This window comes from Vitis riparia, chromosome 9 (genome assembly GCF_004353265.1).
Source record: "Vitis riparia cultivar Riparia Gloire de Montpellier isolate 1030 chromosome 9, EGFV_Vit.rip_1.0, whole genome shotgun sequence".
NCBI classification, from domain to species: domain Eukaryota; kingdom Viridiplantae; phylum Streptophyta; class Magnoliopsida; order Vitales; family Vitaceae; genus Vitis; species Vitis riparia.
This window is the reverse complement of record NC_048439.1, coordinates 6,268,993-6,339,957: the sequence shown is the minus strand read 5'-3', so window position 1 is coordinate 6,339,957 and position 70,965 is coordinate 6,268,993. Positions and strand designations below refer to the sequence as shown.

General features: G+C 32.8%; 6 protein-coding genes across 12 annotated transcripts; 3 read left to right on the top strand and 3 right to left on the bottom strand.

Annotated features, from left to right (window-relative positions):
- Window positions 1-6,412: 6,412 nt before the first annotated feature.
- Window positions 6,413-7,032, bottom strand: LOC117922404 (uncharacterized protein At1g15400-like). Its single transcript, XM_034840543.1, has one exon. The coding sequence runs from the start codon at window positions 6,970-6,972 to the stop codon at window positions 6,652-6,654; it is 321 nt and encodes a 106-aa protein (XP_034696434.1). The 5' UTR covers window positions 6,973-7,032; the 3' UTR covers window positions 6,413-6,651.
- Window positions 7,033-12,150: 5,118 nt separating this feature from the next.
- On the top strand, window positions 12,151-31,342 carry LOC117921415 (DNA replication complex GINS protein PSF1). Of its 3 annotated transcripts, none has more exons than XM_034839249.1 (7): window positions 12,151-12,250; window positions 15,949-16,075; window positions 17,265-17,332; window positions 19,941-20,054; window positions 20,170-20,332; window positions 30,741-30,887; window positions 30,978-31,342. In XM_034839249.1, exons 2-7 carry the CDS (start codon window positions 16,001-16,003, stop codon window positions 31,002-31,004), a joined length of 594 nt encoding a protein of 197 aa, XP_034695140.1. In that variant the 5' UTR covers window positions 12,151-12,250; window positions 15,949-16,000; the 3' UTR covers window positions 31,005-31,342. The 3 variants fall into 3 exon arrangements, with proteins under 3 accessions (XP_034695140.1, XP_034695141.1, XP_034695142.1); XM_034839250.1 differs by having other exon boundaries at window positions 12,157-12,250; window positions 15,997-16,075; XM_034839251.1 differs by lacking the exon at window positions 12,151-12,250 and adding an exon at window positions 12,483-12,571 and having other exon boundaries at window positions 15,997-16,075.
- A 3,081-nt stretch (window positions 31,343-34,423) lies between these two features.
- Window positions 34,424-39,409, bottom strand: LOC117922543. Of its 3 annotated transcripts, XM_034840690.1 has the most exons (4): window positions 39,275-39,409; window positions 39,061-39,174; window positions 37,229-38,860; window positions 34,424-36,664 (listed from the first exon to the last, which is right to left on the bottom strand). In XM_034840690.1, the coding sequence occupies exons 3-4, from the start codon at window positions 38,273-38,275 to the stop codon at window positions 34,571-34,573; spliced, it is 3,141 nt and encodes a 1,046-aa protein (XP_034696581.1). In that variant the 5' UTR covers window positions 38,276-38,860; window positions 39,061-39,174; window positions 39,275-39,409; the 3' UTR covers window positions 34,424-34,570. The 3 variants fall into 3 exon arrangements, with proteins under 3 accessions (XP_034696581.1, XP_034696579.1, XP_034696580.1); XM_034840688.1 differs by lacking the exon at window positions 39,061-39,174; XM_034840689.1 differs by lacking the exon at window positions 39,275-39,409 and having other exon boundaries at window positions 39,061-39,267.
- A 7,081-nt stretch (window positions 39,410-46,490) lies between these two features.
- Window positions 46,491-47,780, bottom strand: LOC117921476 (F-box/kelch-repeat protein At5g15710-like). Its single transcript, XM_034839349.1, has one exon. It carries the CDS (start codon window positions 47,741-47,743, stop codon window positions 46,634-46,636), a length of 1,110 nt encoding a protein of 369 aa, XP_034695240.1. The 5' UTR covers window positions 47,744-47,780; the 3' UTR covers window positions 46,491-46,633.
- Window positions 47,781-51,304: 3,524 nt separating this feature from the next.
- On the top strand, window positions 51,305-54,656 carry LOC117922628. Its single transcript, XM_034840798.1, has 3 exons — window positions 51,305-51,619; window positions 53,412-53,643; window positions 54,220-54,656. Exons 1-3 carry the CDS (start codon window positions 51,432-51,434, stop codon window positions 54,514-54,516), a joined length of 717 nt encoding a protein of 238 aa, XP_034696689.1. The 5' UTR covers window positions 51,305-51,431; the 3' UTR covers window positions 54,517-54,656.
- Window positions 54,657-59,817: 5,161 nt separating this feature from the next.
- On the top strand, window positions 59,818-70,482 carry LOC117922255 (broad specificity amino-acid racemase RacX). Of its 3 annotated transcripts, XR_004652459.1 has the most exons (4): window positions 59,820-61,283; window positions 67,826-68,099; window positions 69,366-69,467; window positions 70,247-70,482. XR_004652459.1 is itself a non-coding variant. In XM_034840314.1 (3 exons), exons 1-3 carry the CDS (start codon window positions 60,558-60,560, stop codon window positions 70,270-70,272), a joined length of 1,026 nt encoding a protein of 341 aa, XP_034696205.1. In that variant the 5' UTR covers window positions 59,818-60,557; the 3' UTR covers window positions 70,273-70,469. The 3 variants fall into 3 exon arrangements, 2 of the variants coding, with proteins under 2 accessions (XP_034696205.1, XP_034696207.1); XM_034840314.1 differs by lacking the exon at window positions 69,366-69,467 and having other exon boundaries at window positions 59,818-61,283; window positions 70,247-70,469; XM_034840316.1 differs by lacking the exon at window positions 70,247-70,482 and having other exon boundaries at window positions 69,366-70,068.
- The last annotated feature ends 483 nt before the right edge of the window (window positions 70,483-70,965 follow it).

The window sequence follows — 70,965 nt, the reverse complement described above, 5'->3', positions numbered from 1 at the left end:
ATTTTCTAAAAATGCATTGGTTCTAGTTTACGTTTTTTTTCCCTTGGCTGACCCCTCTCAACATCTTCATCCGTGACATGCTTTACAATGATGATATTTCTTCATTTTACACACAATCTAATGTATAAGCAATGTTCTCTTCGATATCGTTGAGAAGCCAGGTGATGAAAACGATGACCTCTATCTCTCAAGTCAAGCTTGAAAAGAGGTGTCTCCAAGATATCGAAGTAGGTGTTCCCACTTGATCCTTTCCTTGTAAGTTCACACTGCCATTGTCTCCATATGGGTGTCTAGAAGCCTCTTTGTGGTAACCGCTGTTTGTCCCCATGCCTTCTGAGACCCACATCTTATATAATAGTATTTGGCTGCAGGTGATGCTAGCTTTCTTAGCAAGTGTCCTGTAGCCATGGACTCAGAGAGCTTTCTGAAACCCTTTCTAGAAAGAAACATTTTTGTACGGTTTTTCAACATTGAGGATACTCGTGTTTTATGTTTGATCCTCCCTTTTTGGGTTTTAAGTCCAGTACTTGGTTGCCTGCCTCATATATTTTGTATGTCCAACATAGGAAGGTCTCTCTGGTAGCTTAGCTTAGCCTAATTTAAGGCTTGATACCAAGAAACTCAAATAGAGCTTCATTTACTAGACCAGAAAAGAGAAGGGTGCTGGAGGGATGAGCCGGTGCCTTTAGTATTTCTCTCGATTAATATTTACTGTTTCACAGAAGTTTTGATGTCACAAGTCACAACACAACTCCAGCTTTTATCTCAAGCATTAATCATACCATCTTTTATATATATGACCTTGTAAGCAATGAAAATGGATGATGAAGAGAGTGGGATGGATAGTGATGTGAGTGGCATAGGTGGGGCTGAGAGGAGCTCGAGGTGTGAATGGAAAAGCGGTCAAAATTGGTGTCTGCTTTAGTTGGATTAGACATATGTGCTTGTGTTTATGTATGAAACTCGATAACTCATATCCCACAATGTCTGACACTATGACACCAATAACACAAAAGGGTTATTTTGACAAATGAGTTTTGTCAAAATGGGTGTGAAATTATAAAAATGACCTTCAAAAACTCTTCTAAGACAACCTTCTCCAAACAATTTTGCCTTCCATTGAAAACCGTCACTTTCCTCTTACTTTTATTGGTCTGTTCAACTCTTTCTCCCTAAGCCCATATGGCTTATATACTTAGGATGAGTTTCATGGTCAATTCGATACTTCTCCTAACAAAGCTTCTTTAATCTCTCTTTTACCATGTACGGTTTCATCAATGTCTTATCCAACGAGACTCTTGTGTGTGTGGTTGTTTTGTTTGTTTTTTTTTTTTTTTTTTTTTTGTATGGTGGAAAACTATCCAACCACATGATGTCTCACTCTCTACCTCTTAAGGTCATCAATCTCTACACAATATTTGGAAGCACTCAAGATATATGACAATAACTTTAATAGTAGTGTGACGAGTATTTCAATTCTATTTGACTTAATATATAAAGTCAAATAGAAGTTTAGAAGTAGGACCTTTCTTTAATTAATTTTGTTGATTGATTGGGTTCTTGTTGGGGGCTAGTGAGTGCTTGTATTTTTATCTTTTGAGGACTCATGTATACTCTCTGTATGCTTTGTGTTGCCATTTAAGCACCATTATTTTAATATATCTTCTATATCCATCAAAAAAAAAAAAAATCTATTTGACTTGTTAATTGACTTTAAGAATCATGTGTTTTGCTGATATGGCTGATTTGAATGCGTTCAAAACCAAATTAACAAAATTTTATCTCATTGGTTTGGTTTTTGTTGATCTGGCCAATTTGAATGCATTGAAAACCAAATTGATCAAACTTGAAGCGAGAACCAAACCATTCAATTTGATTTGATTCATGAACAATAATCAAATAAATTGGTTTAAGTCAATCAATTCAATTTAATTAGAAAACCAACTTTTTTTTTTTTTTTTTTTTGTCAATTTTAGATGAAACCTAAAATACCTAAAATTGGGTATGCAAGTCAAAAAGTACTAACAATATTATTGTAGCCTGATAAAAAGCCTTAATATTCATCCATATCATTATCAATGCAATATTGTTGTAGTATGATAAAAAGCCTTAAAACCCATTCATATCATTAAAGAGAGTAATTAAATTTTTTTTTTTGCTTATATTTTGATTTTATAAAATAATTTTTTTATTATTTAAGAAAAAGTCATAAATATAATTTTTATTTTTATAAAATTAAATTTTTTGCTTTTATGATATTTTGATTTTATAAAATAAAAGTTTTCTAATTATTTAACAAAAAATCATAAATATTATTTTTCGGGAACACCTAATATTAAATAAATTGTATTTTTATCTTTTTTTTAAAACAAAAAAAAATTTATTGGTATTTTTTAAGTACTTTTATTATCTTACATCTTATCCCTTTTTTTTTTCTTTCCTCCCATACAAATTCATATTACTTTCTGTTATTATTGGACCTACTGCAATGGCATTCCATGGGATGAGACCATCCATCCTCATGCCAATGTCATTTATGTATGGCACAAGTTAATGAATAAATTAGTCAAATGTAGTTGCAAAATGGGTCCAATTTCCTGCCACAATAATATCTTCCACACCCAGCTCTTGAAAAATTGTAACCTGTTGAAATGTGGCTGGGACCACTTCAATTGAATGTATTTTTCATCATAAATGTAGATGCCCCAATTTGGCTGAGTTCATATTGATGATATACTTACCATTCACATCTACTAATCAAATATCATCAATCACCTAAATTATTAAAGTGCATTTAATAATGTTTACGTGTTTTTTAATCAAAGTGTTTTTTCTAAAAGTATTTTTGGTTTGACTTTTTTTAAGTATTTTTTAAATAATCATTTATTAAGAGTTTGTTTGTAAACAGTTCGAAAAACGTTGGTAAGATTTGAAAGTAATGGATAAAAGTGTTAAAAAAATTTAAAGCGCTTCCTAAAATCATTATCAAAATATATTCTAAGAATCTATTTGGTAGTGTTTTTAAAAAATGGTTTTTAATCTAAAAAGTGCTCTTAAAGAAAAATATAAGTGTTTGATAAAATTTTAAAAATACTTTTAAAATTTTTAAAAATTATTTATAGTGTTAAAATTTACTTATATTATTTTCTAAAAAATATTTGGTACCTTCAAATATACTTTTAGTGTTTTTAGGAATTAAAATTTTCAATTTTTAAAAAAATTATTTGGAAATTTTGTTGATTTAAAAATAAATAAATAAAAAGCATTCTTTTTTTTAATATTAGAAGTTTTGTAAATGTACTACTAAATGTACTCTAATTATCATAGCATTTGGGGTCCCACAGAAATGGCCCACCTCCTTGGCCCACAGTCATTTTGGGCCTTGAAAGTCTCAGTGGGACCATTTTTGTTTGGTGGACCACCTTCCCTCTTTATGTTATCAATTAAAAGCTCACCCCATTTTTCTTTTGGGTAATTATGATCCCATCATCAACTTAATTATCAATTCTGGACATTGGGCCCACACAATTGAAATCATTGACGTGGAGGGCATCATATTTAAATATGGTGGGCCATGTCATGAATTTTTCAAAAATTCTTATTATTTTTCACATAAGTGTTGACCGCCACTATTAAATTTTTTTTATTAGAATAATTCTCAAACAAACTGTCAATTTGAATGGCCATTTTAGTGAATTTAATGAAAAAATTATTATGATAAATAAATTTTTGGGAAAAGTGGGGTTTTACTCATTCAATTGAATATATATATATATATATATATATATATATATATATATATATATATATATATATATATATATATATATATATATATAAAAGAATATTAACTTTTATAAATCAGTTTTATTTTTATTTATTTAAAAATATTTTTAAATACATTTACTTTTTCACAACTCAAATAATTATTTTCTAAAATAACTTTTTTACTTGGTAGGTTAATAATGCTAATTGACAATTTTTTTAAAATCGTACTAAAAAACGTTAAATCTAAAAATATAAAAATTAAATATTAACTTTCACTCCACTAAATCTAACTAGTAAAAAAATATAGATTCAAAAAAAAAATTGAAAATAAAATGGGGGACAATATTTTATTTTATTTTTAAATTTTTAAGTGTTTTGGTTTTAATTGTATTTAATTTTAAATTTTTTTTCCGTTTTAATTATATTTAATTTTTAAGTATTTTAGTTTTAATTCTATTTTTAATTTTTAAAATTTCTTATTTTATTGTTAATGTCAACTAACAAATTTTTTATTCAATTTTATTAAAAAAAAAAGTTAGAAGATGAGTGGAATTTGTTAGCCCAAGAGTTCTCTTAATCATGTTTTGATGATAGCAAACCATGGTTTAGTTACTAATTGGTTTGAATTATAAATAATTTCAAGTGTTAATTTGAAATTTCATAAAAGGATTTAATGGATGCAAAATCAAGACTTTTGGAAGACCTTTAATCATAGAAAATATATGTAAGATGAATGCATTGGTGCACTTAGAATTTACATATCATTTCATGCATCTTTGAAAAACTTGGTTTATGCTTTAAAGCTATATTTCTATCAAAATCCGAGATCTATTAAATGAACCTTAGGCCAAATGTTTTAAAATTGGCATATAATTTTACTTAAAGACTTTACCTAAGTGTTAGGATCAGAAATACCATAAAAATATAGATTTTCGAGCCAAAAATGGTGAACCGATCAAGGCACTATCCAAATCGGCTCAACCGGTTAGGGTACCGGTCGACCAATTTCCTCTTCCCGGTCGAGGTCTAGTCGAGGGTAACGGTCACCTGCCAAACATTAAATGCTCCAACAGTTAATGAATCGATTGACCCCCAGCTCGACTGGTTGAGGCTGTTTGGTTGAGGCTGTTTTTTGGTTTTCTTGGCTCCCGATGTTAAAAATCTATAAATAGTTTCACTTCATTTATGAGAAAAAGAACACAATCATTTATTTGTATACCCACTTGTTCTTGCCTTAAAAGTTCTCATTCATTTTTTAGTGCATTAAATTTTCATTTGTATATCCTTTAGTGCATCTTTGTGATTCATCATAGCCTTGAGTTGTATTTGAACCTTTATTGAGTTAGGTTGAAAGATTCATACTTGTTAATTGAGTGTTAAAATCTTAAAGTGAGTTGAAACTTGAAAAAATTGTGTAAAAGCTCATTTGAGTCGGAATCCAAGTGTAAAGGTAATTAGAAGTTTGGTCGAAACTTCAAGTTAGTGGAACATTCACTCGGTTAGGAGCTTGAGGAGAGTGGACGTAGGCAAAGAAGTGTCGAACCACTATAAAATCTGAGTTTGATTTCTTTAACTTTATCTCTTTATATTTGTTTCTCTTGTACTTAAATTTGTTGTGTTTAAAAATAATTTTTTTTAAGACCCAATTCACCCCCCTATTGGGTGTTTTTCTCTTTTAAGATTAGTTTTTATTTTCTTAGATTTGATATAAAATCATTATTAATTAGAAAAATTTTATTTGTCATTTGAGGATCTTAGATAATTTTTTCAAAATAATCTGTATCTCATATTATATAATAAAAAATTTATAATATATTTAGTTGTAAAATACTTTCATCAAATTAAAATAATAAATTAATTTTTTGATACTTTTACTTAATATTATCAAGTAAAATGGTATTTCAGAAAATAATTATGTGACTTATTAATAAGCACATATATTTTAAAATATTTTTAAATGAATAAAAATAATATTGACTTATAAAAGTTCAAGTTCTTTTTTCTATTTTTTTTTTCAAATTAATGAGTAAAAACTTACTTTTTTCACAAATTTAAAGTTTTTAATGGATAATTATTTTAGATTTAATCAATATTAGAATTTGACATTAATGTAATGATGAGGCCAAGATAAAGATTGATTTAGATTGCTCATCGTCTTTTAGATATATTTTTTATTTTTTAAAAATAGAAAGTAATTATGTCAAAGATAAAAAGTAACGAATTTTGTATAAAAATTACAACCTCCTATGTCTCTTCAAAAATTACTTTTTTAAGAATTCTTGGATTTTATATAAAAATTAATATTATTTTCTTATTTTAAAATAAATAATAAATAATAAAAATGTATCTAAATGGACACTCAATTATTCTTTTATGCATAGTTTTCTATATTGGGATTTATACATTTTTACACGTAGACTATTATTAATAGCTTATTTTTTTGCCCAAAAGAACCAAAAAAAAAAATTTTTAAAAACCCTCTATTTTTGCCTAAAAAATAAAAATCAGCATCCACCCACCAGCTGTTGAAAAATGTTTTTAAAAAACATTTTTTAGGAATGTGTAATATTTTTGTTTTTATAAAATAAATTTATTTAATATTGGGAGTTTTGTACATTAAAAAAAAAAAATCTAAGAAAACTCAAACCAAAACAAAATTACTGTACAAATAAATCATATCCATCTACCATCTTCCATGATTCCATTTCCATCTGATTGGAAACAACAAAAACAGAAATACAGAAATGTTTTTTTTGTTTCCAAAATTCCTACAAACTTCATGGTCATAGATGAACATAAATCATATATATATATATAAACCTGACTTACATCCATTTCGCCGGAAAACACCATGTCCGGCCACCAGAAAAAGCACAACTACCATCATCTACGCTTACTAGGCTTTGTTCTCCCAGACTTCGACGATTTTCCAAAACCGGAGCAAAACCCACATGCAGAGACCTTAGGAGAGGGCGGCTCTATCGCAGGCGACACCCTTCCGGTGCGAAACGGCTGTCCTCCGCTGGTGGGTCGACTCCGATTAGTGGTGTTGATTCTTGGTAGCACACCATCTTTGAATTGAGCTTTTGCATCTTCTTGTCCCTCTGTTAGAGATGAAGCAGTTTGCTGGAACAAATCTTCCCAAACACGCCCAGAGGAGCCTTGCTTTCTGTATGAATTTGAAGATCTCTGCAACGCAATCATGGCTTCCCTTCCTCTCTTTCTTTCCCCGTCCCTCAAAATTTCTCCCACTTGGATCTCTCAGTATAATATTTTCCATATATATAGAAAATAATTCACATCTTGATGAGAATAAGTCAAAAATGGAAACCATACGTGTATTTATTTAATTAATTAATTATTCTGTTTCTTGTATTACGTGGATATTATAGGCGATGAATCTGTGTTGTTGAGTCTAAGCCGCCTTCTTTTAATTAAAATCTGGCCTTTTTGTTGGTTTCTTCCATTTGGGCCCACCATCATAATAATTTTTTAAAATAATAATAGATAAATTATTATTATTAAATTTTTAATTTTATACGACTAAGATAGAATTTATATATTAAGAATGTTTCTTTATTATTGTTAGAAGTAAACTCTCGGAAAAATGCGATAACGGAATTTTGTATCTTCGTGTCCCTTTTTGCAATTTGTTTCCTTGATATAAGACTGGTATATTTTCTTCGTTTTAATACATTTTTTATTTACCTATATATATCAAATTGTGGAGATAGTCATTAAAAAAATTAATAAATTTGTATTTATTTTAAAATAATTGGATAAGACCTGTCAAAATATAGACTGCTCATTCCGGCTTCAAGTTGTTGAATGTTGCATCTTTTACGCATGACACCTGTCCTCTCGTTGAAAATTCCTTTTAAAAATTTTTAAATATTAAAATAGTAAAAAAAAATTAATACTTGAAAATTTTATTTTATAAACCCTCTTCTTACATGATGGGATATGTTTATCTTTAATTATTTTTAATTATATTTTTAGTTTTTATAAATATTAAACATGTTTTATATTTTTAATTTTAATTTTTAATAAAATATAAAATTATTAGGAAAAAGTATATTTTCATACACTCACATAAATAAATAAAAAATCGTCTAATAAAAATTCAAATTTATAAAATATAAATTTTAAGTAACTATCTAAAAATAATTAACATTTCTTTAATTTTTTTTTTACCAAATGTAATACTTTGATCATTCTAAATACTATATTTGATCAATAAATATATGAAATTTGAATGATTTTTTTGGGCTTCTTATTTTATAATTATTTTTATAGAACTATACGAAAACAAATTTTTTTCAAATTATTTTTGATAAACTTACAACAAGAAACCGAAGAAATATTTTTGGGAAAATTACCCTTATTTGAAATAAAAAATAAAAAATTTATTTATCCAAAACCAAATTTATCCTCATAACTTAAAAATTATTTAAAATTTTATGCAATCTAGCATTATTTTAATTTCCTAAAATACACTTTTTCAAGTGGATGACAAGCACTCCACATAAGTTTACCATCAAGGTAACAAAATTTATAAGTTTAAAAATATCATATTAATTTATTTTCTTAAATTTCATAAAAATCTAGTGTTTATTGAAATGGATTATTAATGTTTCGGAGAACTTAGAAATCAAAGAAAAAAAGGGAAAATTATTGTATAAGGTAGGCTACGTGTGATAATGACTTATAAGGATCACCATATTTAATGATTTGAAAAGTTGATCATTTCATAATTTCAATTATACCAACTTTTTATCTTTTCCTTTTATTTTCACATGATATTTAAAGTTAATTTAAATTTTAAAAACTATCTGAAAACTAATTGATGTTCAATGAATAATCATTTGAGTGATTCATTCTTAAGTTTAATAACAATATTAATGCTCTCGTGACGTGAGTTCACGATCTTTGACTTTAATACCAATCGTTAGATCGGATCTTGATAATTTCATTTGAAAATTAATTAGCATTTAGTAAGAGCCATTATTTAGGTGACCCATCTCAATTTAAGAGCAATATTATTGACTTTAATACCAATCGTTAGATTGGATCTTAATCATTTCATTTGAAAATTAATTAACATTTGGTAAGAGCCATTATTTAGGTGACCCATTCGAATTTAAGAACAATATTATTGCACTCTAACATCGGAAATTGAATCAACAATTTAAATTACTTTAATTAATTTTGAGTGCATATAATGATGCATTTAAAATTATTTTATGTAAATTTTTAAATATCAATTTTTTTCTTTAGAATTTTGTTTTTCTTTATTTTTCATTAGGTTGTGTTTGGATCTTGAAGAATACTAAGAAAAAAAAAACCAAAAAACAAAAAACAAACAAACAAGTGGAATAATTTCCAAAACATTACCAAAATAAGTCCAAAATTACGCTTCACCTTCCATGACCCAATAATTATTAGTTGGTGATGCATGCAACATCCTGAGCCTCTCCCAACATGGGGAAGTCAAAAATTCATTTTCCTTCTATCCAAACATAAAATTTTCCTTCCAGGTTTGAAACTCCCAACACCCAACACCTTCATGTTCAAACACGGCAACTAATGATATAATTGTATGCTCAAAGAAGTCAAAGAGTATGAGCATTTGGAGGGCTTTGAATAATCCATGGTGGACGACTTTAAAGGTGAGAATGATTAGGCCTATGAATTTAGTGAGCAACTCAAGAAAACATCATCAAACACCCATTCTTTTTATTGTCATCACCATCATCATTAACCCTGATTTTAAATGATGGGCTTTTGGATTACAGCAATTATCCATCATCTATATATTATTTTTCTTTTGGATTTCCTGGGATTTATGTCGTCCAATTTATTTGACCTCCGTGGTTATGCAAAATATATAAAATTTAAAATTTAAAACTTTTAGAACATGTTTGGTTACTGAGAAATGTTAAAATAAAATAAATTATAATTAAAAATTCATATATTTTAAATTTATTTAATATTTATATAAAATAACTAATATAAGTAAAATGAGTTTGAAATAACAAATAAAAATAATTTATTAATTTCAAATTTATTTTTTTATTTTTTATTTTCTTGTATTTTTTTTCCAATTTTATAGGATAGTAAGACTTTCAAGGAAAATAAAACAGGAAGAAAAAAAAAAGAAAAAAAAAATAAATTTAAAATTACTAAATTATTTTTATATATTACCTTAAACTTTTAAATTATTTTGTATAAAAATTAAATAATTAGGGATTTTCAACTATTTTGGTTGTTAAAATGAAAGGTACATATATGGGCTATATGACAAGTTTACGGATTAGGGTTTAGAGTGAAGTAGCCATGGGCTGTAGATGGGCCAATTCCTTAACCATTTTAGTTGGGCCTAAGCCTAGCCCAAAAAATATGTCAAAAACCAATATTCCCTTACCAAATTGATGAAAAATTAAAATAAATAAATAAATGAGAATGAGGTGTTAACTATTGATATTTTGGAATCCAATAAGATATTTGGTACGGGTTTAAGCAATTATTTTTAATATTCAACTTGAATTTGGCTTGAGTTTTATCACCTTCAAACTCAAACTTAAGCGATATTTCGAATTAGCTTCTACTTTTAATACTCTGATTGAGCATTAAAAATTAGGGGTTTTACTACATTTTGGAAGCAATTTCCTCTAATGATTTCTAAAAGAAATAGTCTTAATTTTAATTCTAGCTAGACATTTTTATAATATTTATATTTATAATAAAAAAGAGAAGTAATTTATTTAAAATTAAATTTATCTTCACAAATTTGAATTTTACTTTGATTTTACTTTTTAGGATCTTGATTCCATTTACGATGTTGAAGATCTTGCAAATAAGTCTAAAGAGATATTATATTAATTTTTAAAATCAAATTATATTGTATTTTATTTGATTTCAAAATTAAATAAAATGGATTTTATTTCATACGAGTTTTTAAAATTTATTTGATGAAATATTAAAAAAAAAAACTGTTTGTTAATTTTTAGTATATAAAATTATTTTTATAAATGAAAAAAAGGTTTATTTTGTTATAATTTTAAATTAATTTTAGTAGATAAACTTTAAAATTTTAAAAATATATTTACCCTTTATTTTAAAATTGAGTCCGTATGGTAGTGATTTTAAAAAGTATTTTTAGACTAAAAAGTGTTTTTGAAAAAAAAAATTAGTTGTTTGACAAAATTTGAGAAATACTTTTAAAATTTTGAAAATTCACTTATAATATCAAAAAATTACTTATAATGTTAGCTGATAAATAGGTGATTATTCTAAAAACACTTTAAATAAAAATATTGCTAAACACACTTTTAATCTTTTCGGTCATATCCTAAGATAATTTGTCAAAGAATAAAACATACATAAAATATAATTTTATTATTATTTTAAAACTCAAATAATAAACCTATTAATATAAATAAAAAATAAAAAAAAATTACAGATAAAAATTGGTTCATAATCATTGTTATTTCTTTTTTGAATATAATTACATTTTTATAAATTTTCTCTTTGGAAAAATAAACTTTAAATCAAATAACACTTTATATTAAATTTATTAATGAATTAACTGTTTTTAAAAACAATTCAAAACTTAAAATATAGATCTAATCATTAAAAAAAATGATAAAATATGATATATTATGAATTTTTTTCTATTCACACGTATTTTTTGAATTTTCTTATTAAGTAAATATATTATTAATTAAGCAATACATAATTAATAAATTAAATTTTGTAGTGAATCTATATTTTGCTTTATTTTTATATTCTTCCCATGCATAACATTTACCAAAGGGTACGAGTCATAGATACGAAGTTTAACTAATATAATCTAAATAAGTTAATAATAAAGGAAATAGAGATAGCACATACAGTTTTTGAGAATAATTTTTATTTTTTGTAAAAAAAAAAAAAAAACCACTTTTGATAATAAAAAGTTATTTTTTGCTTTTTGTTTTGAAAAACAAAAAACAAAATATTTTTCAAGAACATCTTTTAATTATTTTTATTTATTTTATTTGATTGTTTAAAAAAATAATTTTACAAACATAAAAAATAATTAAAAATAAAACACTTAATATAAAAATTATTTTTAAAATATATTTAAAAACATTTAAAACATATTAAAAATATTTTATATTTTTAAATATACAGTTTATTTTATAAAACATTAGGCAACCGTTTTTAAAAACTGTTATAAAATATTGAAAACCAGTAAAAAAACAGTCGTGTAAATACTAATTTATGGTGACTTAAGCTTGGACCCAAGACTTTCACCTGTGAAAATTTTAAAAGACAAGAAATGATTATTTAAAAGAAAACACTTCAAAATTTTCAAATATTTAGGAAATAGCCCAAGTGATACCCGCCCTTTTCCTTTCCGTTTCCCTCCTTCACTTTCCCTCCCAGACTGGAGTCTGAAAACTCTCTCTCTCTCTCATTCAAAATCGTTGAACTCGAGGTACTCTCTGCTCTTCTTCTTTCTTTTTAATGTTTGATTGGCTTGAAATGTTGGTTAGGGTTAGGGATTTTGGGATTGTTTGGTTAGGAGGAAAGTGTTGGAAAATGAAACGGTTCCGGTTCCGTTGAGTGGTATTAACAAGTGCTATCAAGTATCGATAAAATCTGTAAATCCTAAAATCATTTATACAAGAATCACTTCCAGACCTTAATTTTTGTCCGTGTCACGACAGAGAGTTTTAGAGAATGAATCTTGCAAGCAATCTCTCTCTCTGTTCTCGTCTGCATCTCCAATTGGGCTGTTTAGGGTTTTGGAGTTCAGGTGCTGCTTCAATCATTTGGAGTAACTTTGATGGGGTTTTCTTGGTGACTCATTCGTTTCTTTCTTTCTTTCTTTTTTATTTATTATTATTATTTATTTTTTATTTAATTGTGTTCTGTTATAATTTTTCTTTTTTCTTCCTTTTTTGGATATATTTTCTCTCTTGGTGGTTTTTGAAGTTAGAAAGACTTTGCTTGGCAATATCTTGTTGTTTAATTTGATATGGGTGTTGTTTCATTGCTGTTATTTGTCTTAAATTTTGTGATTTTTTACTTTATTATTCTTATTCTTATTATTATTAATTTTTTCTATACGGGTTCTGGAGAATTATGTCCCAATGAGGTTTTGATCCACTGATCCGTTTTTACAAGTTGTGGGTGTTTATTGAATTGGATCCTAGGCATTTATGTTTTGCTTTTCTAATAATGATTGTGAAAGGGGCTCAGCTCTCTCTCTCTCTCATACAATGATTTCAATGCTATAGAAATATTTGGAGTTTATTTTCAAATTGAAGTGAAAATTTTCCAGTATTCATGGTTTCTCTTGGAGTTGGTTTGTGATATTTTCAAGTTGAGACCAATTTCCATAAATAGGGTTTCCTAGTCAGAGGTTACTGAGTAATTTGCTAAATATAATTAGGTTCCATAAATCTCAGGAAATTTTTTTTCAAGAGATGTCCTGAGCTATTGTGATCCACAAGTGAATCTACTCCCTCTTAAGGTTCCAAATTTGCTCAAACCAGTATTTTGTAGCAGCATCTGCTAAATGTTCCAAGAGTTGTAAAAGTCAGTCTTCTGTGTTGTAGAGGGCATTTTTCATGAGTCCAATTTTGTTTCTAATGCAAAGATGTATCCCATCTGAAAGAAGTAGGGCCCTTGCCCAGCTGCCACCATTACCAGATTGGGTATGAGAACTACTTACGCAGAGACCTAAAACTTCTATTGAAAAATTGGTCATGATATCATCTACCTAATTTCACTAGCAAATTAGCCCATCCACCAAAAAAGGGGGGTCAAACTTACCCAACAAAAAATTTAAATTATGATGCATATTGCTCACCCTTCATTAACATCCAACAAAAGAAATTTATTCAGAAATGCTAGTAGACAAGACCATTGGTTTTGAAACTGGACACATATTGTATGGAAAACATTTGCCACCAGGCTGAAATAATTGCATAATTTATAGAGCAGAACAGATGAAATACACTCAGAGTAGTTAGTGAAGCTCAAAAAACATATATGTTGTATTACTAGATACCCTGGTAATACGCCCACAGAAATTGTGGTGAAGGTCAAAAGTCAAATTACATGGAAGAGTGTCAAAGAGCTTTTGAGGACCTAAAGCAGGCAGTAATTGATGACCCCGTATTGCAGTTGCCAGATCACACTAAGCCATTTGAAGTACTTTAGAATTTTTAATGTGGACGTGAACAACTAAATGGTAAGAATATGAAAAAAAAAAATTCAACTCCAAAGGATAGTCAATGCTTGACATTCAGTGGTCTTCTTTACCCTGCCATTTGCATTATACAGATTACTGTACTGACACAGCCCAATAGGGATTATTCAACAAGGGCTACTTTAGTATCTATCATATATATTTTGCCCCATTTTGATTTTGTTGGCTGTGTATCTATTGTATATATACTTTAAACAAATAGGATTTCTGTTGAGTTATATAGATGTTCATAAATGGAGCCGTCTCTTTTGTTGCTTATCCTAATTTAGTCTTTTATCAAAGATGTTTTTATATTCTTTTGTCATGAAAAATTATTGGTTTATAATAATATTTCTTTTTGGTAATTAAATTTCATATTCTTTTGGGCAATTTATTAATATTCAAAGTGCTTTTGTAATTATGCAATGCCTTATTAAAAACGCTATTAGAATCACCTTTCCGGATTCTCATAAAAGAGTTTTTCAAAGAAGCTCTACAGAAAAAAACACTTTCAGTAAAACCACTTCAACTAGACACACTGCCAAATGGGCTCTTAGTAATTCAGATCATTTTGTTTGGACAATACAAATTATACCACTAGTTTCTGATAAAAATAATTACACAATACTTCTAATAAAAATAATTACATAATACATCACTATATCAGTTGTTGATTTGAATAAAGAAATCACAACCTCATTATCAAATAATGGCTGGTCATTATTTTCAGCAGATTCCCACAAAAAATTACATTTCTTCACATCTTTATCAGGTTCTTCTCTCTTACCCATGAAGTTCTTAACTAAAAATACCTACAAGACAATTTAAAAAATTGCATAACATGGATGTTCTTCCAATATATCAAGCAATACTCCTATATCAACTTGCAATGTGTGTCTGCATTCTCTTATACATCGTTTGTTCAATTGCAATTTACAACACACCAATCATATTTAATTTCTTAATTAGTAATGAATAATATTATGAATTGTACCGACATTAATCTTCTAAGGGTTTGAGTGAGAGCATGCTTGTTGAACCTGAAAGATGGTGAACTATGCCTTAAAATCTGCATAGATTCTATCTTATCACTGAACAAACTGCATAATATAATCTGAAAGCTTCATTGAACTATTCAATTGGTAAGAGCGATGGGTATCATTGAACTATTCAATTGGAAAGAGTAATGGATATACATGCAATGGGTAAAGATGTAGTTAACATGAGTTGGCGCTATGAATGTGCGGATGCTAAGACACACCAAAATGGCTTGTGTTGCATACCATAAGAGCGAGGTAATGTCTCTCATAATGAGAACCATAAGAATATTTTGTTTATTTATCAAACTACTAATTATATTAGTTGAATATATTTTAAATTTAGAAATTAATTAATTTTAGTGGATTAATTATGAACATATGACAATATTTTATTACACTATTTTAAAATTAAAAAAAGAAAAAAGAAAAAAAAGGAATAAAAACTAAGTAGCCATGGGCCCAAATTGAGGATAAAAGCAGGCTGTCACGTGTCAATCACCTCTCCGGTTGTTTGGAGTAAACAATCACCAGCCACACTTTATTACAACCAAATTTAGCGGTTAATTTTAAAATTTGCAAAATTATCTGCCAAAACCTCAAAAGCAACACAAGATGGTTCAATTTGATCTCAAACTTTTCTTCACTTTCTCTACTTTTCTTCCCGTCAAAATCTAATAGGTACTTTATGATTCCAATCTCAAAACCTGTTAACTATCTTCCTCAACTTTGCAAAAACTATGGTTGTTCTTGGTCTAGCATATGTAGTCACAAAGAGGAAGCTAAGAATCTCAAAGATGATGCTGTTCTTTCGTGTAGCTTTAGCTTTTTGATTTTGAATTAATTTGTTTGATTTATTTATTATGTTCAAAAAATGCTTGAGAATGCAATTGTTTAAAGGGAAATTGGAGTTGGAGATTAAAGGGGAGTGATCATTTTGAACGCCAGAGAGATGTATGGAAGAAGGGCATGTCAGCTGATAAAGGAACTCTCATCTGCTGAAAAAGGGCAGCTCACTGGTTTCAATGTAAGGATGGTGATTGTCTTATGATGCTCTTACAGCTTACTATGAATTGTTCAATGGTTTTGTGTGATCTCTGATTGTATGAAGAGTTTTGGCAAGAGATGGGCTAAGGATGATGATTATTCTTATTTAGTTAGCATCTGGGAATTCACTTTGTGGGATGTTTATTTTTCTGTTACTTTGATGAGATTCATGCTTAAGATGTTAGCCATGGTCAACAATTATCAATCTTTAATTTTTTGCCTTTCAAAATTTTGTTATACAGGGTAAAATAATTTTTTTCATAGTTGGAAGAGAAAAAGAAAAAGGAAACTTTTTTTTTTCCTTGTTCTTGTCTCTAGCAAAGTTCCTTTTGCAATGTAGTTATCCATGCATTAGATTAGTTCCATTTTCTCCATTCATTTACTCAGATGGAGAATGTTTTTTTTCTTCTAACATGCACAAGTTCTTATGTGAAATTGTGCCTGTTTGGCCTGTGTTGTTCCTATGACAGTTAGGTTCAGGTTCATTGCACATTGAATTAAACTCTTATTGTGCTATAAAGTTGCCTTTTTGTGTCTTTATGCTGCAAATGTGAATCTTTTCTTGGGTATGTGATAATGAATAAGCATAGTCTTTCATGTGTTTGGTAACTGAAAACTGAACTTGAGAATACAGTTTATATAGATACAACTTTCTTGGTAATATTTGAGAAAAAGAAAATGAAGTATGGAGTCTCTATATGTCTGATGGAAATTGGATTGGCCTATCACATTTTGGAATATAATTTTGTGGCAAAACCTGTCATCATAAATGGGCCCATCACAGATAAGTGGACCCAAAATCACAAATGATGGTGAAAATTTGAACTAAAGGCATTTTATGCATTTCTACAATGAATCTGAAATCTTAAGACTTGAATTAGAGGCCTTTGATGAATGATAGTTTGGTTCATTTCTCATTTCTATTTTCCATTATTGAAGTTATTGATTTTCATGTTTTTAAGAATATGTGATGTATGCCTTCTTTTCCCTTTGCTGTTTCTCATTTTTCTAAATCTCTTTACTGCTATTTGTTGGTTGGATACATTCATTACTCATTTCTATTGCTTTTATTTTTCTCCAATTATGGTTCCTGTTGCCAATAATATGCAGTAATTACTAATTAATATAATGGTGCCAATGATGTTTCATTTGTTTCTATGATCATGTAGAGTGACATGTTTGATCAAGTTGTCAAAGAATGCAGTACTCATTACCTTGAACTTCAATCTTTGATGAGGTAATCCTGTTTCTATTATTGCCATATGTTTTTTTTCCCTGTTATTCATTTAGTTACTTATTTATGCTCTCTTGTATAGTGTTGCAGCAGAATTCTTGTTCAATCTCATTTTTGGGCCCAAGCATGTGTCATTTTAATTTCTTCTTTTTCCCTTTACTGCTACAGTTTTTGTTTTATTGACCAACTTTGTTTAAGTGATGCAATTAGGTCTGGTCTAGTATTGCTACATCTTCCTTTTTTTTTTTTTTTTAAATTCCTTTTATCTGTCAAATATGGTGTTTTAAATACCCTGAAAGTCAGATACCACTAATTTTGATTCTTCATCCATCATTTTATTGAGTTTCACAGTTACACTTACCCATTGCACCACAATTTTTTTCAGGTATGCACTCTTAAGAAGATCAGGTAGATTATTAATCCTTGGCTGCTTTGTTAGAAGCTGAAGCTAAACTATACTGAACTCAATATCATTGTTTATCATTTGAAAACTTTTAAAGATTCATAAAGGTTTTGCCTGTTTAAAAATATAGCAATTTTTTTTCTTTCTCTAAAACCTCTTTGGAAATTCTGCAAAATCTTAAGTTGATCCTTTTCGTTTTTGGGCAGTTATCATCAGGATTGAAAATTAATTTAGAGAAGGGCACTGTTTTTGGTACTAATGTAAGGCAGGAGTTGATATGTAGGTTGGCCTCAACGCTTGATTTTGGGGTTTCAGAATGGTCACTATCTTATTTGGGTCTTCCTTTAGGAGGGAATCCAAAAACAATAGGGTTTTGAGATTCAGTGGCTGATAGAATATTGAGGAGGTTGGATGGATGGAAAAAGGCTTTTTTGTCTTTTGGGGGTGGGGGGAGGATAACCTTAATTTAGTCATATTTGTCTCACATCCCTAGTTATTTCCTCCCTTTTCAAGATCCCAACTTTAGTAGCCTTAAAGATTGAGAAAATGCAAAGGGACTTCCTTTGGTCAAGGACATGGGATGGTAAGAAAGATCATCTTATCAATTGGGATGTGGTGTGTAGACCAAAGGAGTATGGAGGTTTGGGGTTTGGGAATATTGCCTTGAGAAATCGTGCTCTTAAAGGAAAGTGGAGAGGTTCCCTAGGGGAAAGTTGTGGTCTATGGCATTAAGTTATTGCGAACATTTATGGGACATCCTAATGGATGGGATGCCGACATTTTGGTTAGATAGTTATACAGATGCCATTGAAAGGCAATTGTACAAGTCTTTAAGGACTTCTCCCCATACACACGCTTTGTGGTGGGGAATGGGGAGAGAATTCAATTATGGGAAGAATTTTAGGACTTTATAGAGTTATCTTAGTGAAAAATCTCACCATTTCAATTGTCTTTGGTAATTCCACCCGCTTTTTTGGTTTTGGAATTTTTAACTTTTGCTGCAATTTGATTGATAGTGAAATTGATTTTTTTGAAAGACTCGTGTTTTCACTTACCCCAATGCACTTGTCTCCCTCTACTATAGATTTAAGGGCTTGGTTTTTATCATCCTTGGGTTTATTTTGGATAAAATTTTCCTTCTTGGTCTTGTCCAATCTCCCAAATCCAATGCCCTTCTTTTTGGCCAATTTTGTTGGGAAATCAAAAGCCCATTTGGTTAGTGGTATACAAGAAGGTAAATACCAATGGCTTGCTATAGATGAGAAGACCCTACAAATCTCTCAATCCTCATTAGTGCATTTTATGCATAGGAAGTGGAGAATTGATTAACCATCTTTTTCTACATTGCCTAATAACATTGGGGCTTTCACATAAGCTCTTCAATTTAGCCAATATGGTTTAGGTGTCACCCAGGAGTATCGGAGATATGATGATCATTTCATTTAGAGGATTGGGGAACTCAATTAGAGGCAAGACTCCTTGGTAAATAGCTTGTCTCACTCTACTTTGGATTGTGTGGCAAGAGAGAAATGCTAGAATTTTTGAGGAAAAGTGGAGAACGGGAGGGACGTTGTGAGATCTACTTCATTTTTCTTCCTCCCTTCGGGCCTCTTGTATCGTTGCTTTTATAATAGTTCCACTTAATGTTGTTCAACTTAGTTGGCTTTCGGTTTGTAATTCAAAAGGTGTAGATAACTTTGAGAGGGGTTGATTTTGATTTTCTAAGTTATTTTGTGTATGCCTATGTGTATAGTTCTCCTTGTATAGTGGAGGAGTCTAATCTTACTTTGATCAAGTTTTGTTTTTTTGTGGGAAGGATCTCTTATCTTTCTCTTCGGCTTTTATTACATCATAAAAAAAAATACAACTAAACTCAAGTAAACACTTTTATTCCAACTATTTGTACTGTAGCCATGCAATTGAATCCTTTTTTTTGTCTTCCTCTGTGTATAGAACCATCTAGTCTACTAAATCGCACCAAAACTTTTTGGTGTATGGACATAGACATGCCCAGCCATATGGCATTTGATGGTCAAGGTTGACAGACAAATCATCATATAGGCTACATTGGTGCCTATTTGAATTGCACTAGTTAGTTTACTTTAGGAATTTCATTTAATGCATTAGTAATTTCACTTCCTCTTTTTTGTTATGAGTGCTTGCTACATCAATTTTGTCTTGTGATTGACATGTTTGATGCTATAACAGGAAAATCCAGGAAGAAGGAATGGACATTCAAACAACTAGAAATGCTGATCACTTTGGGATGGTCATCCACCATCTTTCTTTAATGCGCAACAAGCGCTGCCTTATGGCATATGTGTAATTATCTGTCATCAGCGATCTTGTTGTTTCCTTGAGCAAACTGCTTATAGCTAGTTCTTATGTTTGAGATTAATCATCTTGTTAGGTTGTTCATGATTTTGTATCTATGTAGGTATAATCGAGCAGAAATTATTAGGAATTTGAGATGGAAGATAGGGCCTGTTCTCCCTCAAGAAATTCATGAGAAGCTTAGCTACTCAGAGGAGGAGTATTTCAAGAATCATTCTACAGCTCTAGAATCATATATGTCCGAACTGGAGCTTGATTTGACAGTGGTAAGCCATTTCTCCCTGTTGTATGAGTTATACTCTTTAATAAGAGCCAATAAGTATGGTTACATCGCATTGCAATTCTTCAATTTGGGAACTTGAATGGTGGTCCTTTACATTTTTTGTATGAAACGTAGATTGTGGGTTTGATTTGAAAGAATTCCCTCTGATTTTCTTAATTAAAGCATTAAAAACTATATATACATATATATATACATATATATATATATATATATATATATATATATATATATATATATATATGAAAAAGAAAACCCATAGTTCCAAAAAATGAAGAAAATATCTTTCTTCTTCTTTAGCAGGTCATTGTTTCCTTCAACAGGTTGGCAGCACATCTAATTCACTTCCAGTAGCTTTGCTTTCCGAAGAGAAGCTGCCTGCTTCCATCTTTATCATGTTTCCATAGTAGAGGGAAAATTATCTTTCTACTCTGTATCATATTTTTCAAAGAGAAAGGATTGGTTGGGTAGGGGAGATTGAGTGAAGAATAATTTAAAATATTAGAAATTGGTAAATATGATAATTGTTGAAATTTGGCATTCAAAGTTAGGGTTTTAATTTAGGAAAGTATTTTAGGAATAAAAAAAGGAGAGATCATTTAGGATATTTCCTTAAGATTCAGTTTCCTAATTTTAGGAGAGAATCAAGCTAGATTGATTTTTTCTTATTCAGTCATTTGTGTATATATATGTGTATGGTGTGTACCGAAAAGATCAATAAAGGAATTCAGAAATTCTTCATGGTATCAGAGCCAGTTTTCTGAAACCCTAATCTCTTCTGGCCGTCTCTTATTCAGGCCATCATTCATTCCGGCCAAGTCTCTCTGGCCATCTCTCAATCCGACCATCTCTCTCTTTCTGGCCATCTCTCATTCCGGCCATCAGTCCTTGTTCTTAGAGCCAAGGGAGAAAATGCTTTCCGGTCAATCGAATCGTTGTCAGAAAACATTCACCGCCGGCGACTTTTCCGACGAATTTTTCCGACGATGTCTTTTTCCCACACCGCAAGGAGCGCCTGGAGGAGATCTCCAATTTTTCCCAAAGTACCGGAGCCAGAAAACCACCCATGCGCCGGCCACGCGCGTTTTTCCGGCCGGCGATTGCATCTCACGCGCCGGCGCGTGAGGGCGCATGAGCCACTTTCCGGCGATGCGCTTCCTCCTCCAGCCTCGCCTGACGCCGACTAGCCACCCTTCATACCTGTTTCTGCCATCCGAGCCCTGCACGTGCCTCTTTTGGGGTTTTTTTGCCTCCGCGGGCCCTCCGAACAGTTTTTCCGGAGTCCTCCGGCTATTTTTTTCTCAACCCTAATCCCTGCACGTGCCTTGGGAAGTGTTCTTCTACCTTTCCGGTTCCTCATCTCCATGACAAAATACGGAATGACATCATCACAAGTATCCAGCGTCACGGCACCAGAATCAGGGGGCAGTTCTGAAATTCCAAACCTTGGTGGCAGTGATTCCTCTCTTATTCTCATCACAGGACACAAATTAAATGGCCATAAATATTTACAGTGGTCACAATCTGTGTTGCTGTTCATTTGCGGTAAAGGAAAGGATGAGTACCTCACTGGATAAACAGCCATGCCAGAAACTATAGAATCGGGTTTCAGGAAGTGGAAGATTGAAAACAGCATGATCATGTCATGGCTTATCAATTCCATGAACAATGACATAGGTGAAAATTTCTTGCTGTTTGGGACCGCAAAGGACATATGGGATGCAGCCAAAGAAACTTACTCAAGTTTTGAAAATACTTCAGAACTTTTTCAGGTTGAATCAGCCCTACATGACTTCCGCCAAGGAGAGCAGTCAGTTACTTAGTATTACAACACACTCACAAGGTATTGGCAGCAACTTGACTTATTCGAGACTCACTCATGGAAATGTTCGGATGATGCAGCAACATACAGGCAAATTGTGGAACAAAAGAGACTGTTCAAGTTTTTCCTAGGACTAAACAAGGAATTGGATGATGTTAGAGGCCGAATCATGGGCATTAAACCCCTGCCAAGTCTTAGGGAGGCTTTTTCAGAGGTTAGGCGTGAAGAAAGTAGAAAGAAAGTGATGATGGGATCCAAAGAGCAACCTGCCCCAACATTGGATGCCTCTGCCCTTGCTGCTCGGTCATTTAATAGTCGTGGTAGAGATTGTCAGAAACGGGATAGGCCTTGGTGTGATTATTGTAAGAAACTAGGCCATTATAAGGAGGCTTGCTGGAAGCTTCATGGCAAATCGGCTGATTGGAAACCAAAGCCATAGTTTGACAGAGATGGCAGAGCACACGTGGCTGCCAACTCTGAGAGCACATCTGTTCCCGAGCTGAGTCCATTCAACAAAGAGTAGATGGAGATGCTACAGAAACTATTAAGCCAAATTGGCAGTGGCAGTACTATCGGGATAGCCTTCACTGCTAATCGAGGAGGAATGAAGCCGTGGATAGTGGACACAGGTGCTTCTGATCACATGACAGGAGATGTTGCCATTCTTCAAAATTACAAGCCAAGTAATGGTCATTCATCTGTTCATATTGCTGATGGTTCAAAGTCAAAAATTGCCGGGACAGGTTCCATAAAACTTACTAAAGACTTGTATCTTGACTCTGTCCTCCATGTTCCAAACTTGGATTGTAATCTTTTGTCCATTAGCAAATTGGCCCGTGATCTCCAATGTGTTACTAAATTTTATCCAAACTCGTGTGTTTTTCAGGACTTGAAATCGGGGAAGATGATTGGCAGTGCTGAACTGTGTTCTGGGCTCTACCTCCTCCCATGTGGCCAATTCTCAAACCAAGTCTCTCAAGCAAGTTGCGTACAGTCTCAGAGTATGTTAGAGTCTTTCAATTCTGTGTCAAATTCTAAGGTCAATAAAGATAGTGAGATTATAATGTTACACTATCGCCTTGGTCATCCTAGCTTTGTTTACCTTGCAAAATTGTTTCCCAAATTATTTATCAATAAAAATCCAGCATCTTATCACTGCGAAATTTGTCAGTTTGCAAAGCATACTCGAACAGTATATCCTCAAATCCCATACAAACCTTCGACTGTTTTCTCTTTAGTACATAGTGATGTGTGGGGTCCCTCACGGATAAAAAATATTTTGGCACTCGATGGTTTGTGACATTCGTTGATGATCATACACGGGTAACATGGGTTTTTCTTATGAAAGAAAAGTCAGAGGTCGGGCACATTTTTCAAACCTTCAATCTTATGGTTCAAAATCAATTCAATTCCAAAATTCAAGTCCTCAAGTCAGATAATGCAAAGGAATACTTTACTAGTAGCATAGTTTTAAAAGGCTCAAGGCGCACCAAGGCGCAAAGTAGTCCTGGAGCCTGAGGCGCAAGGCGCATCTAAGGCGCGGGCTTTAGTGAAGTGAGGCGCACCCTAATTTACATATATATTTTTATATAATATAATCAAATTTAACAATCATTTATTTGTCTTAAACACATAAATCATCAAATATCATCCAAAACTTCAATTTAATAAACAAAAAACATAAAAATAAAGAACTCCAAGCATAAAAACAAATCCAAATCCATATTGCTAATTGCCTAATACATATCCAAATCCAAAGTTTCCAAACCTAAAGGTCCAAAACATGAAATTTGTCCACAATTCAAAAACATCATTAACAAACACTTAAATCACAAATTTGTCCACAACAAGCAATCATCACTCCTCCTCTAAATCAACAAAATCATCATCATCATCATTTCCATCACCACATTTGTAGCCTTCCCCATCTTCTTCATCTGCTGAATCAACCATGTCTCCATCTTCATCTTCATCTATTAGTGAATAAGAAGGCAAAGTTCTAGAACTTGAAGCTATCCCCCTTGTTGGTGGTATTATGCTTGAGCTTGCTCTAGCTCTAGCTCTAGTATCAAACCTGGCCTCCTCAGCTCCAGCAGCTCTAGCAACATCACCCCATGTCAAATTGTCATCATCAAATACAAATCATCTTGTGCACCTCCATGAGAATCCTCATCTTCCATTCTCCCTATCAACCATTCATTGCTATCATCTATATCTTTCAAGGAAATTGGGTCAATGGTGTTACGTTCATTGTATCTTCTCTTCAAGGCTCGATTATACTTGATGTACACCAAATCATTCAAGCGTTGATGATCTAACCTATTTCTCCTCTTGCTATGAATCTGCAAAAATTCATAAGCTCATAAATATATTTTAAAGTTTTAACTTTTAAGTTACATTCAAGACTCTATTAGACTATTACTTGTAATTATTTTGGATTTGGTCACTCACATTTTCAAAGATGCTCCAATTCCGTTCACAACCTGATGCACTGCATGTTAAGTTGAGGACTTTCATTGCAAACTTTTGCAAATTTGGAGCTGAAGCTTCATATGCAGCCCACCATTCAGCTGTAGTATAGATATTAACAATTTAGTGAAACAATTCACCTATTTTAGCAAAAATACAATCTAATCATTTAAATAAACAAAACTAAATAACTAACCTGGTGCTCTAGTCTTTCTTGTCCTAACAGCTAACTCATTCCCGAATAGTCCTTGGGCATTTGTGAACAAACTCACTTCGGCCACAACTTTTTCTTGCTTAGCAGGGTCTCTTGTTAGCCTTAAGATGCATTTATACAAATCACTCATAATCTCGGCATCATGCTCTATTTCTGGCTTATCATAGAAGAATTCCGGGTTCAAAAAGTACCCTGCTGCATGCAAAGGCCGATGAAGCTGAATCTCCCACCTCTTATCAATGATGTTGAAGATTTCTTTGTACTTCTCTTCATTTCCATTAAAACTTCTCACAATTGCATCCTTAGCTCTATTCATGGCCTCATAGATGTATCCCATAGGAGCTTTTTTTTCACCATCAACCAAACGAAGCACACGAACTAGGGGACCCGAAACCTTTAAGCAAAACACAATAGTGTTCCAAAATGATGGCATTAGAACTATATTGGCTATAGTTTTCCCCTTCTGCTCTTTTGCCCATTTACTATCTGACCAATCTGAGCTTGTAAACATCTTCCTCAAATTGTTTTTTTGTTCATGCAATCGCGATAATGTGATGAAAGCAGTTGCAAACCGAGTCTTAGCAGGCCTAAGCAATTCCCTTTGTCCAGTAAACCGCCTCATCATGTTGAGTAGCCCTGAGCGATTATAAATATACCCATTTAGTGATATAGCCCTCTCCAATGTCCTCTTGATGTTTGGTAGCTTTCCAATATCTTCCAACATCAAGTCAAGGCAATGTGCAGCACATGGTGTCCAATACAAATGTGGGCGCTTTAATTCTAACAACCTCCCTATATGAAATTGTAGATAATAAATTTACATAAGTTCTCAAGATAAATAATTCAAATTTTAAAAGTAAATAAAAATTCAAGAAATAGTATTTATTACTGCCATCACATAACTTGAGTGATTATCTGTTATAACTTGAATAACATTCTCCTCACCAACTTGCTCTACCCATATGTCAAGTAACTCAAACATCTTTTCTCCCGTCTTAATCATTGAAGAAGCATCAATGGATTGCATGAACATGGTTCCCTTTGAACAATTAACCAAAAAGTTCACCAAAGTTCTCTCTTTCCTATCGGTCCATCCATCCGACATAATTGAACATCCATTTTTCCCCATTCCACCATATGATCTTTCATCAAATCTTTTGTGAGAGCCAATTCTTTCTTAAGGTTAGTAACTCTTACCTCATGAAAAGTTGGTCCCTTCATACCCACACCATATTGGCCAATAGCCTCAATCATTGGTTGGAAACTCGGATATGTGACTGCATTAAATGGAATAGCAGCCTCATACATCCATCTTGTGATAAGCATGCAAGTTCTTTCTCTTGCTTCCTTTTTGTAGGCATCATTGATGGTAGTTTGATTCATCTTTCCACTCCTTCGATTTTGAACAACCGTCTCTGCATTAGGAGTGAAAAAATGATCCATAGGACCTTTTTGTCTTGGTTTTTTTGAAGAAAACGTCCCACCACCACTTCCTCCTCGGTTACTACCTCCACTAGAAATGTTGGTGACATTCGTTCTACTATTAATCTCCTCACCAATATCTTCATCTTCCAAACCAAACAAATCTTCATTAACATATTGGCTCCCCATATTCATTTGCTCTTTTTGATTTTTCTTGGAACTCATATACTCTTCCATTTCTTCTCTAACATGTTCCGGACATTTTCTACACTTTTTAGCATTTCTATATCCACCAACAAGATGTTGTTTGTGTCTATATATGCCTCCTTTGGTTACTTTATCACAAAAAATGCATATGATAGTGTTCAAATCTTTTTCATTAACCAAACGACCATATTTCCACCCCGGATCTTTTCTTCCACTTGCACTAGAGTCCACTTGAGTTTCACTCTCATTATCCATCTTGCAAACAAATTATCTATACTCCACAAAAAAATAATTATAATTAAATTAAGAAAAAAAATTGAAAAAAAAATGCATATCACATTATCAAATATCACATTAACAACAAATATGCATGAGTGCTTTTTATTTATTTATTTTTATTTTGTAAAATTTTCATGTCAAAAACTCAAAATATAATATTTATATTTAAAAAAAAAAATTACCAATGAGAGTTATGAGATAAGAATGGAAAAAAATGTAGAAAAGTGAAGAAAAAGAAAATACCGAGGTCCGGAAGGTACGTGACTATTTCCCCTTTCTTTTTCTCCTATTTTCCCCCTATTTTTCTTCTTCTTTTTCTTCTTCTTCTTCACTTCTCCAACACGGAAGAGGCTAGGGCAAAGAGTGGCAGTGATCTCGGGTTGAGAAAGACCAGAAAAGGGGGGTGGATGGAAGGAACAGGCCAAAACGGCGTCGTTTTGGCCTTTTTTTTTTTTTTTAAAGAACAGGGTCCAAAACGACGTCGTTTTGGTCCCTGTGCACTTAAGTGAATAGGCTCCAAAACGACGTCGTTTTGGTCACTGTGCACTTAAGTGAACAGTGTCCAAAATGACGTCGTTTTGGGCCAGGAAAAAAAAAAAAATTTAGGCCTGGCTGGGGCGTCTCTGCAGCTCGACTGGAAGAGGAAGAAGAAGAAGAAGAAGAAGGAGAAGGAGGAGGAGGGGCGCGTACCTGGTCGGGCCGTCGGAGGCGCCTCGGGCGACCGCCCCGCGCCTTGCTGGAGGTGAGCGCCTTGCGCGCTTAAACGGCGCCTTCGTGAAGGGGCGTCACCTCCCTTCAGGCGAGGCGCCGGAGGGTGGCGTCGCGCCGCCCCGAGCCTAGGCGCGCCTTTCAGAACTATGACTAGTAGTCTCAGTATTTATCTTCAAAATCACCGCATTATCCACATAAGTTCTTGCGTTGACACCCCATAACAAAATGGGGTGGCTGAACGCAAGAATAGACATCTCTTGGAGGTTGCCCGGTGCCTTATGTTTTCCTCTAATGTTCCAAACTATTTCTGGGGGGAAGCCATTCTCACAGCTACCTATTTGATTAACCGTATGCCATCCAGAGTGCTTACCTTTCAATCCCCACGTCAACTTCTCTTAAAAAAATTCCCTCACACCCGTGCAGCCTCTTCTGATTTACCACTCAAAGTATTTGGTTGCACGGCATTCGTTCATGTGTATCCTCAAAATCGTAGCAAATTTGCTCCTCGAGCTAATAAGTGCATTTTCCTAGGGTATTCTCCAACCCAAAAAGGGTACAAATGCTATTCTCCAACCAACAAAAGATTTTACACCACCATGGACGTCTCTTTCTTTGAACATGTCTTCTTCTATCCCAAATCTCATGTTCAGGGGGAGAGCATGAATGAACATCAAGTTTGGGAGTCTCTTCTTGAGGCTGTACCTTTTTCTCACTCAGAGTCACCAAATCCTTCCCAATCCGCGCCCACTGAGTTGTCCACACCCATGCCGTCATCAGTCCAGCCAGCCCAGCCCACAAATGTTCCTTCTCCCGTGACCATCCAGTCTCCCATGCCTATTCAACCTATAGCCCCACAACTTGCTAATGAGAACTTACAAGTTTACATCAGGAGGAGGAAAAGACAGGAATTAGAGCACGGATCACAACCAACATGTGGCCAATATATTGACTCCATTTCAAGTCTACCTGAAGAGAACATAGGTGAGGATAGGGCTGGAGAGGTGTTAATTCCCAGCATTGATGATTCTACTCTGCCGATTGCATTGAGGAAGGGTGTTAGGAGATGTACAGATCATCCAATTGGGAATTATGTGTTACGTATGAAGGGCTATCACCATCTTACAGAGCATTTGCTACTTCTCTTGATGATACTCAGGTTCCCAACACAATACAAGAGGCATTCAAAATTTCAGAATGGAAGAAGGCAATACAAGATGAGATTGATGCACTTGAGAAGAATGAGACATGGACTATCACAGATTTGCCGGTTGGGAAGAGGCCCGTGGGGTGCAAGTGGATTTTCACCATAAAATACAAAGCAGATGGATTAGTCGAGAGATTCAAGGTTCGTTTGGTAGCTAGAGGGTTTACACAATCCTATGGGATAGACTATCAGGAGACTTTTGCTCCTGTTGCAAAACTGAACACTATCAGGATTCTTCTCTCATTGGCTGTCAATCAAGATTGGTGCTTGCAACAACTGGACATAAAAAATGCGTTTCTAAATGGTGACCTAGAAGAGGAAGTCTACATGGAAATACCACCTGGTTTCGAAGGAAGTATGGCAAAGAATCAGGTTTGCAAACTCCAAAAATCCTTGTACGGCCTTAAACAATCACCTTGAGCCTGGTTTGATAGATTCACAAAGGCAGTCTTGAAGCTGGGCTACAAACAAGGTCAGGCTGATCATACTCTATTTGTCAAGAAGTCTCATGCCGGGAAAATGGCCATATTGATAGTCTATGTCGATGATATTATTCTATCTGGGAATGATATGGAGGAATTACAGAATTTGAAGAAGTATTTGTCAGAAGAGTTTGAAGTTAAAGACCTTGGAAATTTGAAATATTTCCTTGGTATGGAAGTGGCTAGATCAAGGAAGGGAATTGTAGTCTCTCAAAGAAAATACATACTCGATCTTCTTAAGGAGACCGGTATGCTTGGATGCAAACCAATTGATACTCCTATGGATAGTCAGAAGAAACTTGGTATCGAGAAAGAGAGTACACCGGTAGACAGGGGGAGATATCAGCGACTCGTCGGGCGCTTGATTTATCTCTCACACACTCGGCCAGATATTGGCTTTGCAATGAGTGCTGTAAGTCAATTCATGCACAGCCCCACTGAGGAACACATGGAAGCAGTTTACAGGATTCTTAAATATTTAAAAATGACACCAGGGAAAGGTCTATTCTTCAGAAAGACAGAGAATCGTGACACTGAAGTATACTCAGATGCGGATTGGGCAGGAAACATCATTGACAGGCGGTCCACTTCTGGATACTGTTCTTTTGTCTGGGGAAATCTTGTTACCTGGAGGAGTAAGAAGCAATTAGTTGTAGCCAGAAGTAGTGCAGAAGCTGAGTACAGAGCTTTAGCACAGGGAATCTGTGAAGGGATTTGGATAAAAAGGGTTCTTAGTGAACTGGGACAAATGAGTTCATCTCCGATTCTGATGATATGTGATAATCAGGCAGCTATAAGCATAGCAAAGAACCCCGTGCATCATGACAGGACCAAGCACGTTGAGATTGACAGACACTTCATCACAGAGAAGGTGACTAGTGAGACGGTTAAATTGAACTACGTTCCTACCAAGCACCAAACCGCAGATATCCTCACCAAAGCTTTACCTAGGCCTAACTTCGAAGACTTAACTTGCAAGCTGGGATTAAATGATATATATTCTCCAGCTTGAGGGGGAGTGTTGAAATTTGGCATTCAAAGTTAGGGTTTTAATTTAGGAAAGTATTTTAGGAATAAAAAAAGGAGAGATCATTTAGGATATTTCCTTAGGATTCAGTTTCCTAATTTTAGGAGAGAATCAAGCTAGATTGATTTTTTCTTATTCAGTCATTTGTGTATATATATATGTGTATGGTGTGTATCGAAAAGATCAATAAAGGAATTCAGAAATTCTTTAATAATAAATTGGCAAGTTTATAATGAAATTTACTGAAACAATGGGTGATACATTGTTTTGTAAAAGGAATACATTAATTATTAGATTAATTTGAGGCATTTTGCTAATACTTGAGCATTAATGGTGATATCTTTTATATGCTTTCTCAGTTGTGAATTATTTAGTCATATGTAAGAAACCTACTCACTTGTGCTTTATGGAAAAACTAGACACAAACATGCCACTCCTCGAAATTCCCATAGTTATTTATATATGCAAGTGCATGTGTTCACACAGTGAAAAAACATAATCGACCATCCCAAACCAAACTAGTAACTTTTTTAAGTACCTTATATCGTGTTTTCCAGGATATGGTGCCGCCCAAAGATCCTTACATCCAGGTGAGAGTCCTTGATGACATTGGTGAGGTGTTGCTTAGTGATCAGTCAGCCAACCTTGCTTGCCACTCAATGCACTTTCTTAAGCGGATTGATGCTGAGCAGTTCATCTCTCAGGTAGGATGTCTTGCTAACCAATTAACTTCCATTGCATATTACATGGGCCTCAAAAGTTCTTACATTTTTATTCTGGTCTGAGGTCAACAGGGCTTGATGGAGGAGCTCACAGACTGACCTAACAGTTGAAATCTCTCCTTCAGTTGTTTTGAGGGATTATCTTGTTTTAGACTAGCAAGAATTCAGAATCACATTGATGGCAATTGCTTGCTGGCCTCGTAAGGTACACATATTGAGGTTATTATATTGATAATCTCTATGAAAATTCAAGTGTTGTTACTTGCAAATGGAGAATAGCCTCACTAAACTACTTGTCTGGCATATGTAAATTTCTGATTCCAGTGATCCATAGATGTAAAACTTAGAAACAAATGCTCTTTTTATGCTATATTGTAGGCAAAGATGTGTGAAAATCTAATGAAAATGCAACTTCTGGAAGCTTTTGTACCCTTAAATCATGTACAAATCTTATTGTTTTTTGTCAATATTTCTAATGTATATTTTTCTTATATGTTGAATTGGTGTTTTGCATCATATACAATCCTGTTGTTGAAGCAAAATCATAGGGTTGATACTGCAAAATAGGTTACAAAGAGATAAGAAAATAAATGCAAACATGATGCTACAACCTTAGGCCATACATTTGAGGTAAAAAGGGCTGATGCTGAATAGAAAAGATTTGTACTTTACAGTTTCTATAGTCAAAACTCAAATGCCCCCAGGACACTAAATTCCAGATGTGTCTGTTGTTTGTTGATTACTAGCTTTAGTTTTCAATAAGTTGGTATTGTTCTGGGATTTTCTGACCATGTTAGAAAAAAGAGTAATTACTCAACATTATTAAATTTTATTGTTCTCATGTCAGCATACAACTGCCACATGGATTTGGAGGTTGAACAGAATGAACGACACTATCCAAGCCCAAATGTGTTAAAAATTTGAGTAACTGAATAATGGCTAGGTAGTGAGACAAAAATGATATATAAAGGTTTGTTTGATTCCCAATCTGATTGAATTCCAGTGGATATGAATATATACCAGTCAATTTCAAAATGGTGATCTGAAGTTAGTGGAAGTCTTCTGTGATTGTCATGAGTTACACCTGTGTTCTTATATATCTTGATCTACGTAAAACAAAACGATAACGAATTCTGTTTTTATCAAACATCAGATTAAGATGTGTCTGCCCCTTCTTTTTTTTTTTTTTTTCTTGATAGACAAAGGCTTGTATTAAGAGATGCCAAAAACAGGGGCCACACCCGACGTATATAGGCAATATACACAAAAAAACCAAACCAAGCACCATAAAAGAAAAAAAAAAAACCTAAAAAAGAGCAAGGATAGTCACAGTAAAGAGCATCCAAAAAATTCAGATAAGAGGGATTTTTCGAATCCAAAAACTGTTGGGACCACTCTACAAGCGAACGTATAAAGAGATCCCTCAAACTTTGGTATGATAATTCCTCATCTTCGAAGGTCCTTCGGTTGTGCTCTCCCCAAATACACCAAAATAGACAAATTGGAGGCAACTGCCAAATTGCTCTTTTCTTCTTCCCTAACCCCTTGAATTTCCATTATAGGAGAAGATTTCTCACTGAAGTCGGGAACACCCAATCCAAACCAAAAATTGTCAACAACAATGTCCAAAGCTCCTGTGTCTTATCACAATGAATCAAAATATGATCAACTGATTCTTCACTATCTTTATAAAGACTACATCTATTAACCATGGACCATCCTCTCTTCATTAACATGTTTACAGCTAATATCTTCCTCCAAACTGCTTCCTAGGCAAAACAACGAGTTCTAAGAGGAGTACATGATCACCAAATCTCTTTAGCTGGGAATAATCAATTGTTCTCAGCCCTTAGAGAATTATGATAAGACTTGACACTATACTTTCCCCTCCTATCAACTTTCCATATTAAAGTGTCATCCCCTTCTTGCACTTTTAACGAAGAAATGCATTCCAAAAAATGAGTCACCTCCCCTAACTCCCAATCTTGGAAAGGTCTTCTAAAATGAACCTCCCAACAACCACCTCCACCCCTTTCCCTCCCTCATAAGTTTGCCATTGTAGCATTTTTGTGGGAAGTAGCCTAAAAAGTGTAGGGTAAACATATTTCAACTTAGACTCCCCAACCCAACTGTCTCACCAAAATCTTGTACGTCTACCATTTCCAATACGGATACTAGTTCTAAGAAAGCACTCTTCCCATCCTTTTCTAATGTCTTTCCAAAGGCTTAACTCATAGGAATCCCTCACCTTTCTTGTGGTCCAACCTCCTCTGAATTCAGGTTCTCATTGGATTATCCAACAAAGATGGTTTTTGTATCAGGTTTAGATACCGACTTGCTGTTTTAATAGGATAAGTGGCTTCTTGGAAATCTGCCAATTCTGATAGGGAGAAACAGTCACTAGACAACTTCCTCGTTTGCACAAGTGAATTCCTAAAGCTTCAACTACCCATCTTTCCTCAAAACAAACAGAATCTACAAAATATTTAGTCCTCAACTAACCTTCAAGATAACAGTCTATAATTCCAATCCAACATTGATAACTATTGAACTACCAATTTTTCTAAAAGCTTAAGCTTGCATGATTTGGAGTTAATATGACATACTCCTTAACACCCTCCCTCATGTGCGGCCCCATACGCAACATGGAGAGATAGACAGATATGCATGTAGGCAAACAAATGCAAATAACTTTTTTTGGACTTACAAATATGCAAATAGTGAAACAAATATGCAAATTGCGGATAGACAACTCGAACAAAAGACCTCTTGCCAAAACAAGATCTGATACCATGTTGAACTATCAATTTTCCTAAAAGCTTATGCTTGTAGGATTTGGGTTCAATATGAATATGATGTAGGACAATCCTAGGATGGTTGCCTACACTCAAGGGTAGGTGGGCTAGGGTTTTATTTTTAGGGTGTAAGGAGAGGAACAAGGAATAAATTTTATGGTAGAGAAAATTATAAGATAAGAAATAGAGAGAAAGAAGAAACAATGAAGAAAATATGGAAAACCTTAGAGTCTCACTAAAGCCTTCTAGGAGTCTCACCTAGAAGAAAATCAATGGAGTCTCACCATTGAGGGTTGCAGCCTTGCAATGAAAGAAAGTATAATATTATTCATCAAATTCATTCCTTTGATTTACATTGATTAGCCTATTTATAGGCTTCTCTAAGAAATCCAAAGTCTACTAGGACTCTAATAACCTATTATGATTCTAATTCTAATTATAACATTCAAAGTCTACTAGGACTCTAATAACCTATCATAACTCAAATTCTAATTATATTATAACTCAACTAGCTAATGACTCCAACAAATATTAATCATAATTTAATTCCAAGTAATAATAATCCTACTTTAATTACAACTAATACTAATTCCCTTTCTTGATATATATCTTAAATATTCATCCTCATCAGAATATCATGTTCCTTAAAAATAACTGCTTAGAAAAGAGATCATGATTTTAGGGGCAAACTCTCTAGTATTAGACAAAAGCATACCGTACAAATGAACCTGAATGATCATGTATTTCAAAATTGTATTCATTTTTTGAATGACATGTGATTTCAATGTTATACATTGTCGAAGGCATGAGTTGAACAGCTAGCAAAAATTGCAAACTCTCCTCCTTTACAATACACTGAAAGCCAAACTACTATTTTCTTTGTCGACCAGTAGAACTACTACCAGCACCTTTTGATCCCTCAGTAACACAGGCATCTAGAGCTGCTAAAATCTGAACTACAAATTTATGGCCTTTCAGAGCTGCCCTCACCTTCCTGACCACTTGTTGCTTCATCACCCTACGCTCTGCTGTTAAAAGATGCTTGCACTTATCTATTCCTCTGAGAAATCCAACCAGGGTTTCGCCCGAGCCCCCATTGGCCTTTTCAATCCTCACAAGCTTCTCCACCACTTGCAAAGAAAGCATTCGCTCTAAGCAGGCTTTGCTTCCCAACTCGACTATATCCAAAATGCAATGCATGTTCACTTCCTGTGTCTTCATCGATTTTCCCTCAAGCGAATGAGCCAACCTCTCAATGAGACCCATCTGAAGCATCTGGTTGATAATGAGTACCCCACCATTGCCAAAAAGCATCTGGTGTAAAGCCGTGTAGGATGAATCCTGCAGCTCTGGGGCATTGCAATGCATCAACTTGATCAGCTCAGGAATAATATCATGCTCAAGAAATTTCTTGATGCAGGGTTCTCCACCAGAGCAAGCTAGCTTAGTTAATAAAAAGGCAGATTCAGATCTTATAGTGTTTTGTTCCGAGTGCCCATACTGCAAGAGTTCTGATAATCTTTTGATGAGGGGACTCTGTAAAATCATTTTTCTAATCATTGAATCTCCTGCTTTCTCAACAATTGGTATGAGATCTTGCATTGCCTCCAGTACCTGCTTGATATCATGGTCAAGCAGCTTGTGAATGAGATATTCAAAAGTCTGTGGCTTTGGTGCAAGGGGAATACTTATATCTGACAAAACAAACCTTTCCAAAGTAAGCCTTGCTTGCCAGGGTAAGAGGTTTAGATTACCGGGTTGAAGAGACCCATTTGCAGGAGGGCCTCCCACCTCATAAAATGCCTTCAATGTGACAATAGCATGGTGTTGTGCAACTTCAGATCCACTCTCAAGAAGTTTAATCAGACTCTTATCAATCTCAAGGGCATACATCCTTTCAATGGCGTTCAACTTTCCTGCTTTTATCAATGACATCAATGTAGTAAACACACTCTCATGCCATTCCTCATTGTTGGGAGAAAGTAAATCAGCCAGCTGGTTAATGAGAATGCTCTGAAGGACCTTATCAACTGTATCCAGGCTTCCAAATTCTGCAAGTTTTGCAAGGACAATTGAGATGTTAGTCTGGATCATCAGATCCTCACAGTTCTCTAATATACTTGCCAGCTTTTCAACTGCACCAGTAGTTTCAAGGGATGGAAAATACTTCTGATAATCACTTTTACTGAATATTATTGTGACAGCTTCTGCAGTCACTGCAATTAGGTCCTGCGAGTTGGATGAAATCAGGTTCTCAATCCTAGGTCCCAATATACTACTAAAGCTTGCTCTACTAGCTTCAAGTTCAGAAATGGATTCGCTAGCCATCAAAGCCTGGATAGTGGTTTCTAAGGTGATAGCTGCCTGTTTTTCTTCCAAACCACTCAGACAAAACTCTGTTCTCTGCTCAGCAATCTGTTTCACAGTTTCTTTTCCAAAAGTCAACAGCCAGGGGCTGATGAATGCAATCCTTTCTGGGCTAGATTCAGAGAGTAGAATCTTAACTGAATCATGTGTCCTGCAATCAAGGTATAATGATACCATGTCATGAACCTGGTACAAGGGAAATGAGTCAGTTTTCATCAGTAGGGATCCCTCAACAAGCTTGCAGACAACCAGAGGAAACAGGTTGTCCTGTCCAACAACTGACCAAACAGATTCTAGACAAGCTTCTGGCACAGGTTCTGCCCATGAAAGGGCGGCAAGAGCTATAAAGAGTCTTCTGGAGTCTTCAGGCATTGCTTCAAGACTAAACTCAAATGACCGAAAAATGGTCAGTGTGTTCTCAGCTTCCTTCTCATTCACATATGAGACGGGACCTGGTGCACAAGTGGCATAGGTGGATAGGTTGATGATGGCCTTTTCCCATTTCTCAGCTCTTATTTCTTTCCTGAGAGCCTTACCCATGACAGCTACTGTAAGTGGGTGATGGCCGCAACGTTCAAGCAAGCTTTCTGCCACACCCTATTGAGCATATAAGAACATATCAGAAATGAACCAAGCAGAACAAATAAATAATGAGATTAAACAGAGCATAAACTATCAAGAAATAGAGAACAGACTTCATTTAAATCTGGATGAACTAGATTAGGTAAATGCTAGGATCGGTGCTTTTAAACTTTAGGTTTCTGACCTTTGGACATCAAAGAAGGGAAAATTATCCAAACTGGAAGCTGAACACAGGCAGACAATCTGATTGTTGGTATCGAGTCATACAGTTGAACCCCAGAATTAGTTTGTAATAGGTTTTTCTTCATTTTGTCAAAAGGTATTTGAGGCAAAAAATTTGTCTTCCTAAGTACTTAGCAAGTGGGTGCCAAAAACCACAGGGCAAATGGCTTAATAAAAAATGGGGAAATGTCAGGATGTCTGATAAATCTCATGAGAGAATCCTAGAAGGTGCCTATTACAAATCCTGTAAAATCCATAGGCTTTGATTTGTTGACAACAAAAAATTAAGAGATAATCAGTTTAGTGCTTCACACATCAATATCATAAATTCCAAAGCATAAATAGAAAAATCCATACCGGGACCTCTTCCTCACTAAGGTGGCTGTGGTAGAGAAGAATAGCCTTGCTTATTTCCTTTATGTCATCTTTGTTTAACTCTACTTTCTGGGCCTCTGTAATCTCATATACAGCTTCATTTCTTGTTGTTACTAAGTAACTGCAATTGTTATCATACAGCTTTGCAAACCGCTCAACTATGTCTTGCTCCCACACATCATCAAGAAGGATTAGAATGCTTTTCCCATGCAATGCTTCTTGAAGCAAGCAACACATATACTCAAGATCTTCACTATTCTCATCTCTAATCTTCTTCCAGAATCCTATTTGGACCAGAAATTTACAAATTTTTCTTGCCAAGCGTCTCTGGTATTTGTCCTTACTTTCATTACAAGCAGCTCTACTGCACCATTGTCCAAATCCAAGTTCAACTGCTCCATCCACAAACTTCATCGGAGGATTGGCAGCTACTTGACGAGCCAAACATGACTTTCCAATACCAGATAACCCGACAATTAGAATGACCCGGTGAGAGCTGTCTTGTTCTAGTAAAGTTCTCACAAAGTTACACTTGCTAGAAATTGGGTAGCCTTGTTCAGGCTTTATTTTCAGCCGTACTGGAATAGTTCTAGCAGTTGATTCTATTACTTTCTCAACACTTCCAGCCAATCTTTGAGATTCAAGCCACCAATTCAAGTCGTCCTGGATTGAATTTACTAGCTTCTCAAGGGGGTCTCCTGCAACTGAAGTCCATACCACCTTAGCCAAGTTCTTAGCCCTACTTTTGGACACGATCCTTCTTGCCTTCCTGATATTTGGATGCAGCCGTTCAATCAGGCTGTTCAAGCTTTGAATTTGGTATTCTAACTGGGGGTTATGAAGCTTGTAGGCATGCTTTTGCTTAATTCTTCGTGTCAAATTCTCTAGATCACATACAAAATCCTCTAAGCTTTGAACTCTCTTTGGAGCCTCATCAAGATTTCTGGAGGCTTGTTCTAATGCACTGATGGCCCCTACCATACCTGAAACAATCTGTGTAGCTGAAGCAATGACCTGCAAAGCATCCATTCTTACCCAAGAAAATACACTACCAGTATTTTCCAAATTTCTTCAATCAAGTAGTTGTACCCAGACCATAAAACTAAGGGACACCAAGAATTGGATGAAAACCCTTAATTTATCAGAGCGAAACATAGATAAAATACATCGTATAGACGTTAATAGTAACAATTAGAACCTTCACATAGGAGTAAACCAATTGGACTCACCTTCAACAGACTGTCATGAGTGCAACAATAAGATCCAGTTAATATCAATCAAATTTTAATGAGTTCTCTCCACAGTGCAAGACACCCTTTAATGCCTTCAGAGAATCCATGATGAAAAAACACCAATTTGCTCATCCACAAAATCCCAGTAAGCTCTAAGAGTTTATCCAGAAAATCCAATCCAGAACTTCAAAATGGCTATCAAAATATACCATTTTCAACACAGGCCAAGTTCTAGCATATTTCGTTGAATTCATTTCCCACCGACTCCAACTCATGGTGACCCACTTTGCATAAGAAAACTCATCAAACCCCATTGATCTCTTCAATGTATTCCATAACAAACAAAACCCAATTCTTCAAAATTCTTGAACTGTATCAATACCTAAAAAGAAGAGAAACTCAAGAAATCAGTTTCTGTATGAGGAAAAATTTTCTGAAAGGTAAAATACCCACTTCTTCTTGCTTGCTTGATAGCAATTAAGAACAAACCCCTCAAATGCTTCAAAACTCTCATTATTCAAACATAATCCAAGAACCCAGTTTCTATATCATGCAATCAATGATTTAAAAGTAAAAACTAACCTAACATAACATCAAATCGACTGCTTCAAAAGGGTTAAAGACTCTTTTTTGGCCAAAGAATCAAAGCTCAAGTCTCCCTAAACCCTTCAAAAACACTCTTATGGACCTACCCAACTACAAAACAATCAACACCCATATCTGGATACCTATGATTTCTGAAAAGAAAAAACCACCCATTGATTCAATGCTAGAAGCAAGTTGAATAAATTCTCACCTTGGAGGATTGAGATGGAATTCATGAAACTCACAGTGAAGACAATATTCAACCGGATACAGCAGCTTCCTGTATTCTATTAAGACTGACACTGAAACAAAGACCCAGTAAATGAAAACAGCTGAGCAATGATGAACGTAGGATAGTCAGGGAGGTTGTACATGGTGAGGATGTAGCTATATATGACTGACCAATAATGATACAAATTCACATGGGATAAGGGCAAAAGAGGATGGACACTGTCCTTATCTGTTTTTTAAAATAATTCTAAAAACTAGTTTTTAAAAATAATTTTTCAAAACTAATTTATAATACTTCATATAATAAATGTCTTTTTGAAAATCTAAAATATTTTAAACTTATTTTAATATGTTTTAAATATAATTTTTGTGTCCATAATTTTATTTTTAATTATTATATATATTTATATAATTAATTTTTAAAAGATAAATAAAAATAATTAATTTTTTTTTTAAAAAAATATCTTATATTTTAGTTTTTAGAATAAAAATAGAAAATAGTTTCTAGTGGACGTGTTTTTTATTTTTTATTTTTCTCAAAAACAAAAAACAGTGCCTAACCGTGATCGAATACTGTGACCTAACCCGGTCTAAGATGCCCGGTCTGACTTCGTCCAATAAATAATGCCCAAATGATTTTGATAGGTGACCTGTGGCTCAAGGAATTATTAATTTAAGAACAATGATTTTGATGCCCAAATGTCAACTTCAACTCCAAGATGGTAGCGTGCAAATGAGAACAAGGTCACGGCGAAGGATCCCGCTCAAGCATCCCACTCAAGCATCCAATAAGTTCTTGCCAGGTTTTATATTTTATCTGTCATATTATTTTATATTTTAATCTCATTTTATATATATATATTTATCTTTTTGTCTTTGATATTATTATATTAAATCATGATAACAGTAAAATGTGAATATTTTAATATTTTTTATTTTATTAAATTTAGTATTAATATTTAGTTATTTTAAAATATGTCATATAACAAAGAGTATAATAAAATTTTATTATTTATTTTATTTATATTCCACTAACTCTATATTTTGTCATTTTTTTGTTCGAATTTTATTAGCAAGCAATTAAAATAATAATAATGAATTTGACCTAGTGGTGACTTGGTCATTGCCTCAAGCATGGCACAAGGACAACGAGGTTAAGGTCTTGTTTGGTAATTATTTTCGAAAATAATTTTTGAGAATAATTTTTAAAAATTATTCTTTAACATTTTATAGAAAAAAAAAAAATCTGTTTGCAAGCCTAAAATATTTTTATATAATTTTTTAATATTTTAACAATAATTTTTATATCTACTACTTTTTTTTTTAATTATTTTACATATTTGTATAATTTTTTTTTTGGGATAATTGTGTTTTAGGGATAGTTGAGCCTAATGATTAGCCCAAGGTCCTCCTATTGCTCATATTTAAACTCAAAGCCTAATCAAAGAGTAGAAATTGAGATGAAGAATATTATCTTTAAAAAATCCTTAAAATGCCCTTGGCTATTAAATGGAAAAACTAACCGGATCATCCACCTTTCTCATTCTCTTTTTCACCATTTCACCTTCCTTCATCTTTTTACTAAAGGGACCAAGTTGAATGATTTGCCAATCATTTTTCTTCGATAAATTAAACACGAGAGATAAATGGTTAAAAATTATTATTGTCAACTACATTTTTTATGTAAATAAATTTTAAATACCTCATCAAATATATATATTTTTTAACTTATATAACATATAATAAATATTTTTAAAATACCTTGAAAACTTACATAATATATAATAAATATTATTCTTTATTTCAAACTTACATTATTTCTCATATATATTAAACAATTTTTAAACACCTTATAAAATATTAGTATTTTTTATTTGTTCTAACTTGTAAATTAAACATCATCATTTTTTTTTTCAAACTTATAAAATATATAATAAATATTTTTAAATACCTTAGAAAATATTTTTTTGTTTCTTACTTACAAAATAATAAATATGTTGTACATTATTTGTCAATATATTAAACAATTGTTAAATACCTCATAAAATATTATTATTATTATTATTATTATTTTCTAACTTGCAAATTAGACTCATAGTGTTTATTATTTCTCATATTATTTTGGAAATAATGTAAACACTCACATGCACTTCAAGTATTCAAAATTTCCCCCTTCCAAAATTATCTAATTGTTCCTCACACTAATTTTAAATATTTTAAAATAAATATTTAAATATTTCAAACCATTAAAATAAATATTCTCTTATTAAAACAATTTTTAAAAAGTAATAAGATAAAAACCATGAAATCATCAAAACTATAATTACAACAAATATTTTTAATTTTAAAACTAATTTCATAATTTAAATTAATGATTTAAAAAAATAAAAATGTTACAAAAATAATTTTTGTTTATTTTTAATTCCATTTAAATATGATTTTTTTATCTTTACCGATAATAATGAAATTATGTTTATAAGGGAAAAATAGTAAAAATATATATTTTATTTAGTTTACTTGTAATGAACAGTTCAAACATATTAATTTTAATTTTATTTACTATGTGTTAATTTTGATAGAAAAAGTTTTAACGACATAGTTTAGTTTTTTTTTAAAATAAATTATCGCTTATCGTCCTAATGTTAAACTCAAGTTGTTTAAAAATCATACAAAACCTATTACAAGCTTTATACACCCTTACACTTGACATGTTTCCTTTGTACAGTTTACACACCCTTGTATAGTAGTGCAAATTTCATAACTCTTATAAGTTATATGTCCATGTAGGTGTATTAATCATGTTTTCAATGGTTTGGTCAAGAAAAATGTAAATGACTTAGAGTTAATTTTTTTTTTCCCAAACATCATTATTGGGGAAAGCATTGAAATTTTCATGTGAGAGTTAAATAAAGTACATAACATGAGTGTACAATCCTTGGGTAACAAGGAAAATAAAGATATGGTTCAAAATCAATTGAAATCTTTCATGAAAGGTAGTCTTGTATACCCTTATACAGTTAATGTAATATCCTTGTATAGTGACACAAATTTCATATCTCTTTTAAGTTATATGTTCATGTATGTGTGTTAATCATGTTTTCAATGGTTTGATTGAGAAAATATTGGATGACTTAGGGTCAAATTTTTTTTCCCTAAATATCATTACTGGGGAAAGTATTGGAATTTCCATGTGAGAGTTAAATAAAGTATATGACATGAGTGTACATGGGTGACAAGGAAAATAAAAAAGAGTGGTTCAGAATCGATTAAAATCTTTCACAAAGAGTAGTCTTATACACCTTTATATACTTAGTACATTTCCATTGTACAATAATGTAATACCCTTGTACAGTGGTACAAATTTTATATCCCTCCTAAGTTATATATCCACTTATGTGTGTTAACCATGTTTCCAATGGTTTGGTCATGTGAAAACATTTTAATTGGATAGTTAAAATAAGAACTCTCTATCTATCCTTTTTCTTTCTTTTTCTTTTTTCTTATTTTGATAAATTTTCAATTAATTCAAATAATTAAAAAAAATTATTCTTAGCAAACAAATTTGCAACATTTCATATAACTTATTACCAAAAATCATATTCAAAAAGTTATTAAAATAAGAAAGGAAGAAGATTAAAAGAAAATTTAAACTTTTTATTTTATAATAGTAAAAAAGAAATAAATAAACTTTAAAATACTTTTTAGTATAAAATGAAAGAAAATAGTGAATATATTTATTTTAAATACTGTTTTAATCACTAAATTATTTACTTCTAAAATGTAAAAGCTAATTTTTATTTATTTAAATTAATCCTTTTTTTAGAAATTATTTTCCAAAATAGTTTTTGAATCATTAATAATTTTTTTTTTCTTATTTATAATTTAAAAAATAGAAAATAATGTTGAATTTTCAATTATTTATAAAAGAGTTTAAAAAACAACGAAAAATCCAAAAATGGTTAAATAAGGATGAATTTGTTGATAGGCATGTGAAGAGTGGTGAAATAGAGACAAAAATGAGTCAAAGAGGTATTTTTGCCTATTACTCTCTCTTATACTTCTAATCAATTATAGGTGATAGGAGAATCTTACATCAATTATCAAGTCCAAATGGGTTGGAAGCACGATTTTTCCTATTTTTTAAAACAATTAAAAGATGTTTTTTTTTAAATATCTTATTTTCTGTTCTTAAAAACAAAAAATAGAAAATAGTTTTATAATTATTAAACATATTTTCCTATTTTTTGTTTTGGAGAATAGAAAACTATTCTCGAAAACAGTTGTCAAACATATCCTAAGCTATTAGTTCAGTTTGCTTGGTTTGTTCGTTCTCTAATTCAACTTATTGCCTCAAAGCAAAAAATTGCCCAATTATTTATATGAGCCAAAGATGTGAAATGGTTCAATCGATCCAACTCAATTTCAAAACCATTGGATAGATACCATTTAAATAAAAAAAAAAGAAGGAAATTTCAGAATAATTTCTATAGTTGTAATAAAAACAATTAGTTTAATTAAATAATTTAAAGTTGATCTCTTCCCTCATCTTTTTTTAATAAGTTTAAAGTTGATCCATTCTTGAAACTCTTTCTTTCTATAAGAAATCTAGAAATATTAAACTCGCTAGCAAAATCAAGATTTAAAGCTTGTTGAATATAAATGAGTATTTGTCTGCAAGCATAATAAGAAAAATGGAATCTTAAGATGTAAAACATAGTTTGGGACATAAGATTTCTCACAAAAACTTGACAGTGACTACAAGTGACTTACTCTCTTGTTATGGACAAAATAACATTTTATTATTTGAATAGTTTAGTAGTCCGAAAATGACTGAATTTTTATCTTATGAATGTGGTTACCATAGAGTTATGTGGATCAAAATGATTTAAAATACTTGATGCAAATCAATCAAAATCTTGTTATATGTGCTCAATCAAACTATGATGATTCTTGAATGAATTGATAAATTTGAATGCATGTGGTAAAAGTTAAATTTTAGAAGTTATGACCAACTTCCCCTCCACATAAATTGGACAATGTCCCCATCATCTAGCAAATCATAGAAATAATATTTGTCAAGCTTTTGTGCTTTTGTCAACCACTTACATTGAAAAATTTTAAAGTGTTTTTTGTTAAAATGTTATTAAAATTAATGAAAATTTCTAGAGAGTTTTTCTTTCAAAAGTTTCTTTAAATTTTTTTTCATATATTTCTTTTATAAAATTAAACTTTGTTTCAATGTTCTTAATATTTTAATTATTTAATTTGATAATCAATATTAAAATTTACTTAATTTTTTAAATAACAATAAATATACGATTTATTATTTTATAATTTATATGCCGTGAGTACAATATATTAGGGCTTGTTTGATATTCTCCATGACAAAAAAAAGGAAAAAAGAAAACATGTTTGATAATTATAAATTGTTTCTTATATTATACTCTTAAGAACAAAAAAACAGGTGTTTTCATATAATATCTTTTAGTTGTTTTTTATTATTTTTACTTGTTTTATGAGGACTGTTTTAGAAAATAGTAATACAAATATATAATATAGTTAAAAATAAAGCATTGTATAAAAAAAAATATTTTTAAACATATTTAAAACATTAAAAATAAGTCAAAAATATTTTACCTTATCAAATAGATTTTTATTTTACAAAACATTAGAGAATAATTTTCAAAAACTATTCTCAAAAGTTATTTTTCAGAACTTGTTTTAAAAAACAGTTACCAAATAATGGTTTAGGGCCTGTTTGGTTGCTGTTTTTTAAAACTGTTATGAAAAACAGTTTTTAAGAACAGTTTTTTGTGTTTTCAGAAAAAAAATAAAAATTGTGTTTAGGAACTGAATTCTACAAAACAGTTTTTGTTCTAAAAAATAAAAAACATGTTTGGTTGAATTAATAATTTTTTTAAAAAAATAAGTAAAACAAAAACACATGGAGTTGCTTTTTATTTATTTATTAATAAATGTTTTCTTTTATTAACTTGATATTATAAATATATAAATAATTTTTTAATTTATACTTCATTTGAATTAAAATTAATTTTATTTTAAAATTTTTACATTAATTATAATTTTTTTTAGATAATTACTTTGTAAACATGTATAATTATACTTAATTTCAATAATATTTTTATTCACACAAATGATAAACTTCTTAATCATTTTAAAAATATTTATTTTAATTATAAATGGATTATGCTAATACATGTTTTCGGTCAAAACATCATTGGAATTATACTCCTGCTTCTTGTTTCGTGGAGTTCGGTTTAGCAGGGCTCCTGTAAATGCGGCTAGGTTATGGTTGATTGCTGTGAAAAGAGCTTCCAGATCTCCTACCAAAGAGACTGATAAGAGAGGTGGCAGAAGAAGAGAGGAACATGACCAGGAGGAAGATGAAGAAAAGGTTTAAGATTTTTTCTTTGAAAATTTTGAATTTATTCTGTTTTTTGATCTGTTTGAATTGGTGGGTAGATGGATGCAATAGTGGTGTTTGCTGGGTTTTGCACAGAAGAGAGAGAAACGGAGATGGATCTTCCGGAAACCCACGAACCAAGAAACCGCATCGCCACAAACCTAGTGAAAGGTTGCAGCTTCCGTTAGCGTCGGCGGTGGCGGTGGCGGTGGCGGTGGTGTTGCACCAGTGAATGATGACGTCTCCGCTGCTACCGCCGCCGAGCAAGGCCATGTGATTGCGGTGGTCGTGGCTACCGTAGCTATCGCTGAGGGGTGAAAAATTCAATGGGAAAGCCTCTAAATTACTCTTTCTCTGCTCTCAGAACTAGCAAATTGGGTTTGATTTTAGAGGGTTAAGGCTAACACGTTTTCAGACCTAGCAACATCAACCTAAGAATGGGAGACACAAGAACAAGGAGAACACCCTTTTGAAAACACGGAGAACAACCACCTCTTTTTTCCTCTAGGTGGTGCAATAAAACAGGGAAAACAACTTGAAGTTGTTATCAGAAAATAGGGTTTTGAGAACATGCAAAACACGGAAAACAGAAACATCCTTCCTTACCAAACATGTTTTTAGTGTTCTTCTTCTAGAAAACAAAAAACAGTTTTCAAGAGCACTTTCTAAACAGACCCTTAGTTTTTGTCATTCCTCTCTCTCACCCCCTGAAAGATGTAATGGCACAACCAGAGCCTAATATTAAAAGGTTACGAAAATTGTCTCACTTTCATGCACTCAAATCCTTTGCCAATACACTTCATCATCAATGGCCCTTTTCTCCATACTAGTGTGAAAAAAGTATTAAGTTACATAGAGGGAATGATACATCAACATCTGGCAAACTAAAGAATTACTATGCACAAAAAAATTGAGTCATTTATCTGGAAAGCCTGAGGTAGCAAGATTTGGGTGAAGAAGCAGTCCCTTAATTGGGATATTTTGGACTTGTTTTCCTCCTACCGAGCAGCACCCTTCAACCCAGAGCCATTCCCATCTACCCTTCTCTACCTCCCTCCAAACTACCATTCCTGACCCTAAGTCCCTGTACAAGCACAAGGCCCCATCACTTCCCACGCATTTAGTACTTTCCCAACTTCCCTTAACCCCTAATAATCTCATGCCTAGTTCAATTGGGATCTTTTCAACCAACCCCCATGTATCCCCCTCGCCAAGCTCCCATATGCATGCGCCTTCGTTGCACGTGCCACCCACTAGCGTCGGCCTGCCGTTCCACCGCACTAGTGCCGCAAATTCTAGCCGCTCCGCCATCGGCACGCTCAGCTCCCGCCAGCTGTTCGACCCAATGTCGAGCCCCATCACACTATATGCCCGGGCGGAGGTCATCCAATATAGGACCCCGCCTGAGTACACGCTCTCATTGGGACTCCACACTGTGAGCCTCACCGCAAACTCCACCGGCATTCTGCCCATGATATCCCATCTGTCGTGCCACGAGTCGTACATTTCCAATGTCGGTTCGTACGCCGCACCCCCACTTGGCGCCTCCGACATCCCACCAGCCACATACACCCTAAAGCTCGAAAATCGGACATCTGGGCTCTCGTCCAACCCGAAAACAACGCCCATCGCCGGGTTGGTCCGGGCAATGTTCAACATTGGGAGGCTCCAATATCGCTTGGTGAACAAATTGCAAATCGCTAACTGAAGAGTAGTAGAAGTAGTGGACCTTAATAAAACAAGCCCTCCAATGGAGGCAACCGGGCGAATAGCATGAGGAAGGAAGCCTAGAAAAAGCCCATGCCAAGTATCAATAATTGGGTTATGCGTGTAGCAAGTGTGACCACGGTTCCGCACAGGCAAGGCCACGAACCACGGCGGATTGCGAGCCCCAGCGGCCGTGGCCGGGTAAGCAGTGACGCATGTGTGCCAGTGCTTGCAGACTGAGCTAGCAAGTGCCAAGGAGTCCGCCGGAAGGAAGGAGAAGATGTTTGCTAGGAGGTCGAAGGGGAGGTTGCTCCACATAATGGTGAAGGTTTCTCTTTTGAAACAAGTGGGTGTTGAAACTATATATTGAGATTTCAATTTCAATTATTGGGCATGAATTATTGGAGGGGGAGGAGGAGGACCATTGAGCATAGGGATGAGCGACCCACATGTCATACATTTATACATGTGGGCCCATGTGGGGCCACATGGGGGCCTGTCAATTTTTATTGTTCTTTCATTGTACCTTTTCTGTTGCCAATTTTCATAAAGGACGGTTCTTGGAGGTGCCCAAAGGCCAAGCTCTCTGCTCCATTCTGCTAATGATTTTTAGGGTCTATTTATTCTCTGACTTTTGAGTATGGTAGGGCCCTTGGTGCAAGATGCTCATTATACTTCACCCAATAAAATAATGCTCACTTCTATTTCATTGTACTTCAAATTTTAATTGTACTTCAAATTGTCCACTTGCTCGAATTAAGGCAAAATCGGAGCTTATAAGTTATAATGACTAATTACTTCGTGGGAGGAAAAATAGTTGGTGCCGATATCATCCATATCCTCGGCTTGAGTAAGGGAGTGTCTTTCTGTATTTTCAATAAAAACCAGAGTTAAAAGCAATGAGGTGTGAAAATCAAGTCAAAGGAAATGCCCAATGTGACCCTCAATAGAAAAAAAAAACAAATAGTAATGATGTAATTTCGACGAGTTGGTCTGACTTAATTTGAATTTAAGAAGATATTTGAGTTGCTTTGGGCAAATATTTTCAATAATCGGGTTAAACTTGAATTAAGTTTTCTCAAGTTTAATTTGGATTGGACTTAAACCAAAGTTTGAATAATCTGAATTTAATCTGAACTCGAGTTAATATTTTATAATGTTTATATCTTTTAAAGAAATATCTTTTTTTTTAGATTTTAAAGGAAAAAATATTTATTGTAATTATATCATATACTTTTTCATTTTTTAAAAAAGATATATAAGTTTATTTGTATATTTTTATTGTGATATCTTGAAATTTTGTGTCATTTACTATTTAAATTTTGGTATAAATATTATTACATTTTTTAAAAAAAAAGAAAAAAATTATTATGGATGCATTTTAAATCATGCAATCAAATCAACTTGACTGACTCGAATTTAACTCGATCAACATGAGTTTAATCCGATCAATCCAAATTTAAATCAACTAATTTGAGTTTAATTAAAGTTTAGAAAAATAAGATTGAGTACTTCGGGTTAGAGGTCGAGTTGGGTTAAGTTTGGATTAATTATTTTTTAATTTAAATTGAGATTGAGTTAGTTATGGACTTGATTAACCTACCCAAGTTATAGCCTAGAGTGAATAACAATGTTGTAGCAAAGTTTATTAATGGTGTCGAAGAGGTATTCATGGAATTCTTCATTTCCATTGTACAAAATACATGCTAAAATATAGAATATTAGATAAGGGTATAGATAACGAGAATACAAAAAAAATAAAAAAAGAATTAAATATAAAATAAATAAAATCAATTTTGATATAAATTTAATGATTAAAATGTATATATGATTGATAGGTTTTTTTTTTTTTTTTTTTTTTTGGGGGGGGGGGCGGGGGGGGGGGGGGGGCGGGGGTTATTATAAAACCCTAAAGATAAATATAATTGGCTTTTTGGGGGTTTTATGGGAATATGAGTGAGGTTCACCCAAATTTGGAAGGCAATTGTGGGATTGTGTAACATGGAAGGAAGTGTTTGAACTTGTTTCTAAAAGATATTCATCAATTTCCCTTTCTCTGTCTTGTAGTTTACAATTGAAAAAGGTGCTATTTTGTCTGAAAGGCCTTGGATATTTTCATCCATGCATTTGAAAGCTTTATGGCATGGGATCCACCGAGTCACGATTCGTCCCATCAAGAAGATTTATTTTATTTTATTTTTCTGCCAAAGTTGCTGCATAGTTACAGTCTTACGTCTACAACATGATGCTCCTTTGTCTCAAGCCCAGTTTTTTTTTTTTTTTTTTCCATATAATAAAATATGAAAAACTTACCAAATAAAAAAAATATGATATACAAATTTGTCTCGTATTTTTAACATTTTTATGTTTTTAAGATATTTTTTAGGGAGAGTGTCGTAATTAAAAGATAATTTTTAAGAATTTCATTATAATAACTTTTCTCATTCTTTTGAGTAATGAATTTTTGAGTATTAGTATATTTTATGGACGTAGAATCACATTCATCTCATCATATTAAAAATATTACTTATTTATTATTAATAAATAAATTTACTTTATAAAATTTTAATAAATTTTTATTTTATTTTCCCTTAGAAAAATAATAATTTGATAAAATATAGCTTTCATGGGACAACATTTTCGTTTTCAATATCAAAGGTTAACCCACAACCTTTTGGAGCAAATGAAATGATGCTTGATTCCTTCCATGATCTTTGTCTAATAAATCATTGGAATTTGTTTTAATATAATTTTCTATGCTGTGAGTGGTTATGGTTTTCATGGTATTTTTATAAATGTTTAGGCCTGAATTTTATAATAGGGTTTTTAAAAATATTTTTAATTTTTTTTCCAATGAAACAAAGCCCATGTGGATGCAATCTAATCATTCTAAGTGGTAAAAGCATAGGATTCCAACATCTTGTATATATATTTTTGGTATTTATTAAGTCAATTGTTTATTCATCTTCCTTCTCTCCAAATTTTGAAATTCTCCTTGAGATTAGTGATGGAATAAACATTTATTTGTCATGTGATAATATAATATTTGGTTGATATTAGTATTTTGTTGGTTGATCATGTGACAATATAATAAAATCTTTCATTGCTTGCTTTTATTTATTTTTTTTCTTCCCAAGTTTATGGTACACTTCTTTAATGCTTTTCTTAAATAAAAAAAAAAACTGTTTTTAAAATAGTTTTTAAAAATTGTTTTTGAAAACCATTTTATAATGTTTTGTAAAATAAAAGTCCATTTGAAAATATGAAACTCTTTTAACCTGTTTTTAATATTTAAATATGTTTTAAAAAATAATTTTTATGTTTACAACTTTATTTTAATTATTATATATGTTTGTATAATTAATTTTTTTAAAACTCTTAAAAAATAGTAAAGATTATTAAAATATGATTTCTGAAAGTATTTTATTTTCTGTTTTTGAAAATAGAAAATAGAAAACAGTTTCAGGTTGTCAAACGTATTTTTTACTTTTTTTATTCTGAAAAATGGAAAACTATTTTCAAACACAGTTATCAAATAAACATTTAAGATTTTATTTGGTAACAATTTTTAAAGTAATTTTGATTTTAAAAATTGTTTTATGATGTTTTATAAAATAAATGTCTATTTGATAATTTAAAATATTTTTAATTTATTTTTTATATTTTTAAGTATGTTTTAAAAATAACTTTTATATGTGATATTTTTTATATTTACATAATTATTTTTAAGATAACGCATTAAAAATAATTGAAAACAGTTAGAAGATATTATCTTAAAACACCATTTTTTTCATAACCAAACAAGCTCTAGGGCTATTATCTCCACCGTTTCTAGCTTGTGAATAGGAGTGTGACTGCCATTGATATTATGCCAATTATAAGCTATGGAAAATTTTTCAGGTTAGAGGAAATATAATCAAAGAACCTTCACCAAAGGGTTCAATGGCAGGGAAACAAAGGCCTAGGACAATATTTTATTCGGGAAGCGTTATGCACAAGTGTCGAAATGGGGTCTATACCACGTGCACCAACTGCCATGGCTTCTCTCCCGTCCCATTTGTGCAAGGTCTCTACCAAAAGGAGCATTCAAAAATTTCAGGGAATGGCTTCTTCAAAGAAATGGGCAAGCTCCATTTCTTCCATTGCTTCGCTCATTTATTTCATCCTCATCATCTTTCAAATTCCTCTTTTCAGGTGAATGCCCTTCTTTTATCTTATTCTCTCTTTGCCTTCAATAATGCTGATGATTCATCGATTTGATGTAACATTCAAGAGGAGAAAACACAAGAACAAAGAACAAAAATAACAAAAACAAAGCATGCTTTCTGTTCCAGTATCTGGGTTTCTTGTTTCTTGGAATTTAGTAGCATTTTCTAACCCCAATTTTTCCGTTTCCATTCTTTTGTTTCAATCTTGTTGTTCTGTATCATATTCGTGGGTTTCGTTTTCCCTTTGATTGTTCAGTTATCACATGTAATGTCATTTTAATAATTGATCTTGTGAGTGCCCACAAACTAGCTTTTTTCTATGAGCACAGACCCCTTTTAGGTTTCTGTTTCTTTCCAGGCTTTTAATTCTTGAATTATGAGTATGTTTTGAAAAGAAAAAAATAAATGTTTTGTTCTTCACATTTTCCAGATTCTGAGTTTCATTTCTTCTTAATACCCACTTTAGAGGTTTATTTAGGCAGCATTTGGTACGATGTAAGGGACTCCAATTATAGATTGTTAAATGATTAATCCTTGATCATAACTGGGATATATGGAAACCCAGCAAGCTGGACTTGTGCAAGGGTCTAAATTTCTAAGATTAGATGATTCTTCAAGCACCTAAAACGAGTGGTATTATCCAAAATATATGTAATTTCCAAGATACTAGTAGTGTTCATGCACTAGTATTATCCAAACTATCATGTTACGAGCAGCTAAACAAATGCTATAGCAGCATTATGCCTATCATTCCCCAAAAATTTCGGATTCCATGCTTTTTTATTCTAATGTTTTGATTGATATGTCATATCTGACATCGGATAGGGAAATAAATTCATAACACAATGTGTGTAACGACCCACACCCCCAATCATGTAGATATTGTTCGCTTTAGGTATAAAGGAACCCTCTTACAACTTTAAAACGTGTCTACAAGGTTAACAAGAGTCCATACATATCCCAAAAACTTTTCCCTTATCTAATGTGAGATATTACAATTACCTCTCGATACAATATTCTTGTTGTGTCCCACAGGATTGCAAAGTCAAACAAACCCCCACACTAGGGTCAAAAATCGGCTCTGATATCATTTATAATGACCTACTTCTAACTATATAGATATTGTTCGTTTTAGGCTTAAAGAGGTCCTCACGGTTTTAAAACGTGTTTATAAGGTTAAGAGGAATGCATATGTATATTGCTTCAAGAACTTTTTCTCTTATTTGATGTGAGATATCATAATATAAAACGTGTCTATAAGGTTAAGAGGAATGCATACGATTTCTTGTAACCATGTAGACTGTTTTAAGTGTATGAGGGCTCATTGGGTTTAGAGTGGATAACAACTATATAGGAATGGACCATTACAAATGGTAGTAGAGTTGATCCCCCAACACAGTGTGAGAGATAGTGGCCTCGAAATCTTGTGAGAAATAACAAGGATATTATATCTATATAGGACTTTATATACGTATATATATATGCATTGGAATGCCTTAACTATGTAAATGCATGTCAAAACTGTGAGGACTGATTGGGCTTAGAGTAGACAATATCTACACAAGAAGGAGCCTGCTGTTACATGATAGCTTAATGATGTAAGGAGGACTTCCTTAGTGACCTTAGTGAAGAGGATAGTGTCTATTATTTGTCTTATGTTCTTCTATTTATATGCCCTCTCTAGAGTTTTATCAAAATACAACAACATATATAGAAATGAACTATTTTGTTAGCATTAAGGATCAGAAGAACTTAGCTTTGTTCAATTTTCTGTACAGGGTCCCCTGCAGAACTGGAATATGTACAACACCAATAGAACTGACATCCTCTCAGTTGATTGCAAGCGAGATCTTCCCTGCAGTTGTTGTTAAGACCCTCCTGTATCCTGGAGCCATTGCAAATGCCATAATCAAGAACGCGTCAATCCCAAGCTATAATAACTTGCTCAATGACTATAACTTAATCAATGTGAAAGAAGCCCCTGTGACAACTGATCTCCAGTACCTAGAGGTTGGTATGCTTGAACTAGCACTTCTTTAAACCCTTTTGCAATACCATGGAGCTTTATAAATATTTGTCTTGAAGTCCTAAAAGGCCTTTTGTCTTTCCCTAAATGCACATTTCAACTGTTTTAAATCGGATCTCATTGGAGACATCACACCTCTCAAGCTGTTTTAAGAGCTATCATTTGGGTGAGGGCTTTAGAGTGGACCCCAACAATCCCCCCCCTAACATGAGGCTCCCGTGACTCGAACCATGACTTTTGGCTTTGACACTATTTCTTGAATCAAGCTTTGATCATCTGTCTATAAACCAATTGGTGTTGGGTGAGAGTAGGCCAAACTTTGTGTCATTCTACGTCATACATCGTGGATGGTTCTAAGAGCCATCATTTGGGTGACCCATATTGAACAACCAATTTTTTAAAAGCTTAAACTTAGGATCTGGACCTACAATGTATTTCATGTACTCTAACAACCCATTCTAGGTTTAAGAGCGCCATTATTGTACTAAACTGAATTCTATCGTTCTGAAGAATATGTCAATTAGTAACCTAATCTTTTTTTTTTTTGGTTATTTGAACAGGTTCTTGCAGGAAGCTACTTCTCTGTAGCAGGAGCCTTTTTGGGTCTGTTGAAGTATGGTAGAGTAAGTCTATTTGGGATGCTTATAATCATATGGGGCCTTGTCAAGGAAGCGATTCTCAGAAAGCCTGCAAATACAAGTCCCTTGAAATCTGTTTACATGTACCCAGCAATGTCAATTGCTGTGGTTTGCGCCTTCTCCTCAATAAGAAGGGATGTAAGGAGGCTGATGCGAAGTTGCAGAGCTCGGCGTGCTGCAAAACCTCCATGGAGCTCTTCAAAATCCAAGAGAAAATGAACTTGGGTGTAACATTCTTAGTTGATTGCCAATTTTAGTCTGTGCCTTGCTGTATGTATAATGATCTCTATACAATTAACTCATTGTACCAAAAGTTTTTGAGTTGAAAATAGTGACTTAGCTGGATGTTTCTGATCTTCCCTTTTGGTAAAATAATCACCTGAGTTGAAGGGAAAGAACTCGGTTGAGAGTGACTTTTGAGAAGAATAAGGTTATCTTTTGTTTTGGAAAAGTATTAAGGAAAGAAATAAAATGGTAAGGAGAATGAGGTTTGATTGTATTTGTGAAAAATATTTAAAAAAATAAAATACAATTAAAATTAATTAAAATTTTTATATATATTTTAAAATTATTTAATTTTTATATAAAATAAGAAATGACTTTGAGGTAATCTATAAGAATAATTACTTATTTTAAATTTATTTATTTTTTATTTTCTTTCATTTTTTTATTCAATTTATTTTGTTTTTCTCAATTTTTTTTTTTTCACATTTTCCATAAATCAAACATAACTTTTGGCATTGGGAGAAGTTCAAAAATTTAGAAAATGATCTGGAATGATTTTGGAGAGAAAAACAAAAGTTATGAGAAGGGAATGGTTTCAAAGCAATAAAATTTGTAGAGATGGTAATGGGAAGATATAAATAATAAATAATTCAATAAAATAAAATCTCTTATAAGAATTACAGATTTAAAAAAAATTGAAATTCATATTTAGTACTTTTGTCTTGAGTAATTTTTTTTTCCTAAAAACAATTATTTTTCTTCCCCTTTTGCTTTATTTTACTTTCTAGCATCAAAATCAATGAAAAAAATTTGACATCATGACGGGACTTATCTAGGTTATTGACCCACTTGCTCCAAACTAATCCGATTTATAAAAAGGGGTCGATAAAGGACGAAAAGGATAAGCTCTCTTCATTCACAATCATCATAACTCTGATCTTCAAAAATAAAAAATAAAAAAATTATTGGTTGACTAAGGATTGGGTAGCCTACGGATTTCACTTGTAAAAGGGTTCTGCAACAACAATTATGAAAGTTTTAAAAATTCAAAAAGTACAAGTACTTTGATTTGATATAAAGACTAGGGAAGATTAAGAACTTTCAACTATTGTTTCAGAAAATCATCATTGGAGAGCCTCAAATCCTAAAGTCCTAATCATCACAAAAAAAAAAAAAAAAAAAAAAATTAAAAAACCTTTGGATATTTGTGAAAATATCTTTCTCTATTTTCCCAATATAGAAACTAATTACATAATTGTCAAAATATACCTTCAGAAAATTTTACAATAAAATATTTTATTTATAATAATGGGAAAGTCCTTTATATAAATATATTCTAATACAAAACTATTAAAGACTTATAAATTAACTTAAAAATGAGAATTTGAGACCATTTTTAATTATCTTTATCCAGACTCTTAATATTTAAATAAACTTGAAAGCGTTCTACATCATTTTACTCTACACTCAAACTTAAATATAGGAACAAATTTAGTAGTCATATTTATTGGACTTTCCCCTACATTAATCTTTTTATTAATATTTGTTAAACTAAGTGCATAGGTAACAAAATCATCACTAGTATAGCTTTGAGGCGATTTAATTTACCTCCTCGTTTTGTTTTTGGTCAAACTATATTATTGTTCAAGCAATATATTTTTTTTATTATCAATAAAATGCACCCTTTTTTATTTAACTTTACTAAAGCTACATTTCTATAGTTTCTAATGTTTTAGACTCAAATTTTACCTTTTCTCTCACAACGAGGTTGTTTTTATATCAAATTGTTTCTTATATAACAACATTGCAAACTCATCAAAAGTCACATCCCTATTAATAAAAAATTTGGTGGATTTTGAATTTGAGCACCACAAGTTATAATCTTTTGCACCATCTATATTATAAAAATATGCATTTCCTTGTCTTTGGTTCTGACTTACCTTCGTTTACATGAACATAAATATGACAACTAAAAATTCTTAATTTACACAATAAGCATGAGAACCATACCATATCTATGCAAATAGTTCTATGGTTAATAGAAATTGAAAGACATCTATTTATAAGATAACAAGTTGAATTAATTGTTTCACCTTAAATCTCTTTTGACTGCATTAAAAAAAAAAGCATACATCATGATCTTTCTAAAAGAGTTTTGTTCATATATTTTGTAATATCATTCTACTTTGAAGTATGTCTAATTATGCAATGTCTAACAATACATTTATTCTTACAAAACTCATTAAACCTTTTCCTATAGAATTCTATGTCATTGTCAATTCCTAAACATTTGATTTGTTTTTCTTATATGCTTTTCAATCACAACTTTCCGTTTCTTGAGCTTTTCGAAGATATCATTCTTATATTTCAAGATATACACACAATCTTTTTTAGAGTAATCATCAATGAAAATCAACATACATCTTCCACCACTGTATAATATCCTTTGAGAGGGGCTTTTTAGATCAAGATCTAAATGGATGTACTCCAAAATACCTTTAGTTTTTTGAGTAGCTACATTTAACTCTACATTATTTCTCAAACACACAATGCTCACAAAATTTCAATTCTCCAATTTTTGTCCACCAAATAAACCTCATTTACTCAAAATTGTCAACCATTTCTCACTTATTTGCCCAAGTTGCATATGCCATTATGTGATAGTTTTTAAAATTGATTCCAAGGTTCAAACTATAGTTGCATAATGTAACCATGCTCCCTTGCAATGTACAAAGATCATTAATTTTTTGTTTTTTCATCACAACAAGAGAATCCTTTGAGGTTCTCATAACTCTACCTTCCACTTTATATGTGCATCCATTGGAATAAGATGCACCCATAGAAATAAAAATTTTCTTCAACTTTGAAATATACCTTAAATTAATTTATGTTTTTATTATGTTATCATGCTTCTTAATTGAAATTGTGTCCATTCTAACAACCTTACAAGTCACATTGGTTCCCATAAGAACCTTTCCACCATCAATAAGTTAGTTGGTACTAAAGCAATTCCTATTGGGAGACACTTATTATCTGCGATACTAACAATAAATGAAGGGCATTTGCAACATTTGAATTTTCTTTTGCAACTGTTGTATCACTAGAATTAGAAAATTTTTTCCTTTATGCTTTCGATAATTTCTCTCATAATGCCCTTTCTTACGTGATTTTTACTACTTCAAATTTTAAAATTTATAAAAGTTATTTTTAGAGATATAAAGTAAGTTTACACTTTTTGAATAAGATGTTTTATTTTGATATAGAAAAATTTTTTTCTTTTAAAAATAAAACACAAAAAGTGTATCCAAACATACACTTGGAGTTATTATTATTATTATTTTATCTTATGTTTTGAAATGACTTAAAATTTAAGAATTTAATGCTGCAACTATATGTTAACAAAGCCAAGGGAAGCAAAGAGAATATAAACAATACAATTCTAAATCATATCACATGAGAAAAAAACAAATATCCATAAAATATCACATAACATATTTTAGGGCTAATGATTTTTGTAAATTGTGATTAAGAATTTATTATAAACATAATAAAAAACCTAGAAATGATTTAGAAGTGTTTTACAAATGAGAAATTAAAAAAAAAATGGAAGGAAAATGAAATACTTTTTTTTTATATTATTTTATAGTGTCTTTACTTTTAAGGCTAGACGTCAAAAATATGTTTGACAATATAATTTTAAACACTCGGGAAAATATAGTTCTAGACGTTTTTAAGGATGTTTAGAAATGTAATTCATAATAATGGTAATTTGAAAGGTATTCATATTATTGTATTATAGTTATATTTGATTTTTTAAAATTTGAAAGAAAATATAAAGAAATAATTAAAAGAAAGAAAAAAAATAAATTAAATTCAAAAAATTATTTTCTTTCATATTTTCATAGTATTTGTGGCAAACATAGCCTAATAGTAATTTCTTTCTTGAAAAAATCATTCTTCATGTGGAACGTGAAGTGGATGAAAATAAGGAAGATATAATAAACAACGGACACACTTGTTTGTCAAACTTTCCGTTTTATTTAATTTTTATTTATTTATTTTTCAATGGTGTTAAAAGTCACAACTTACATGGGCCTTTTTTTTAACTTCTACACCTAGTTTAAAAAATAATTCTTAAAAAATGGTAGTTTGAAAAAAGATTTCTTAAAATATGGTAGTTATAAAATTATAAGTAAATTTACGATATTTTTTGTTATTTTGAAAGATGTTTATTGAAAAGACATCTTTCATATTTTCTATATCAACTATATATGTTAAAAAAAAAAAAATTTGAATTTACACTAAAGGTGTTTCTTGGGAGACACTTTTCATAATTTTATAAAATTAAATTCATATTAAATATATTTCTTCAAAAGACATTTTTTCATAATTCTATAAGAATTTATTCTAATTCAAAAGATACTTTTTCATAATTTCATAAAATTGAATTTATTAAGGTACTTCTTCAAAAGACACTTTTTCATAACTTTTTTTTTATTAGTCATACATGTTAAAAAAAAAAAATTGAATTTATACTAAAGAAATATCTTTCCATAATACCATAAAATCAAATTTATACTAAAGGTTTTTCACAATTTTCATATTAGCCGTATAGTGAAAAAAATTTGAATTTATATTGAAGGCGTCTTTATAATTCCACAAAATTGAATTTATACTAAATATATCTTTTGAAAAAACACCTTCCATAATTTTTATATTAGTCACTTATAAAAAAAAAAATTAAATTTATACTAAAAGTCTTGTGAAGGAAAACTTTTAAAATGTAAATTTAATTTTATAAAACTATGGAAGATGTTTTTTGAAGAGATACCTTTTATATATATTCAATTATTTGAATGAATGACTAATATAAGAATTATTAGAGGTGTATCTTGAAGAGACACCTTTAATATAAATTTAATTTTGTAAAATTATAGAAGGTGTCTTTTAAAGAGACATTTTTAATATAAATTCAAAATTTTCACTACATAACTGATATGAAAATTATGAAAAATATTTTTTAATAGACATTTTTAATATAAATTTGATTTTATAGAATTGTAAAATATGTCTTTTGAAGAAATAATTTTGACGTAAATTCAATTTTTTTGAACATGTATTGATATGAAAATGATGTAAGGTGATAAAAAGTACTATAGACATGAAAATATTTTTGAATGTATTGTATTTTGAAAAATTAATTTTAAATTCACTGTACAATTATCAAAACTCCCAACTTACATGTGGTGAAAAAAGGTGAGAAAGGAGGGAAAATGCGACAAAGACTCTTACCGAATCCAATGAATTGGTTCGTATATGTGAATACAGTTTAGGTTACCTTGTATGTTCTTCCCTTTCTTTAATCAATCCCACTTGTTAGCGAGAATTTAGATTTTGATGCTTTTAAGGGTTTAGGGGTGGGTTTTGCTTTTGGGTCTGAAATATAGAGAGAATTCTTGAATCGCCATGCTTAGCCATGCCGTCTCTGGAGGAACCGGGTATTCAGAAAGCCAACTAAACGGTTTGGGTTTCTGGAGGTGGGTTTTTGTTTTTGTGGGGTCCATGATTCAGAATCCCAAAATTTCCAAAAATTTGCTGGTTTTGGGAGGTGGGATTTTGCTTTTAGGGTCTCTGATTTAGAGCTCCAGATGAAGTTGGGGTTTTGGAGCTGATTTGGATATTTGCTCACTTTAAGGGTGGGTATTGAATTCTAGGGTATCTAATTTAGAATCCCAGATTGACTTTGGGGTTTTAGGGAAGGAACTAGAATTTTTTTTAATGTTTTCGCTTTTTCTTTTTAGAGGCCGATCATTTTTTTTGGGTTTCTAATTTAAAATCTTTTGGTATTGTTTGCTGAAATATGAAATTTTTTGAATGCTTCCAGTTTTGAGTGGTGGGTTTCAGTGGAGATGGGGATTTGTAGCCGTGGTTTCATTTTGGGGTTTTAATGGCAGCTTTTAATTCATAGGCTGTGAAGTTTGAAAACTCATACAAAGTTGTGAGGATTTTCAGTGGTGGGTTTTTCACTTAACGAGATGTTTGATGGAAGCATGGCAATGTCTTTCCACTCATTGAAATACCCATCACATATGATGGGCAATGTACATAAGCATAGAGTCCTCCATAGAACAATGAAAAATCCAATTCTAGCGGTACCCCCATCTTCCACTCTCTTACAAACTGATGAGAGTGGCAATTTGCCTGAATCAAAGAATAGTTCTGGTTCAGATGCAGCTTCAACAAACAGTGATTCTGCTAGTTTGTTCATCAATCAAGCAACAACTGTTGGTATTATTGGAGGGGTATCGGTTGATTCAACTCTAAATTTCTTGAAGAAACTAGTTCAATGGAGCTCGAAAGATGGAGGAGATAGTCTTCCTTTTGTTCTGTGTTCTGATCCAGTGTTAAACAAGCAACTTTTATCCCATGAAAGAAGTCATTTTCCTCTACTGAGTACTAAAAGAGAAAGTAGCAGAATGGATCATACACCAATCGTGGGGAATCTGCAAAGTAAGAGGGCTTTTCTTGAGCGTTCAGGAGTTCAATGCATAGTAATGCCTTGCCATATTTCACATTCTTGGCATGATGAGATTTCTAGGGGATGTTCTGTTCCTTTCCTTCATATGGGTGAGTGTGTTGCTAGGGAGCTCAAGAATGCAAAGTTGAAGCCACTTGAAGCTGGGAGTCCTTTACGGATTGGGGTTCTTGCCACAAATGCAACTTTGACAGCGGGATTTTATCAGGAGAAACTCCAGAGAGAGGTAATTTCATTTAGTAACTGACGTACTGCTTCAATTCAGATTTCTTGCCCCACAAATATGCTCAGGAGATGCTCTGAAATGTGAATACTCTGAGAATTTTATTATTGCTCATTGAGAAAGCAGGTCATAACTTGAAAGCGGGATAATCACCTTTTACAGCTCTGGGTTTCTTAATGCCTTGATAGAGAAATCAATTGTAAAAGATGCTAGTGAAGTTGCCTGCAAATTTCATTTTACTATTTAGATCAGGTCCAAAATGCTATTATAAGATACAAATGAAGTTATAGGAGCAGGTGTTACTGCTAATAAAGTATGCATAGATGAAGCTAGAAAACATAACTGGCCAACCTAACCAGCCCCCAAAAGCAATTGCTTCATTTTATTTTACAAGTACTCTTATTATACACACACACATAATATAATAATAATAATAATAATAATAATAATAAAAGAAGAAGAAGAAGAAGAAGAAGAAGAAGCAATCGCTTCATTTTGTTTTACAAGTACTCTTTTATTTTATACACACATGATATAATAGTGGTAAAATGTGCTACTATGCTATACCCTCATGGTCCTTAGGTTTTGATTTCTAAGTTTGGAAGTTCTATACTAATTTTGTAGGGCATGATCGTTCGTACTGTCAGATGTATTTTGTATGTAATTTTTGGTTTTGGACTAAGTCGATTGTAGATGAAGGACCTTTTCCTTTAGTCAGCTTTTTTGATCGGTTGGGTTCTAGATGAGGGTTGGTGATTTTTTGTATCCCCTCTTCTTGCTTTTTGGCCCCTCTTGTATACCTCCTGTATGCTTTGGGTCAGCCTTAAGGCGTCCTTTCTTTTAATATATTTTTTTTGTGCATTTACTTATCAAAAAAAAAAAAAATAGCCATACATGAGTTATTCACATGAAGATTTAGGATGATATGCACCTCAATGTTAGATGATGAGTTTTGCTTTCTTTCTGAACATGGAATAAGGTTTCGGGTATACGATGGTGTCTTGCACTTTTAAATCTTTGGTTTTGGTTTTTGTACTGGGAGTTGTTTGGTTTTGTTGCTGATGGTATGGAGGCTTATTGAGCTGGCATGATAAATTTGTTAGGAAAAATAGAAGAAAGATTTATGGGATGATCTCTGTATGTTTAGACTGTTGGTAGAGTTTTTGAGGGAGCTCAACTGTCCGATCCTAAGTTGAAAGACTATCTTCTCTGCTTGTTGCATTCATGGATAATAGAATCAGTAGTGGATATGAGAACCTGTTCTTTTAGGACTTCATTAATTTTATTGGCCTTTGTGTTATTTTGATGGACCCCCCTAAATGACTCCATGTAGGTTCTTCCATGGGCGACTAATAAAAATCTGTTAAACAAAACATGCAGGACTGTCTAGGGCTATGGTGAATTAATATTGGATGATGATGCTAAATGTAAAAGTTTCATTCAATTTGTATTGGAGACAGTCCTATATAAATATATGTTTTCTAAGAAAACTGAGAAAATTTACGGAAAATAATATCCATGTATCTTATATGTTGTTTTGATTCCCAGATAATGTGGTCGCATTCATGTGACCAAATGATTGTACTAGGAACAGCTAGATCAAGGTTTTTGTTTTATTGGGTTCCAAAGAATGAAAAAAGACAAAACTTCTTCTGGCTTTCTGACTTTCCTTTCCTTCTCTATTAAAGGAGGTGTTAAACATTTTAGGCAAAGCTAGAGTTAAAGATAAACATGTAACTTGAGTTCTGTATTGCAGAATTTCTATTGCGGCCTATGTGAAAACATCACTTATTTAATGGTCAAGATTTTATCATTGCAAAGTTTGGGGTAAAACCTATTAGATGTCTTATTTTGTAGGACATGCCTATGGGATTCATGTTTGGTAGTGACTATTCCTCCCATACCCTATTTATAATGTGTTCTGTCTGATGCGACTTCCGTCCCATTTTGAGGAGTCCATTTAATGCAGGTGTAAATTTGAACCACCTCAGGAAAAAGTGTTCTGTAGTTTCTTGTTCTGCATTATAAATGCTAGGTACTGGCATACAAAGGTCTTACAAATGTAATGCATCTACTTCTGTGAGCAAAAATTGTTCTATATGGGAAGTTTGATTCCTACACAGAGGTGGGCAGATGGAATAATGTGCTTAGTTAGTATATAATAAAAAAGAGGAGAGTTCTTTATTATTCTTTTTTTCATTAATGTGTATAACTGTATATATGATTACATTATATAATGAACTATGAAAATCAATGCTAGATGCCTATGCAAAGTCAACTCCAGATCATGCAAGTTCATTAATGTGTATAACTGTATTTGAGCCTTTCCTTATTGACCTATCCTCATAGTTCCTTGTTACCATCACTTTTTGAATTTGTTAAAGAAAAGGCTCCATGATAGTCAACTCAGATCATGGAAGTTCCTTGAAAAACAAGTATTCCAATATTTACCATCTCTTACCATTTCTCAAACGTTGGCAACCCAAACATCTTTTGAACTTGCAATGGATAATAATGTGGGAAAAGATTCTCTTAGAACAACTCCACCACACCATAAATCATGCCAGAGTCTTACGCACCTCCCATCACCCACCTCAAAGGCACTTCTTGTTTGAAACACCTTCCATCATTTCCTAATAGCTTTCCATGGTGCCACCATCCCTCCTCACCAAATTTATCTATTTTTTTTTTATTGATAGGCAAATGGGAAAAACATGTATTAAAGGTGCCTAAAAGAGGTGTAGAAAAGTACACAACCTAGGGAAAGGAGCAAAAAGACTCCTTTCTTTACTTTAAGCTTAATCAATCTATGAAATCTAATAATGATATTGTGTGATCCTCTATATACACCCTAGCCTAGGTCCCAAAAGTATACAAAAAAAAAAAAAAAAACAGATTTAAATGTTTGGTTGAATTGCTCAACATCGTTAAATGCCGTTTGTTTATCTCCTTCCAAAGGGTCCATATCAAATATAAGGGAGCAACCTTTCACCCTTTTTTTCTGTTTTTTCCCCACAAAAGAGCCATGCCAACCCAACAAGTGCCCTTTAATTGAAGAATGCATAACTCACTCCACTCCAAAAAGAGAGAAAATCAGATGCCACATCATTCTTACTTTGGAGCAATGAAGAAGCGAGTGGTTTGTTGTTTCCTTTGCACCTTTGCACAAGTAACATCTACTTGGGAAAGTCCATCCCCTCCTTTTGAGCTGGTCGAGAGTAAGGATTCCATCTCAAGATGCTTCCTACGTGAAAAAGCTAACCTTCAAAGGTGCCTAAGCCCTCCATAAATTACTAATTGGAAAAGGCACACTATGCCCCCCTAGATAGGGAAGAATAGAGAGATCTAATTGAAAACTTGTTGCATTTGATTCATTTCACCTCAGTTTGTCCTCCACTTCCCTTTTCATTCGAATGTTATTTCCAAAAGAAACTCTCCACTGTGACCATTTCCCGATCGTTAAATTGCCTTGAAAAATGAGCTCCTACCACCTCCTTCCCGTTCTAGCTCCCAAGCATTTGCCACCCATCCCTCATTGTTGGAGGCTATAGAAAATAAATTTGGAAAGACTTCTTCCAAAGTTTGATCCTCACACCACAAGTCTTTCTAGAATATAACCTTTCTCCTGTTCCCAAGTAAAAAGTGAGACCTACTTTTTATTGCCTCTAATTCATGTTTGATGACTTAATTTTCACACACCCACTCTATAGCCACCTCTCACCCCTCTTGAACACCATCCCTCGTCCTCGTCTCCGGACTTCCGTATTATAATTTGTTTCCATAAGGGATCACTTTCTGTAACAAATTTCCAATTCCACTTACCAAGCAAAGCTTTGTTAAGGACATAAAGGTTGCATATTTTGAGACCCCCATCCTTTCCCAAGCGCACTAGATTCCAATTAAACAAATGAGGGCTTTTCTCTAAAGCTCCATCTCCCCGTAAAAAGTCTATTTGGATCTTCTCAAGTCTTAAATTGACCTTACTTGGGATGACAAACAAGGACATGAAATAAATCAGAGGGCTTGATACGATGCTTTCGACAAGTGTGAATTTCCCACCCTTGGAAACAAATTGCCTCTTCCACATGGCTAGTCTTTTCCTAAATCTCTCCTTCACTACATCCCACACCCTAGAAGGCTTAAAGAAGGCTCCCAAGGGAAAATCCAAATAGGAAGTGGGCCACTTCCCTATTTTGTAGCCTAACACCAAGACTAAGTCCTCGATATTAGCTACTCCCCCAATAGGAGTAATCTTGCTCTTCTCCAGATTAATTTTTAGGTCAGAGATTACCTCAACCACATAAATACTTAACTCAAAAATTTCAAATTGATTAGGATTGGCATCACAGAAAATCAAAGTACCGTCGGCAAACAAGTGATGAGACACTTCCAACCCCTCCCCATCCCTTCTACCCAACTTAAAACTTGTAATGAAGCCCCCACTCTTGGCCCTTGTCAACATGTGATTGAGAGCTTCCATAGTCAAAATGGACAAGTAAGGGGAAAGAGGATCCCCTTGCTTCAATCCCCTAGAACTTTGGAAAAAACCAGACGGAGTGCTATTAATGAAAACAGAGAAGGTGGCCGTGGAAATACAACATTTAATCCATCTTATCCACCTTTGCCTAAAACCAGTTTTAAACAAGATTGCAAATCTGCAGCTCTACTTACCCAATGGAGCCTTGTTTAAAACCGTGGTTTGAAAACTGGAGTTGATGGACCACACTGGGTCCTTTTTAGTTTGGATCAAGGTTTGGTCCTGCTTAAAGTTCAGCCTATCATGAATCATTTGACCCAACAACTGGACCAGCAGAGTAGACGAATCAGTCAAGTCCGGTTCATTGAATTATTTATTATTTTAATTTATTTTATCTTTTACTTCCAAACAATGTTATTTTAACCATAAATGATATCAATTATCATTTTGACCATAAATGGCATGGTTTTGCACCTGCCCTAGGTCTGAAGATTGATATTCTGAAATTCTTTTAATTAAAAAGTAAAAATGGTTATATCTTTATTTATTTTTTATTGATATTTGTGAAAGTTAGAAGAGTTAAAAGTGGCTTCACTTCAAAAAAAAAAAAAAATGTTATTTTGGTTATTTTTAATTATTTATATATATTTTCCTTTTTATAATTATTTTAAATTTTAATAATATAAATCATATATTTATGAACAAAAAGATTATGTCAAGGCCTTTATTTTTTTATTTTTAATTTTTTAATTTTTTAATTTTATCATTTATACACACAGTATACCAGTTTACTAAATGGGGTTTCTTCTCTAAAAAATTGCCTTGCCACAAGAACTCTTTCTTAATCTGTTTTAACCTCGAATGAACTCCTTTTTGGATAACAAACAGTGACAAACAGTAAATGGATAAATTGGATAAAGTGCTCTTTAGAAGGGTTAATCTTCTCCTGTAGATAAATATTAGCGCTTTCATGAGGCTAACCTTTTAAGGAGCCTCTCCTTCAGAACATCCGACATAGCATAAGACTTGAAGGGAGCAACTAGGAAGACCAAGATAGGATGGTAACTTACCCACCCCGTAACCTAGCAAAGAGGTTAATTCCTTGATATTGGGAACTATTTCACTTTTCATCGAGTTTATTCTCAATCTTGAGATGACTTCAAATCAAAACAGAGTCCATGATCAATGGACACATCACAAAAAAAGGGCAACTTATGAGTAAATGGGAGACTTCCTACCTTTTCTTCCCCTTCCCTTACTTTACAGTCATAAAGGAAGCCCCCTCTTGTCACCTTGATAACAAAATAGGTAAAAGTCTCCATCCCCATGATTAGAACAAACAAATAAGGAAATTAGGGGGTCCCCTTGTCTCAACCTGCTTGGACTTTTGAAAGAAACCAAAAGGAGGGCCATTTACTAACAGAGAAATTGTTATAGTAGATATGGAGAATTGTATCCGACGAATTCACTCATGGCCAAATAACATGATTGTTGGCCTTCTGAATATCCAACTTATGAACCACCCCTCCTCTTGAACTCTTCAAGCTAGAATTTATGGCTTCATTGGCTTTCAAAGTTGCATCCAAAATTTGACAGCCTTTAACAAAAGAATGTTGAATCTCTGATACAACAAAAGCAACATCCACTTTTGGCTAAACTCCATCTTGTCTTCGTCATGACAGCTTGTCTAAAACCACCAGAAATACCATTTTACTTTTATTCTGTTTCCTTTTTGGTATTTCTGATTATAACTGTTTACTGAAATTAAGACAGCTCATATGCTGATTTCAAAATGTTTTGCCGAATGCGACACTGTTGTGGTTTTGGGCAGACATAGTACCTACCTACTACTGATGGATAAAATAATGATTAAATTAATATATTATATTATTATATAATAGTAGGATTTGGAATTCTGAATGTCATTAGAGCCTCATTCTCCTGATCGTGTTTCACATACACTGCCTTTAGTTACCACATCAAGTCACTATATTCCTTTTAGCACATTTTTGATTTCTGTCATTTGTAAATATATTGATTGCTTCCTCTCTAAATTCTATGCATGCAGGGGTTTGAGGTTGTTCTTCCAGATAAAGCAACAATGGAACACACTGTAATTCCTGCAATCGAAGCTTTAAACCGAAAGGACATGGAAGGGGCTAGGAATCTGCTAAGAATTGCACTGCAAGTTCTTCTGGTGAGGGCTGTGAACACTGTCATCCTTGCCTCTGATCACATGCATGATCTTTTGCCTCGGGATGATCCTCTCCTTAAGAAATGTGTTGATCCAATGGATGCTTTGGCCAGATCAACCATTCACTGGGCTCAGTCTGTTGAAAAAGGTACGTAAAGAATCATGTGAATGTAACTAATTTATCTTATCATGGATCTTCACTGGTGATTTGGAACATGTTGTTATTGTTCTAAAATTTCAATTCATAGACATTTGATATCTCGGTAGGGAATTTTTATATTGAAAAAAAACCCCTATTCAGGTGTTATTTTGTTTCTTGAGGGTTAGTGTAAGGGAAACTAGATTGAGAATCGAGTAATGGAAGAAGTGGATTATTGGTTGAATAAACAATTGTGGAAAGGAAATACTTGTCAGGTAGCTTATTAAATATGTATAACTTCTGTCTAGATCATGGAAAGTTTAAGGGGAAGTATGAGAATAAGAAAATAAGAATGCAAAAGGGAGAACAAAATTTTCCTTGGCAAACGAAACAAGAGAATATGAGATAATTTTTTCTTTTCTTTTTTTCCTTTCTCAAGTAGTTTCCATGATCTAAAAGAACCTAGATTGTTTGAGAATATCCCTGGACTCATGTTCTGTATGACTAATTCATCATGTAGGTTGCCTCTTAATTTCTCATTTTTACCCACTTAGCATGGTCAATGAATGTTGCGTGAAAATCTCCCCATTAATGGAAGCTAGAAAATCAACCATCTAGGTTGCATATGTTGCTGGGTTAGACTTCCCTCAATGAAGGGTAGGAATAAGGCACCAGAAATGTTGGTTTTTGGTAACACTTGTGTACCAGTAAACTGGGTTATAGTATTTCAGCAGAGATGCAGAGGATTAAAAGCCTTAAAAAGGGGTTCCACTTTTGGACCCTTCTCCACAAGTTGTGTCCTGTTTTTACTACCTCATCCCAGTCCCTCTTCCCATTGTGTAATGTATATTACACCCCAATTAGACCAAACCTACTAAATCAAAGTTATGTAAATGGAAATCAACAACACTTCCTCCACTAAGATGTGATCAGGATAACCTGAGTTGGCGTAGTAAAATCTTAGCTCTTGATTGGAGTGTAGTCCAACTTGCTCAACAGGATCCTAGGGGTTCACCTTATGCCCTCCATATGAGATGTCAATCTTCTGTATCAGAGGATTGATTAGTGTCAACTAACAAATGCTTACCCACCTTGTAAGTCCTCCATGTAAGATATCAAGCTTCTGTCAGGATGGTAAATGGCAGTTGCTTATCATTGTTCTTGAGTTGGTGTGCTGACCAGCTCTTTTGTGTGAATTAACTAGCTTGATTATTAACTTAAGCTTGACTTTTGAGCTTGGATGTTACATGACAGGCTCGGATCATTTGAATGCAGGTTTGGATTGTTAAGGTTTGTAACCAGTTGAGATGCCATGGATCTTTCAATAACAGGTGAGATAGAAAATGTGTAAGCGTGCAAGGAAAAACCTTACTGAAGGTAACTTGTATTCCATTCCCATAAGACCTAGATATGTGTATGAATGTGCTGTTTCAATAATTGACTAGTGCTGTATTGGCACCAAAAGGAGCCTTTGATATTGACAGTGCAACTATATTGTTGATGAATTTGAATATCCCAGAAAGTTCAAAGCCTCAAATGAGGTGATGGAGATTTTGAGGCAGCTTTTCAAGAGTTGAAAAGCTTTAGTACCCAGAGATGATGTGTGGAGTTCTTCTCTAACAGGAAGTACAATGTAAATAGTACTAGGAATGCCTGGGGAGATGAGAATCCTGTGGTTGTGTTATAAATTTGTGTGGGTCATGTTTTGTTCCTTGGCCAACTATTGAGCATTGGGCGTAGGCACCTAGTGCTGTCTACGATCCTAATGGGGGCTGCAAGAGCAAATATAGCGTAGTGAATGCCCTGATTGTGAGTTAGCAATGGGGAATGGAATTACAATATGATTCCATCTGTGGAGTATATGAGTTTTAGTCTCTTGAAAATGCCTTAGATATTGGTTTTTATGTTGTGGGTAGAATAAACTTAGCCAGCATATTTTCCTGGTGTAATTTGAGCAATACCCTTCATTGTGATGGAATTTTCTCCCTTCCAACTCATTTACTCTTACCATTTATTTTTCTGAAACACTAACATTTGCAATTGTTATAATCGGAATAAAACCAGAAAATTGTAGCTTGAGTGTGAGTATCAGTTCAAATAATGTCTTTACACAATGGAGATTGTAACTGAGCACATTTTCCCATTGGTGTATGCAGTAAAGAGAAATAAAGATGAATTCTAAAGGGGAGTATTGGATTCGCCTTCGAAGATTTTGGATATTGATGAGGAAGGTAGAAATGGAAATGATTAGAGTATGGGTTAGCACTCAAATTAGAAATCATCATAATGAAATGTACTTATTAACCCAATGTTTAGTTTTTTGGGGGTTAATTTCGTCCACTCTACTTCCATGTAAATATATTAAGTCATTATAGATTTAAAATTTCGTCGATTAGTACTTTTATAGATGTAGTTTGTACATAAAATTCATTTTTAAGAGAATAAATTTAGTTTTTTTAAACTTAAAATCTCTCTTAAAAGATAAATTTTATGAATAAAATAAATTTATAAAGGTGCTAAATGACAAAATTTAGAACCGAAGATGGTTAGGTATATTAACACCAAACACACCAAACATTAGGGATTTGCTTGAAATTAATCCTTATTTTTTATATAGTTTTACAAACTCATATTACTTTTTTTTTTTCTTTCATTGAATAATTTGAAAATGTATATATTTTCTTTCCATTTTCGTGATAAACAAAATATTAAAAATTATTATTATATTTATTAGGAATCAAATATAACCAAGGAAAATGGAACACACAAGGGCTATAGGTCAAAGATGCTCCACCATATTCCTTCAACTTGTGCCTTTTTGTGTAACCTCCTTCTTTGTATTCCATTTTATCCTACACTTTATTTTGCTGTGACA

Coding starts and splice junctions, on each gene's coding strand:
- LOC117922628 (XM_034840798.1), top strand. CDS start 51,432: ATGGGGTCTATACCACGTGCACCAACTGCCATGGCTTCTCTCCCGTCC. Junction 51,620..53,411: donor TTTCAAATTCCTCTTTTCAG/GTGAATGCCCTT, acceptor TTTTCTGTACAG/GGTCCCCTGCAGAACTGGAA. Junction 53,644..54,219: donor CTGATCTCCAGTACCTAGAG/GTTGGTATGCTT, acceptor TTATTTGAACAG/GTTCTTGCAGGAAGCTACTT.
- LOC117922404 (XM_034840543.1), bottom strand. CDS start 6,972: ATGATTGCGTTGCAGAGATCTTCAAATTCATACAGAAAGCAAGGCTCC.
- LOC117921415 (XM_034839249.1), top strand. CDS start 16,001: ATGTATGGAAGAAGGGCATGTCAGCTGATAAAGGAACTCTCATCTGCT. Junction 17,333..19,940: donor GAACTTCAATCTTTGATGAG/GTAATCCTGTTT, acceptor ATGCTATAACAG/GAAAATCCAGGAAGAAGGAA. Junction 20,333..30,740: donor TGGAGCTTGATTTGACAGTG/GTAAGCCATTTC, acceptor CGTGTTTTCCAG/GATATGGTGCCGCCCAAAGA.
- LOC117921476 (XM_034839349.1), bottom strand. CDS start 47,743: ATGTGGAGCAACCTCCCCTTCGACCTCCTAGCAAACATCTTCTCCTTC.
- LOC117922255 (XM_034840314.1), top strand. CDS start 60,558: ATGTTTGATGGAAGCATGGCAATGTCTTTCCACTCATTGAAATACCCA. Junction 61,284..67,825: donor AGGAGAAACTCCAGAGAGAG/GTAATTTCATTT, acceptor CTATGCATGCAG/GGGTTTGAGGTTGTTCTTCC. Junction 68,100..70,246: donor GGCTCAGTCTGTTGAAAAAG/GTACGTAAAGAA, acceptor TGGTGTATGCAG/TAAAGAGAAATAAAGATGAA.
- LOC117922543 (XM_034840690.1), bottom strand. CDS start 38,275: ATGGATGCTTTGCAGGTCATTGCTTCAGCTACACAGATTGTTTCAGGT. Junction 36,665..37,228: donor TTAGTGAGGAAGAGGTCCCG/GTATGGATTTTT, acceptor TATGCTCAATAG/GGTGTGGCAGAAAGCTTGCT.